The sequence below is a fragment of the Oncorhynchus gorbuscha genome, linkage group LG19, assembly GCF_021184085.1.
Source record: "Oncorhynchus gorbuscha isolate QuinsamMale2020 ecotype Even-year linkage group LG19, OgorEven_v1.0, whole genome shotgun sequence".
Taxonomy (NCBI): domain Eukaryota; kingdom Metazoa; phylum Chordata; class Actinopteri; order Salmoniformes; family Salmonidae; genus Oncorhynchus; species Oncorhynchus gorbuscha.
Window position 1 is genome coordinate 32,642,356 of NC_060191.1, and position 72,089 is coordinate 32,714,444.

The 72,089-nt window shown below is 42.3% G+C and overlaps 1 protein-coding gene across 6 annotated transcripts; it reads right to left on the bottom strand.

Annotated features, from left to right (window-relative positions):
• Positions 1-24,867: 24,867 nt before the first annotated feature.
• Positions 24,868-53,352, bottom strand: LOC124004747 (sodium channel subunit beta-3-like). Of its 6 annotated transcripts, none has more exons than XM_046313481.1 (7): positions 53,238-53,352; positions 41,023-41,117; positions 36,782-36,945; positions 36,314-36,539; positions 28,644-28,782; positions 26,709-26,797; positions 24,868-26,083 (listed from the first exon to the last, which is right to left on the bottom strand). In XM_046313481.1, the coding sequence occupies exons 1-6, from the start codon at positions 53,285-53,287 to the stop codon at positions 26,734-26,736; spliced, it is 738 nt and encodes a 245-aa protein (XP_046169437.1). In that variant the 5' UTR covers positions 53,288-53,352; the 3' UTR covers positions 24,868-26,083; positions 26,709-26,733. The 6 variants fall into 6 exon arrangements, with proteins under 6 accessions (XP_046169437.1, XP_046169438.1, XP_046169436.1 ...); XM_046313482.1 differs by having other exon boundaries at positions 26,732-26,797; positions 53,238-53,351; XM_046313480.1 differs by having other exon boundaries at positions 26,714-26,797; positions 53,238-53,351.
• Between the last annotated feature and the right edge of the window lie 18,737 nt (positions 53,353-72,089).

The window sequence follows — 72,089 nt, forward strand, 5'->3', positions numbered from 1 at the left end:
GGCATTTAATATAAATGTGAGGATGGTTCTTCTTGCCCACAATCTTGGACTTGGATATGCAGCTCTAAAGAAAAATAAGCAAAGTCCTAGGGATTCCTTCATTGCGTCTCAGCTCATATCAGAGACATAACAGGAGAATGAAAGGTAAATTAAAAGGGAGAGTAGCCCATTATTGTCAGGTGACTTGCTGTGTATAAGTAAAAATGTATTTCCTTGCTCCAGCAAATGTATTCAAAGTTAACAAAACAGGGTGATAGGAAAACCTAACTATACAATGAGACTGCCACATAGGCCAGTGTCATAGGGCTGTAGCCTAATGTGATTAGTGAGAAATTAGCTTTACATAAAGTAAATACAAGCTGGTATGCTAATATTTACAATGGGTAACATGCTGATATTTAGTCCTGCAGTTATGTCTAATGTCGACAGACATAATAAGTACCCCCCCCCCACTTTAGTTGCAGATATTCAGAGAGGGCTACAGTCAATGGAGAGTGCTGCAAAGATAATTAGAAGAGCATACACAGATATAGACCCAGACATAGCAGAGTTGCTGAAGGAGGATGAGGATGCCATCATAGACATTAATGTATCTTTGCATGGCACTTGGCACAAGAGAGGATTCACTTCCAACTACGGGATAGGTATGTGCATTGGTACTGGTACCAGCGAGCCATAGAAAATGGTAAAGATCCACCCCGACACAAAAACCTAAAAAAACAATTATAGAGAGGTTGCACAGAAAATGGTACCTGTATATCATAGGATGTCAAATGATAACGCCCTCAAAAGCATGGCGCACGGAGGAACCCAGAATGCAAATGAATGCCTGAACTCTGTAATATGGTTTCGATGCCCCAAAACTGTCTTTGTGGGCAAAAGCCGCATTGCAGCCAGTATGGCAGTAGCCACGTTCAATGAGGGAGCCACTTCTATATCAAATGTGATGAACAAATTGTGGCTTGACAGCACTTTGGTGACACTGGAGCAATCAGAGAGGAGTTGTGAGAGCTGATGCTGCTTCAATGGAGTGTGCCAAGCGTAGGTACTGTCGCAGTCAAGAAAGTAAAGCATCACCAGCAACAACTCAGAGGGCCTTACATATGGGTCAGGCATAGCTGATTAAGGTTCTGCACATTTCAACAGCCATACAAAATCCTTGTATGTGACAAATTGAGCAAAGTGATATGAGAATTTGCCCAAAACTGCATATTTGCCCAACACTTCCAGTATTCAAAGCACATGCTCTCTTGCTTGAAACAAATGTATTAAATGTGCTAATGTATTTGTAAAATGTTTATTTTATGTTTATTTGTCAGTTTAGAAGTGATATATGAATAAGAGTTTAATTAATGTGACATAAATGGTCATATTTATGGAAATTAAATTTTAATTGTATTAGCCAATCTTTATCGGCCATTCCCATGGACGTACATTCCCATTATTCCACATACAGGTTCGTAAGTCTTATAGTCAGACTTTTACAGATGCTTTTTTTAAATATCTTGTGTCGTTTTGATTTTATGTGTTGTTTTATGTGTAAATATATGCAAAATATGCATCCGTCATATATGTGAGTAGTGTTTTTTAAATAATTCCATGAAATGACAGTATTTTGATGAACTGATCTGTAAAAGCCTGACCATTGAATGTCTTATCACATTAAAACAACAACAACAACAAAAATATTCTGCCTTGAAGCAATGTATTGAAAAACAAATTCTCGTAATATGCTAATTATGGTCGGTTTGCCTCATTTGCATATTTAATTATTTTAATAAATAAAACTTGTAATACAATAATTTATTTTATTTATGTATACTTTCAACTGTTAAAGTTTCAGTCTAATCAGAGTAAAGAAAAAAATCTCTATTAGCCTGTGGTGCCTGGCCTTAAAATGTGTAGGCAGCATTTGTGTGTTAGAGTCACTTTTCATTCTTAATTGATCTACTGTTTCTATCATAGGCCACTGGGGGCTCAGGGCGGTACCATTCTGCTCATTTGATGAAGGTGCACATGGATCACATTCAAACTTTGAAGACCGAGATCAAGTCATTGAAGGCAGACCAGCAGAAAGAGAAACATTATCTGAGGGCAGAGATACGGGCGATAGCTGATGCATTGGTCCAGAGCCAGGCAGTGTTGGCGGAGAGTCACTTGTCATTGGCGGAGAGTCAGGCGGAGAAGGACGCGTTGAAGAGGACGAGGAACGAGATGGAGTCACAATCCATGCCAGGCAAACATGTGAGCTCTGGATCTACACCTCCAACAGGAAGAGTCAACATACGTGGCGGATTCGTCAGGTCGTCGGTTCACCCTGACATTTACATTCCTCTTCTGACAATAGTACTTGACTAACTGCTCACCAGGCACAGCAAGGGCCGTCCGGACCGTTATGCTGTTCTGCTATTCCAAGGATGTGTAACCGAAGAGAGATACCACGATTGGGCACTGGGATGGATATACTAAGGCAAATGAGGCTTACCAGTGAACCTCTGGGTGTTCATCATTAATACTGTGTCTCAGAATTTTCTGTCCATAACTAATGCAACCCGAAAAAGCATTAAAGACAGAGTATTAATGATGAGAAAGTCAGGACATGGCTTGCTCTCCCTTATGCAAGGAATTGGGCACATTACCATGTTTACTACAGTATATACTGTAGGCTATGTTTACTTGTCAGACTGCACAGTAGCCTAATAAACAAATGCAGGTGGCTTCTATCTTCAAAATTCTTTAAATGCTTTATTATCAAATGTTTAAAGTGAGTGTTTGCGACCTCATGCAACCGCAACATGTCGATAAAGCATATACTGTACAGTACTGTATTTCTTCATCAGCATCTTTATGCTTTCGTTAATAAAATATTGATAATATATATATATATAATATATATATATAATATATATATATATAATATATAATATATAATAATATATGCCATTTAGCAGACGCTTTTATCCAAAGCGACTTACAGTCATGTGTGCATACATTCTGCGTATGGGTGGTCCCGGGGATCGAACCCACTACCCTGGCGTTACAAGCGCCATGCTCTACCAACTGAGCTACAGAAGGACCATGATGAAAATAATCTTTCAAAATGCAGATGTGTATTTCGTTATGGATACATAGAGTTACTATGGCAGTACATATCACTGAATGACAGAAATATTGAAACAAAGTAGGCTAATGAAGGTAAAAAAATTAATCAAATGTACTTCTTAGTTAGGTTGGCTGTATCACAACCGGCCGTGATTGGGAGTTCCATAGGGCGGTGCACAATTGGTCCAGTGTCATCCAGGTTAGGAGAGGTTTTGGCCGGCCGAGATATCCTTGTCCAAAAAATAGGGATGGTGGGCTTATGGTTTCCCTCCCTCTAAAAACAGAAATACATGTTTTGGGCTTTATAAATATTATTTTGGCCTTTATTCAGATTAAAAACGCTCGCTTTAGGTTATTTAAAAAAAAAAATCTCCAAAATATAATTATTTTTAAACAAAGAGATTATTATTATTAATTAATTTAGAATTATATAAAAGCCCCTTAGATATATATTCTCACAGATCAGATTTGCCCTAATGAAAAATTCCCCTTAGTGTCAGGACCCGGTTACGAACCCGGGTCTCCGGAGTGAGAAACAGTCACTAAACCAACTGAGCCACGAATAGTCAGCAGAACCCAGAAGATGAGGCAGACACAGCAGTACTTGAGACGGTGTATTTAATGAAGTAAAAAGTGAAGTTCTTCAGGAAAACATGTAACTCCACAACCTCAAAAGGAATTCCACAAGAACAAAGGTAATCCTCCAAGACAAAAAGGTAAATCCACAAGGTGGAAGGTATAGCACAAAAAGCCTCAAAAGACACTCAAAAACAAACAAACAAGAACAAACAAACAAGAACAAAAAAACAGAATTCCACAAGAGAGTCCACCGGGATCAACAAGAGTTCACAGAGTACTAGGGCTGGGTGCTAACATACAAACACAGAGCAAAGAACTGAGTAAAACAAAGGGTTTAAATACAATCAGGGGAAACGAGGCACAGGTGCAAATAATAATGGGGATCAAGGGAAAACAAAAGGTCAAAAGGCACAATGGGGGCATCTAGTGACCAAAAACCGGAACAACCCTGGCCAAATCCTGACACTTAGATATTAATTTAAAATCCCCAATCCTCTAAATCTAATTATTGGCGGAGAGTCACATCATTGAAAAAAATATTTTTAGATATACTGTAGGCCTACCGTAGGCAACATGAGTCTCACTAGTGTTGAGTATTGTGCTGTTAAAAGTGGTGTAGGTCTTATTTATTTAAAAAGCACATTGTAGTTAGAAGCAATAGGATTTGAAGCAATAGCCTACTCGCATGTGGTCAACTATTTCAGCGCTGCTCTGAGACAAGCATGGGGACTGGTCTTGATAGATCCATGAGATTTTCTTTTCCCTGAATCTCCATTTGGGTATTGTTTAGACTAAAATTAGTGTGTGGAAATGTTAGGATTATTTTGATCTTACTGTCGTAATGTAGCCTACTCCCGCCCAGTCACGTTATACAGCGCCATTATGGGCTATAAGCAGGACAATAGATACTTTGTGCAATGCAATTGATCAGCATTAAAATCTTTGTAGATGGGGCCTCCTGAATGGTGCAGCGGTCTAAGACAACACAGTGCAAACTGAGTTGCTAAATATACTGGTTCAATACATGTCCTGGCCACGACCAGGAGACCCATGAGGCCGGGCGACCCAGTGGGCTTTTGGTTTCTCTCCCTCTAAAAACAGAAATCAATAATTCCAAATAACAAATTGGCTTTATTTACAAATTAGTAAGAATAACTAACCCCATGGTCAAGAATGGCCTTTTTCTTGCTCACTTTAGGTTATTTGAAAATGAAATCATCTCCAAAATATTGTTATTTTTTAAACAAAGCGATTATTATTATTATTATTAATTAATTTAGAATGATATAAAAAAAACCTTAGATATACAATTAGGGTGTGGAAATGTTATGCTCTTAGTACTGTAGTCTACTCCTGACCGTCACACTGTACAGCGCCATATTTTCCTAACGGAAACCCTGAGGGTTTAGTTTTTCTTGGAATAGAAACGCTATAATATTAATCAAATGAATTTCTTAAAATCAATCCCATATAGTATGTTCTTACCAAAAAAGGTTTTAAATTCTCCAGTACAGCCAATATTGAAGGCTATCAAATGCTTCTCAAAGATGCCCTCTGGTGGTCAAACTATCACTAACAAGCATTAATGGTAACAACGGCTGACAATTAAACAACGTGCAATAGAGTTCTGTGGCACCCCACTAGGTGTGCTCCAGTATGACGCAACTTTTACAGGAAGAACCACTGTAGCTCATCTGGTAGGCTCGCATGACTGGGTAGCTCGCGTCTGGGTTTCCCTTTGTAGTCAGTAATACTGCCACATCCGACAAGCATCAGAGCCGGTGTAGTATGATTCAATCTTAACCCTGTATTGACGCTTTGCTTGTTTGATGATTAATCTGAGGGCATAGCTGGATTTCTTATGAGCGTATGGACTAGTGTCCTGCTCCTTGAAAGGGGCAGCTGTAGCCTTTAGCTCGATGCGGATGTTGCCTGTAATCCATGGCTTCTGGTTGGGATATGTACATACGGTCACGGTGGGGACGATGTTGTCGATGCACTTATTGATGAGGCCAATGACTGAAGTGGTATACTCCTCAATGCCATTGGATGAATCCCGGAACATATTCCAGTCTGTGCTAGCAAAACAGTCCTGTAGCATAGCATTTGCATCATTTGACCACTTCCTCATTGAGCAAGTCACTGGTACTTTCTGCTTTGAATCAGGAGGATAGAATTATGGTGAGATTTGTCAAATGGATGTCGGGGGAGAGCTTTGTATGCGTCTCTGTGTGTGGAGTAAAGGTGGTATAGAGTTTATTTCCCTCTGGTTGCACATGTGACATGCTGGTAGAAATGAGGTAAAATAGATTTAAGTTTGCCTGCATTAAAGTCCCCTGCCGCTAGGAGCATCCCTTCTGGATGAGCATTTCTTGTTTGCTTATGGCCTTATAGAGTTGGTTGAGTGTGGTCTTAGTGCCAGCATCGGTCTGTGGTGGTAAATAGACAGCTACAAATAATATAGATGAGAACTCTCTTGGTAGATAATGTGGTCTACAGCTTATCATAAGGTACTCTACTTCAGGCGAGCAATACCTCAAAACTTCTTTAATATTAGATATTGCTGTTATTGACAAATAGACACACACCCCCACCCTTTGTCATACCAGACGTAGCTGTTCTGTTCTGCCGGTGCATGGAAAATCCCGCCAGCTTTATATTATCTGTGTCGCCATTCAGCCACGACTTGGTGAAACATAAAATATTCTATGAAGGCAGCCCGTCCTCCACCCCCCTTTTTCTCCGTCTTCTCGCTGTTCTGATGGCCAGAAGTTATTTTCGGTCATAAAAGACGGTAGCAGCAACATTATGTACAAAATTAGTTTTTTTTTAAAGTTACAAACAACGCAAAAAAATTCTAACAAAATAGCGCAGTTGGTTAGGTGCACGTAAAGCGTCAGCCATCCCCTCCGGTACCATTATACATTACTAAAGTGTAGAGAACAGCAGTTACAAGATAATGTGATTTATCCAAAGATTTTTGCCCACATCTTGTCTATTTCAAGTCTTCTCTCATTGATCGAGACAGGTGGATATCCACCCTAAAGTGCTGCATGTCATTAACCTCTCGCTCCTACCCGACACGCAGGCGTCCCATCTAGACATCTGGAAATGCAAATGCGCTACGCTAAATGCTAATAGCACTCGTTAAAACTCAAACGTTCATTAAAATACACATGCAGGGTACTGAATTAAAGCTACACTCGTTGTGAATCCAGGCAACAAGTCAGATTTTTAAATGCTTTTCGGTGAAAGCAAGAGAAGCTATTATCTGATAGCATGTAACACCCCAAAAGACCCGCAGGGGACGTAAACAAAATAATTAGCATAGTCGGCGCTACACAAAACACACAAATAAAATATAAAACATTCATTACCTTTGACCATCTTCTTTGTTGGCACTCCTAGATGTCCCATAAACATCACTATTGGGTCTTTTTTTCCAATTAAATCGGTCCATATATAGTCTAGATATCGATCTATGATGACTGTGTGATCAAGGAAAAAAATAGCGTTTTATAATGTAACGTCATTTTTTTAAATGAAAAAAGTCGACGATAAACTTTCATAAAACACTTCGAAATACTTTTCTAATGCAACTTTAGGTATTAGTAAACGTTAATAAGCGATCAAATTGATCACGAGGCGATTTATATTCTATAGCTGTACTGTCAGGACCCGGTTACGAACCCGGGTCTCCGGAGAGAGAAACAGTCACTTAACCAAATGAGCCACGAATAGTCGGCAGAACACAGAAGATGAGGCAGACACAGCAGTACTTGAGACGGTGTATTTAATGAAGTAAAAAGTGAAGTTCTTCAGGAAAACATGTAACTCCACAACCTCAAAAGGAATCCTACAAGAACAAAGGTAATCCTCCAAGACAAAAATGGTAAATCCACAAGGTGGAAGGTAAAGCACAAAAAGCCTCAAAAGTTACTCAAAAACAAACAAACAAGAACAAAAAAACAGAATTCCACAAGAGAGTCCACCGGGATCAACAAGAATTCTCAGAGAACTAGGGCTGGGTGCTAACATACAAACACAGAGCAAAAAACAGAGGAAAACAAAGGGTTTAAATACAATCAGAGGAAACGAGGCACAGGTGCAAATAATAATGGGGACCAAGGGAAAACAAAAGGTCAAAAAGCACAATGAGGGCATCTAGTGACCAAAAACCGGAACAACCCTGGCCAAATCCTGACATGTACGTCTGGAAATAATGTCCGGGTAAATCTCAACCAAAATATCCAGTCGGAGACCGGAAGAAAGGCGCTGCCTTGTGTCCGTTTGACCAAGAAACAAATCGTAGGCAAATGACAAGACTGTTGACATCGTGTGGAAGCTGTAGGTAATTGCAACCTCGGCCCCATTTAATGTGGATCACATTCAACAATGGGTTCTAGTGGCACATGGATATATTTTCCCATTTTCAGTGATCAGATGTTCCTGCACTTTTCGATGAAACGCACGTTCTGTTATAGTCACAGCCGTGATTTAACCAGTTTTATAAACGTCTGAGTGTTTTCTATCCACACATACTAATCATATGCATATACTATATTCCTGGCATGAGTAGCAGGGCGCTGAAATGTTGCGCAATTTTTAACAGAATGTTCGAAAAAGTAGGGGGTAGGAGTAACAGGTTAAGAGAGACCTGTCTCAATCAATGAGTGAGAAGACTTGAAATAGACATGATGGCAGCACACATATTGTTGTTAAGGAGCAAAAAATTATAACGGTGCATTTTCTAAATTCAAACTGACACTGCAACTGTTATGCTGGTGAATGAGGACCCAAAAGCGACTTAACAGAAACAGAGTCTTTATTCCAGTCTTTAACAAAAACGATAATCCTGGATATATCTCAGGTAAATACAAAACAGGAAAACTGAAATCCTCTCGTCAGTAGAGAGGAACGACTGGAGACGCGACCACAGACTGCAGGTCGCTTCGGGAAGGCACAGGCCGTAGCTGACATAGACACCTGCTCACACGCAGCATCTGAAGAAGGCAAAAACACGACAGGGCGGAACAAGGACACAGAACAGCAAACATCAAACAAGGATCCGACAAGGACAGAAGCGGAAAACAGAGGGAGAAATAGGGACTCTAATCAGAGGGAAAAATAGGGGACAGGTGTGAAAGAGTAAATGAGGTAGTTAGGCGAATGAGGAACAGCTGGGAGCAGGAACGGAAAGATAGAGAGAGAGAGAGCGAGAGAGGGAGAGAGGGAGGGGTAGAGAGAGGGATAGAAAGAGGGAAAGAACCTAATAAGACCAGCAGAGGGAAACGAATAGAAAGGAAGCACAGGGACAAGACATGACAATCAATGACAAAACATGACAGCAACTGGACTCTGACATGTTATGAGATTCCTGTTTCTCCAAATTGAGGACGAAGACAGCATCGCTAAGGTTTGTCAGAAATTCTTTGTGCAGCAACAAACAGTATCTATCCTGTAACTCCCGGTAATGGATACCAAACATCTTTGGTTAGATCACATTATATTGCGTAATAATCTGTAGCTAAGAGAACTGATGATCAGCAGTTGAGAGGTGATTATGATGAAATTTCCATTCTAAAGAAACACACAGTAAGTTCAGGGAATACTTGTAAAGCTGTGGGAGGAGTGTCATGATCAAACTGCCATTCATGCATGTCCTCATGCGTTCGTTGCTTGAAATCCAGCATAATGTTTAATTCCTTTGAGAGCAATATAGTTCAAGGGCTAAACTTCTGCTGCAATGACACGCACAGGCAAAGGAATTATGTTTCTATATCTAGAATCCACTCCAAGAAGAAGCCTAGGCACCACACGGTATTATCTGTAAGACGAAATACAAAAATATATACTTTGTTGTACAGTTTCAGCAACCATTGAACCATGCCAGCATAGCATCAACATTAGGGTAGACTAGTTGAACATGCATACAGGCACAGCTATTAAATTTACAACAATGTCTAGCCTAATAGAAAGAAATATGGCACAACCCTCAACCTTTCCATTTTAGATTTCCAACATTTGATTGTATTATTGTTTCTCGTCACTATATGCTAGTAATCTTAGCTAGCTAGCTTGCTGGACATGCAATACTTATTATTTACATCTGTTTAGAATCCTATCTTGCGTTGTGTTTATAATTTTGTTAGATTGAAATGAATCCAAGGTCATACTCATAACCAATGACAAACCTCATCAATTATGTTACATAGCTAGTTATTACAATTATTTACAGTTGCTGATGTTACACATAATTTCTCACAAGTTACAAATGCAAGGCATGGTGCATACAAGTTAGCAGGCGCCAGGCTAACTAGCTGGCAAACTCCAGTCATAAGCTAACATTTGCTGGTAAATCTAGCTTTTGGTGGCTGGTTGTAAAATGTTGCAGCTTGCTGTTTAGTAGCTAGCCATATTTATGACTAAAAAGAGAATATGTTTTACAATTGAGATACAAAATAGCTCTGATTGTAAAATCTCTTCTATTTTTAATCTTAGATATTGCTACTGGTACTGTCTGGGTTGGCGCCCCTATACTCGGCCTTGTCTCAGGATGGTATGTTGGTGGTTGAAGATATCCCTCTATCTAGTGGTGTGGGGGCTGTGCTTTGGCAAAGTGGGTGGGGATATATCCTTCCTGTTTGGCTCTGTCCGGGGGTGTCATCGGACCCCTCCTGTCTCAGCCTCCAGTATTTATGCTGCAGTAGTTTATGTGTCGGGGGCTAGGGTCAGTTTGTTATATCTGGAGTACTTCTCCTGTCCTATCCGGTGTCCTGTGTGAATTTAAGTATGCTCTCTCTAATTCTCTCTTTCTCTCTTTCTTTTTCTCTCTCGGAGGACCTGAGCCCTAGGACCATGCATCAGGACTACCTGACATGATGACTCCTTGCTGTCCCCAGTCCACCTCCAGTTTCAACTGTCCTGCCTGTGATTAATATTATTTGACCATGCTGGTCATTTATGAACATTTGAACATCTTGGCCATGTTCTGTTATAATCTTCCCCCGGCACAGCCAGAAGAGGACTGGCCACCCCACATAGCCTGGTTCCGCTCTAGGTTTCTTCCTAGGTTTTGGCCTTTCTAGGGAGTTTTTCCTAGCCACCTTGCTTCTACACCTGCATTGCTTGCTGTTTGGGGTTTTAGGCTGGGTTTCTGTACAGCACTTTGAGATATCAGCTGATGTACGAAGGGCTATATAAATACATTTGATTTGATTTTGATTTGATTACTGGTAGTTGTTTAGCTAGCTAACTTAGCTAGTTAGCTATCTACATAGCTAGCTAAGTTAAAAACAGAAAAATTATTTGATTTCCCCCAGTGTACCATAGTAGTATGTTAGCAGGTAGATACATGAAAGTTAGCTAGCTAGCTAGGTGGCTTGCAGGAAAAATAACTTGCTTAGCTAGGCACCGTATCTGTCACCTGCCCTGTTGGTACTGGCATCGTCTGTAGCTGTGCTTCTAATTTTAGCTAAACCCAACTCTTTGTTTCGAATCCTCTTCACTGTATTCTGGTTGAAACATGTATGGTTGAATGACACCATTTAGCTAATAGATGCTCTATCGTCAAATTTGTGTAGATGAAAAGAATCACGAGTCAGTTCTTTCGGCTTTGCCCCAAGGAGTGTTGTTAGAGTCCGCCTCTTTTTTTGAAAAGCGGGGGCCAGAGCACGATGCACTGCCCAACACATATTGTAGTCTTTCAGAGACTGGAAAAACAGTGTCTGCTTGTAAATTTAGCAATGAATCTGCCAATAGGAACATTGCTGAAAGACGTCCAATAGCTTTATCGAACAAGGACAACCATATCTACACCCACAAAAACATATAGTGTGATTAGTACAGCATAGAGCCTTCGCAAAATGCCACAAAGCAGAACTACATGTACTTTTAGGTCTCACCTCCCCATCGATACACTGGAAGCCATCGTAGGGTGTATCATTCAGCGCGCAAAGCCCTAACCTGCCTTCCTCCTGGGCAATTATGTGTGAAACACATCTAGCTGTTCTAGAAATGGCTCCGATATGATGAAAACAAGTCCAGATTCCCCCAGGGTGAAATTCCCCTTTAATGTACAATGCCCTGCAGCATTGCCCGTGGCATTGTATCTGACTGCAACAGGAAGCTTCATATACACTGAGTGTACAAAACATTAAGGACACCTGCTCTTTCCATGGCATAGACTGACCAGGTGAATCCAGATGAAAGTCATGATCCCTTGATGTCACTTGTTAAATTCACTTCAATCCGTGTAGATGAAGGGGAAGGAGACAGGTTAAATAAGGCTTTTTAAGTCTTGAGAGAATTGAGACATGGATTGGAGTAAGTGTGCCATGCAGAGGTTGAATGGGCAAGACAAAATGTTTAAGTGCCTTTGAACGGGATATGATAGTAGGTGCCAGGCACACTGGTTTGAGTGTGTCGGGAACTGCAATGCTGCTGGGGTTTTCAAGCTCAACAGTTTCCCATGTGTATCAATAATGGTCCACAATCCAATGGACATCCAACTGTGGGAAACATTGGAGTCAACTTGGGCCAACATCCCTGTGGAACGGTTTTGACACCTTATAGAGTCCATGCCCTGACAAATTAAAGTTGTTCTGAGGGCAAAAGAGGGGGTGCAACTCAATATTAGGAAGGTGTCCTTAATGTTTTGCAAACTCTGTTCTCCCTATCAAATATAATTTATTAACAGGTGTCTATTATACTGTAATCCTACTTTATTTAAAGGCTCTAAGGAACAGAATGGACATAAGTCATTATTACTTAGCTGATATGATGGACTGTCAGTTAGCTGATTCCTCGAGTTTTCCCAATTCATCACTGTCTCTTTCAAAGTGCTGTTACTACAGGACAGTTTGTTTCAAGGGCAGAGTCTCTGATGTAGAGTTTTGTAGATTGACAGACCAACCTATACACTAAGATGTAGGCAGCATAGATGTCAAGATGTTAGATTTTATTCAAATCAAATGTTATTGGTTGCATTCACATTTTTACATTTTTAGCAGATGTTAGTGCAGGTGTAGCGAAATGCTTGTACTTGGAGCAGTCTCTGGGATGCGTGGAATTGCCTTGGGGGGTACGAACAAAGGGTCCAATTAAGGAAAGTCGTATATCTGGTCGAAATGTTGGTAAATTACTGCCAATCTAATATCCCAACGTTTTTATATGGCTGTATATAATAGTGCAAAGGATGTTCTGAGCAAATAATATGAGAGAAAACACACAAGAAAAAAAATATTGCAAAGTTGCTAAAAAGCCACGAACAGGGTGACCATGTCTATCGGCGCCATCTTGTCCAATAGGCTTTCTATCCACTATCCTAAGAGTTAGCCTGGATTCAAACATCAGTATGCTTTTCATAAAGAGGATACGCTATCCAAGAGATTATTTTAAGGCTATTGGATGAGAGCAGCCTGGCTCTCAGATTCACATATCAACTATCCTATTCTCTCTATTTTTAACCTTATTCTTCCTCAAACATTTGTATAGACTCTGAGAGGCAGGCTAATGACGCATCTATAAGGAGCTACCTGCAACTTGAAGCATGAATTTCTGTTAAATATGGATTCCTTCCTTCATATTAATAATTGTTATCGTTCTAGTTCATAATGTTGCAACTCAGACCACATGGAATATGTTATCAGAGACAAACCGACCATGCTATACAGGGTAAAGAAATCAACACCATTTTGTTGCACCATACTGCACTTACTGCACTAACGTCCTGACCACAGAGGGTGTACTTGTACATCAAGCTGCCTCATGCTATGAAAACAGGAAATAGGCTGCTGGCTTATGGGCCATTCTATCATTGACAAGGCTATTTACTTACTATACTGCACTTGTCAATTGCTCTCCATCTCTTCAACGTCAGTCTTAGGATGGCAACCCTACAAACACTTGAAAAAAAGGGGTGCGTTCGTTTCACCTCACCTGGTGCAACACAGTTTGCACTTTAGGACCAGTTAAGGAGGGCTCATTAATAATACAATTGAGGTGAGTGAAGGTGATTCAGGAAGTATCACACAGGTGAAATAGCATGAAGTGTAAGCATACTTCACATATTCAAACCATATGGCCATACATGTATGCATTCAAATTTGTCCTACAAAATACTGAAGTCAGAACAGGCTTGGATATCAACCCAAAGTATAATGTGAAGAAGATCTATCTATTGTGAAAGTATTTACAGCTGTATGAATACAAAGCAGAAAAATGCAAAGAGGCTCTTGGGTAATTTACACCCAGAGCAGGACCTTTGATATCCATGTGAGTGAGATAAGCAGCATTCTCTTAGACACAACTTAAATGCACTGTTAAGCACAAAGCATTCTCTACTCCACAATTGCTATCAAGGGCATTTGGGAATATTTAATGGAAAACCGACTCCCACATATTTACATATTCCATTATTTTGATTTAGTTCAAATTCTTACTTAATTCTTATCTTTATTTGCAGTACTCGCGTTAAGTGGAGTTTACCTTTAGGTCATGACAGGATGGTGCCGAGAAGTATATACATTCGGTATTCAGCTCAAGTAAGACATATCCTTCTTTGAACATGTTAGTTTATCCTTGGGCTTTCTCTGCAGAAGTGAAAGGACAGTATAATTCATTATGTGACTGGAAAGAGTAATGTGTTTAGTGCCTGCCAAGCGGAGATAGAAAATAACAAATGCTCTATGACTCTTGACTTCTACCCTCAGTACAAAATTAATTCCACACAAGGAAACACTTTGTCTTTCAATCAAGCCAGTATTCAGGAACAATTTGCGACGAAATTAGTTTTTTCCTCCCATCATTTCAGAACGGTAAAGGTCTATAGAATCACATTATCTGTCTCCATGGACTGGACACACAAACACACACACACGCGCACAAATAGGCACGCACGCAGGCACAGACACACAAACACACACACACAGACATAATCAGTTGGTTTCTGATAAGCTTTCATTTGTTTGGGGGAATAAAAAACTGTGACTATTTAATCCAATGACTAAATAACAGACATTTGGGCTTTGTATCCAAAGCCAAGATATTTTAAGATTAAACTTGAATTATTTCACGTCAATAGAAATATAATCCAATTAGTCTATCCATTTATCATTTAGGCAGGCTATCGAAATAAACAATATCAAAGCAAGAAGAATCTCAGACAAACAATCTTCTGCACTCCTGGGTTGGCTGCTTTGCTCCAAGTTTAACTTAAACTTAACCTTCTAATTCAATAGCATAAGCAGGTTGTTCTTACAGTGGTAGACGCAACTTCTTTGCACCAAAATGTTCTCTTAGCTTCTCCTGTCACTTGCCCTAAGCCAAGACAGATAAGGTCATCTTTTTCCTCTGGTATTGCTTCTGGAATCTGAAAGCAATAGTGGCCAAGTAAATGATCCAATGTGTTCATTAGCAGGCTTTTCCAAATGATCATTTAAAACAAAGGAAAATGTTTGCATTTTAGAACAAAACTGAAAAAAAACAGCTATGAAAATATTTTAATAATGCAAACATGTCGAAGAATTGGCCGTGCAACGCTAGACATTAGGAAGGCTGTAGTTATTTAGCTTTCTGCATTTCCCAAACTAATTGGTCCCTCAAGGGTTGAAGAAATGTGTTTCAACACTGTTTAAGCAATCACCTAACAATGTGCATTTAACAAACAAGGACTTGGATGAGGTCAAGTAGAATACAACAATTGTGTGGTCATTATCTTATTGTAATTATTATTAACATTATTCTCATCACGTTGAACACACATATGGTCCTTGGGTTTTAATTCATTAAACTTTGACCTTCAGTGATGAGAACTGGGGATAGGCCTACGGGCAGCGTGTCTTTAACGTTGAAGCATGACTTGTTATTTCTCATCATGGGCCCTAATTCAATTCTGTATTCAAGAGGAGTCAGAGATAGGCAACTTTTAAAAATGTGGTTACCCAAAGGTAAAATCATATGTCATTCATTGCATCTGATTGCATCTAGCCTCACCTTGGGTAACTGTCTTCATGTCTTCTTTATACAAAAGTGAAAGAATGAATTTGTACTCAAAGAAAATTTCCACACTTTGTATTAATATGTTGTATGTTAATATATGTTCATATAGCTTATACTACCGTTCAAAAGTTTGGGGTCACTTAAAAATGTCCTTGTTTTTGAAAGAAAAGCTCATTTTTTGTTCATTAAAATAAATTCAGTGTAGACATTGTTAATGTTGTAAAGGACTACAGTAGCTGGAAATGGCTGATTTTTAATGGATTTGTAGACATGGGCATACAGAGGCCCATTATCAGCAACCATCACTCCTGTGTTCCAATGGCACATTGTGTTAGCTAATCGAAGTTAAGCATTTTAAAAGGCTAATTGATCATTAAAAAAAACCTTTGCAATTATGTTAGTTCAGGGGAAAACTGTTGTCCTGATTAAAGAAGCAATAAAACTGGTCTTCTCTAGACTAGTTGAGTATCTGGAGCAATCAGCATTTGTGGGTTCGATTACAGGCTCAACATGTCCAGAAACAAAGACCTTCCTTCTGAAACTCATCAGTCTATTATTTTTCTGAGAAATTAAGGCTATTCCATGCAATAAATTGCCAAGAAACTGAAGATCTCGTACAACGCTGTATACTACTCCCTTCACAGAATAGCGTACACTGGCTCTAACCAGAATAGAAAGAGGAGTGGGAGGCCCTGGTGCACAACTGAGCAAGAGGACAAGTACATTGGAGGGTCTATTTTGAGAAACAGACGCCTCACAAGTCCTCAACTGGCAGCTTCAATAAATAGTCCTCCCAAAACACCAGTCTCAACGTCAACAGTGAACAGGCAACTCCGGGATGCTGGCCTTCGTGTTGCAAAGAAAAAGCCATATCTCAGACTGGGCAAAAGAACACAGACACTGGACAGAGGAACTCTTGACTTTGAGACTGGTGTTTTCACGCAGTCTCATCTGAGTAGTTGTTGTAGAGATTTGTCTGTTACTTGAACTCTTAGGCTGGTAACTCTAATGAACTTATCCTCTGCAGCAGAGGTAACACTGGGTCTTCCTTTCCTGTGGCGGTCCTCATGAGAACCAGTTTCATCATAGCGCTTGATGGTTTTTGCGACTGCACTTGAAGAAACTTTCAAAGTTCTTGAAATTTTATGCATTGACTTGCTTTCGTGTATTAAATTAATGATGGCTTATTTGAGCTGTTCTTGACATAATTTGGACTTGGTCTTTTACCAAATAGGGCTATCTTCTGTATACCACAACTACCTTGTCACAACACAACTGATTGGCTCAAATGCAATAATAAGAAAAGCTATTCCACAAATGAACTTTTAACAAGGCACACCTGCTATTTAAAATGCATTCCAGGTTACTACCTCATATAGCTGGTTGAGAGAATGCCAAGAGTGCACAAAGCTGTCATAAAGGCAAAGAGTGGCTACTTTGAAGAATGTCAAATCTAAAATATATTTCGATTTGTTGAACACTTTTTTGATTACTACATGATTCCATGTGTGTTATTTGATAGTTTTGATGTCTTCCCTACTATTCTACAATGTAGAAAATAGTCAAAAATAAAGAAAAACCCTTGAATGAGTAGGTGTGTCCAAACTTCTGACTTGTACTGTATTGGCAGCCTATTGTACTGTATTGTAACCTATTGGTTACAGTGTTGGGCTAGTAACTGAAAGGTTGCAAGTTCAAATATCTGAGTTGACAAGGTACAAATCTGTCATTCTACCCCTGAATAAGGCAGTTAGTTAGTTCCTAGGCTGTCATTGAAAATAAGAATTTGTTCTTAACTGATTTGCCTAGTTAAATATAAATAAATCATCAGAAGGCCCAACAGGAAAGCACCAGCAGATTGTGCACATTTACAGTTAGTGTAATTTAAGAATGTGGAATCCATCCCAGGTCTCAGGTGGGGCTAAACATATCCCAGTAATTTAGCACGTCGCTAACAGCTAGGTGTTCATTTCACTTACAATGGAGCTACGACGTCAATCAGAGCTGACACCAGCTTGGTTCTCTAATCACGCATGATAAAGCAGCCCCAGCCATTGGGGCTGCTTTATCATGCGTGATTAGAGAACCAAGCTGGTGTCAGCTCTGATTGACGTCGTAGCTCCATTGTAAGTGAAATGACAAGACACCAGCCATTGGTTCACTGTACATCTTGGCTTGTTAATGCTCTTTTTATTTAAGGCATCCCTTTGTGCAAATAATCAAAGATGTCTTGTGTTTGAAGTGCAGGTGAATGAAATGGTGATGAGGGAGAGGGGGCTAGTAGAAAGTAAATATGGGTGGACAGCCTTTTGGTTAATTCATATCTCCAATTTTTTTTTATGGGGAGAGATGATAGAGCGTCGACATAGTTTGGTGGCCCTAAGGGACAAACCAGATTTAGAAATTATAGACAGAGATCGCTCTTTTGATTATATCTTGTTGGAATGAATTAGTCAAAATATCAGAATAGACCAAATAAAATGTTTCAACTTTCATTTCATGCTCAATCTTGTTCTTTGAACAGGAATATCTATATATCCTGTCTTTGTAGGAAATAGAAAGAACCCAAGGACATGTGTCTGTGGTATTTCACAAGGATAAGGGAACACAAAGGATAAGGGAACACAGTATTTCTGTGTTTTTCACCATATAACAGAATTATGTGTAGGTGTAGAGAAAAACCTGCCACAATATTGGGTATTTACAAGACTTATAGGGAAGTACAATAGTGTCAATATGTCTATTTGAGAAACATGATGCAATGCAACCTCGGAACCATGATAGGACCATGACAAATGGCAAATTCCTTCCAAATGGGTTGTGGGTTTGTGGCTGAATGATCATTCATTCAGCCTTACAAAATAAAATGTTATGGCCTCAGCATGTTTGTAAGAATGTTGGAAGCTGTGTAAGTGACAAACAGCCAGGTGGTGTAAAACTAAGGTTATTACTTTTGCTCATTTTCAGTGCTCTCCAACCAAGTTGCATGAATTGAGGAACAAGCTGAAGTGAAGAGAAAATTCAGCAACTCTTGGAGGACAACGGAAGTTGCTAAAACAGCTTATTCTTTGTTAAATAAGGTCCAATGCAGCCGTTTTGATTTCAATATCAAATCATTTCTGGGTAAACAATTAAGTACCTTGCTGCTATTTTTTCAATTAAAATGGTAAAAATATTTTAAAATAATGCTTCTTAGCAAGGAGCAATTCTCAAGATATAATTTTGCTAGGACTGAGTGGTCTGAGTAGGGAGAAAAAACAGAAAACTAGCTGTCTATTAAATAATTTGCCACCTGGTGATGTCACCAGGCAGGCCAAATCTCCATCCCACCAAAACAGGCTGAAATTTCAAACGTCTTTTTAAACAGCCAAAAAGGGCATTAATCATAATGTTCACAATTTCACAGTATTATTCCAAACTCATATATATATGTAGGCCTTTAAAAGTAAAACATCTTTTTTAGCCCTTAGTCTTCATTTGGTGTTTTGCTCATTTTCACTCACTTTTGCTTATACAGTACTTGTAGAGTGTAGTACACAGTGGCTTTGACGCATATGAACTTATAATAAGTACAGGATATTCCAAAGGTGTCCCAGACTTAATTAACTTACTTCATACCTGTCAAAACCATGGACCCCCTCACACTCAGAACTGTTTAAGATGCCCTTGTGACTTATTAGCCAATACACGGCAATTATAATTTTGATCAAATTACGGCAATAACAAGTTTGATCAAATTAACTTAAGCCCTCACCTCTGAAAATGCAGTAATTTGCATTCTTTCAAATCAGATTGACATGGTTTGGATTTGAGAAGAGCTTCTGTGGGTGCTCTGTTGACTACTTAAGCATAATTTAGTGTTGTGCTGCAGACAGACAGTGCTTACTTAAACATGCTGGCATTTTTGCCTGTGGGTTTCTCAAATCAATTCAAATTGTATTTGTCACAGACACATGTTAAGCAGATGTTATTGCGGGTGTAGCAAAATTCTTGTAAGAGCTAGAAGCAGAGCTGCCCTATCTGTTGGCGCCATCTTGCATAGCCAGACACTTTGAAGATGTCCAGGCCAGGGGAGATGTGACGAGGAAGAACATCAATGCTTCTGTTGTCTATTTTATGGAGTCCTGGCAGTCTGGGAGAGTCAAGGAAATTCATGAAAACATTTTCAAGTTTCAAAATGGAGTTCAAAACATTCCTAGTTGAAAGCCCACATCTGCTGAGATAATTTGAAGGAGGAAAGGGATTTCTTAGTTACTGAAGAAACATGTAAAAGAGAGACTTAAAAATGAATGTCACCAATACATGAGAGGCTGCAAATTCTCTCTAGGCAAAAATGTCCTTCTGCTTTCATATTTTACAAACGTTCCCTCGCAACTTCAGGCAGTTAATTCACTTTGGATTATATGTTTTTTGTTGCAGTTGCATACATTATTTATCTTCAATTAACATTTCAGAATTCAGTTGTGCAATGGTAACATTCAAATGGATCATTGCTTGTGGATCTCTTACAGTCAGATGTATTCTTAATTCTCACTAGGCTTAAAATTCCCTTCGCATATAGTATATTTCCAAAAGGTTGATTTTTTATCAAACCTTTAAGAAGAGTATCATTGTTTAGCCAGTATCACACTTTGGCTTAGATAGGGGTACATTCACACACACAGGGTGGGGTGTATACTCCAATCAATAACATAAAATCAGCAAACAAAGATCATAGGGTAGAGTAAGGCTTAAACCAATTGTTTTCTCTCAACCTGCCACCCATACAAAATCACAATTCCTTCAGTAAACAAGTACACTGCCCTCCTATGGCGCTAGAACCATATTGCACTGTCTCATCCCATAACTAAGATCAACTCAGACAGAACTAATGCACTCAAATATTCTAGGCCTAAATGGGCAAAATATATAGGGGCAAAATATATTATTTTGTCTTCCCAGTTTTTGTCAATGATGTATCAGGGGAAAAAAATATCCAAAAGGGGATCTTTCAGAGCCCTGGAGATACTTATTGAATAGAGATAAATAAATGCATTTTTGAGGAGAGGGATTGAGGGATTGTCACTGCAGTCTCTGAGCTGAGTCAGGTGTGAGGAGTCAAGTTTGGCTCATTAAGGGACTTAACAACTTAACGCAGCGTGAAATAGTCGGCTTTATATTCTCGTATAAAATTGACTAAATAAACAGTTTTATTCAAGTAGGCTACTTTACAACAGTGATAAGACGAACTATAACAATAACTCTACTTACCATTGTCAATTACTTCATTGTCCGTAAAGTGATTCAATGACAATAGTATTTTATAATAAGTTATGAAACCTAATATAACGCAGTTAGGGTGGGCCTTAACCCTATGGCATTATAATATACTATTGTCATTGAATCACTATGTAACTTGGTGTTTTATACGAAATAAAGTTATGAAAGTTATGAAACCTAATATAACAACGCAGTTAGGGTGGGCCTTAAGCCTTTTTTTTGTATTACACTAGAGGGAGACAAAGACCATTGATGTTATAATTGACATGTCATCTTGTTCTTCTGTAACTAAATTGAGAGTAAAATGATAGTAAATTGAGAGTAAAAGTGGTAGGAAGAAGCATTGGCAGAGCACACAATGACACATTTGTTATGTTATCGCTAAGTTCTGTTGTTGCTATTATCAAATAAAATAAAATATTTGGCTAATGTTATTGTGGGTATAGCAAAATTCTTATGTTGCTAGCTCCAACAGTATAATAATACCTAACAATACAAAACAATAAACGCAAATCCCAAAACATTGAAATAAAGGAATAAAGAAATATAGAAATATTAGAACGAGCCATGTCAGAGTTTGTAATTTAAATATATGACGGTGTGTAGACAGTATATGAATGGAAAAGGTGTGTACAGCAGTATATAGTACATATGGCAGCAGTCTGTAAAGTTCAGGGCAGGGTACTGGGCGGATGCCGGCTAGTAGTGACTATTTATTTAACAGTCTGATGACCTGGAGATAGAAGCTGTTTTTCAGTCTCTCTGTCCCAGCTTTGATGCACCAGTACTGTACTTACTGTACTAACGTCCTGTGCAGAGGGTGTACTTGTACATCAAGCTGTCTCACGCTACAGAAACGGGAGATAGGCTGCTGGCCTATGGGGCATTCTGGCATTGACAAGGCTATTTAAAATAGATCAAAATAACAATATATTTTGTTGTTTTTGTCACGGTAGTAACAATAGCAACGCTATATACAAGGAGTACTGGAGTCGAGTCAGTATGCAGGGGTATGAGGTAGTTGAGGTATATGTATATGTAGTTAAGGGTAAAAGTGACTAGGCAATCAGGATATATCATTAATAGGGGTCAATGTAAATAGTATGGGTAGCCATTTGATTAACTGTTCAGCAGTCTTATGGCTTCAGCGTAGAAGCTGTTCAGGAGTCTTTTGGTCCCAGACTTGGTGCTCCGGGAACCACTTGCCATGCAGTAGCAGAGAGAACAGTCTATGACTTGGGTGGCTGGAGTCATACACATTACCCTCTGTGGCGCATTGCGGTCAGAGGAGTTGTAATACCAAACAGGGATGCAGTCAATCAAGCTCAAATCTAATTTTATTTGTCACATGTTGGCGAATACAACAGGTCAAGGGCAGGCAGAGGTCAGTAATGCATATCAGAGTCAAAAGGTACATAACGGCAGGCAGTCTCAGGGTCAGGGCAGGCAGAGGTCAATAATCCAGGGCGGTGTGACAAGGTACAGAACGGCAAGCAGGCTCAGGGCAGGCAGAATGGTCAAAACCGGGAAAATTAGAAAACAGGAATTATAGAAAAATACAGGAACAAGGGGAAAAACACTGGTAGGCTGGACGGACAAAACAAACTAGCAACAGACAAACAGAGAACACAGGTATAAATACACTGGCGATAATGGTCGAAGATGGGCAACACATGGAGGGGAGTGGAGATCAGGGTGTGACAGTCGTTGTTGTTGTGTAAAATGTTAATGATTGTTGTGAGGGATTGGCAATATTCCAGCTCCAATAGAACATCTAGCATTGTTGAATACATTTCTGTGATAAATGAATTTATTTCAGAGCAGTAACAGCCTGGTATAATTATAAAGTATTGAATGTGGGTCACAATAGTGGGTTGTACCCTTTGGGAGATCACAATGATACGCTTGTTAAACAGAAGAGGAGGGAAAAGCATTACTGGCTGAATGAGGTGCAGCATACAGATAATGAAATGTTGAACGTTCATATCAATGATGTAGGCCTATGCTTTGGGGTGCATTACTAGCTAGGGTTGTGATAACCCTTGTGCCCTGTACTGTGTAGTCATTATCTTAATGTCTGGTTAGTGCATGACCCGCACAACTCTGTCATCATGGCATGGTTGAATTGAAGAAGACCAATCTGCTCTCTGCTCAGGGCTTGCCTGGGTTGCTATAACGACAGATGCTATATCTGTTACCGGTGGCCCCAGAACAAGAACATGGTGGTGGTGAGATTGCTCTCCGAGGACTGTCCCCCCCCCCCCCCCCCCCCATCCTAAGGTGCTTAACACCAGCTGTGCACTGTGGGAGGAGGATGGGTGGTACAGATGGATGGCTAAACCCACATAGATATGGCCTAATTCATTCACACCCTACCTCCTCAGTCTCAATAGTTTCGTGCCACCACCCCCAGTCTGGCACCACCCCTAGTCCCCAGTCAAGACATGTCATCAAAACCTTGTGGGTGGACTAGTCCCATTGTATCTATAGCAAATGGGATGATGCTCCTTTTCCCTGTGGTATTCGCTAATCAGGCAATAACTAAATAGTTCTATTTTATCTGTTATGTTTTTGAGGTATCTAAATTTTTTTACAATACCTTCCTCTGTTATTAGTCACACAATCAGTGAGGAGAATGACGGACAGACTTGCACACTTATCGAGTGTTTTAGCATTTCATTGAAACGCGACCTGCTTGTCTCGTCTCTGTGCCAACTTTTTAATCAAAACATTTTCAAGATGAATGTTGAAGGACTTTACAAATTAGATAAGTATGGCGAAGGGTTCGGATACATTTGGAATGCATTGTCCTTTAATAGCTCAATATAGAGATACAGTGTATAAGAGATACAGTGACATACAGAGCATTCGGAAAGTATTCAGACCCCTTCACTTTTTCCACATTTTGTTGCTCCACAGCCTTATTCTAAAATTAATTCAATTATTTCTCCCCTCATCAATCTACACACAGTGCCCCATAATGACAAAGCGAAAACAGGTATTTAGTCATTATTGCAAATGTATGAATAAAAAATCTGAAATATATACATTTGCTATGAGACTTGAAATTGAGCTCAGGTGCATCCTGTTTCCATGGATCATCCTTGAGATGTTTCTACAACTTGATTGAAGTCCACGTGTGGTCAATTCAATTGACTGGAAATGATTTGGAAAGTTCCTCTGTGGAGATGGGATAATCTTCCAGAAGGATAACCATCTCTCCAGCACTCCACCAATCAGGTCTTTATGGTAGAGTGGCCAGACTGAAGCCACTCCTCAGTAAAAGGTATATGACAGACTGCATGGAGTTGGCCAAAATGCACCTAAATGGACTCTCAGACAATGTGAAACAAGATTCTCTGGTCTGATGAAACCAAGACTGAACTCTTTGGCCTGAAGGCCAAGCGTCACATCTGGAGGAAACCAGGCACCGCTTATCACCTGGCCAATACCATCCCTAGAGTGAAGCATGCTGGTGGCAGCATCATGCTTTGGTGATGTTTTGAGGGAAAGATGAATGGAGCAAAGTACAGAGAGATGCTTGATGAAAACCTGCTCCAGACCTCAGACTGGGGGAAGGTTCACCTTCCAACAGGACAATGACCCTAAGCAAACAGTCTAGACATACAGGTGTGGCTTCGGGACAAGTCTTTGAATGTCCTTGAGTGGCCCAGCCAGAGCCTGGACTTGAATCCGATCTGGAGAGACCTGAAAATAGCTGTTCAGCTTCGCTCCCCATCCAACCTGACAGAGCTTGAGAGGATCTGCAGAGAAGAATGGGAGAAACTCCCCAAATACAGGTGTGCCAAGCTTGTAGCATCATACCCAAGAAGACTCAAGGATGTAATCGCTGCCAAAGGTGCTTCAACAAAGTACTGAGTAAAGGCTTTGAAGACTTATGTAAATGTGATGTTTCAGTATTTTATTTGTAATACATTTTCAAAAATGAGGGAAAAAAACAATTGAATCAATTTTAGAATAAGGCTGTAAAGTAACAAAATGTGGGAAAAGTGAAGGATTCTGAATGCTTTCCGAATGCACTGTATATAGTATGATTGTACACAATTCATACACTATAGAAGTAGGCACATATGAGTCTCATTTTAAATTCTACTGTATATTAAAAACAAACAATCTCACCAGCCAGTATATGATTTAGCATGGTTTAGAATGATCAAGTATTTGGCTATTGGTGCGTACAGTAGTTGTATTATGCAGCATCATTGTTTTGAATGTCTTAAGATGCCATTGAATAAACTTGATCTCATAAAACACTGAGTAAAAAAAGCCATATTGTTGATGTGAGTAAAAGATATAGGAATCTCTGGTACCAATTACTGTGACCATTTTTTTCTTCTTCTTCTTCTTTTGTAAAATAGCCTAGTCACTCTCTAAGATCAAAATGCACAACATCTGCTCAAGCCAGAATCTCTCGGTGGAAGAGAATTGAACTTAAAGAGGAGCCTCTGACCTAGAAGGCCAAATGGAGCCTTGGAGTCACACTAAGAACCAGCGAGAGGACTCCGTGTTCATATCATATCATAAACCACAGTCACACTGTGCATGATACTGTGCATTTTACCAAACAACTTGAGTGAAGTAAACTTGAAAAGCTATGCCATCCAATTTCTGTAAAAAGATAACGACGAGACACCGGTCGTATAAGAGCAAAACCTTGACCCATAATCTCGTCGTTTTCTATCAGTAGAGTAAAAATGAACTGAAAATAATGTAACAGAAGCTTTTATGTGCATCCAATGATGTGCAGTGTACCATTTGAACAACATTTCTCACATTTAAAGTATATGTAATTTGCTTTGAAGCCATTGGTTGATCCTCTGCAGCAGTAGGTTCAATTTTGTTTCTGTGGGTGACATTCAAATATCATAAACAACTTACTAAATCATCAAATCACTGCTGTCTGGCACATAGTGGTTCGGAGTGAAATAAGAAGGGAGAGTATACTTGAGCATTCAAGTGTTTGGCTAGCTCACACCACAAGACCAAGACAAAGGGGACTCCACTTGGCAGGTTTCCTGGTTGCTGAGAGGCGTTGCGACATCTTCACTGAATGTTCCCTTCAAAGAGTTCAGTCTGTATCGTCAGGTGACTATGAACTGCTTCACACACCATTGGTCAGTATCTGAAATAGAGGATAGACTAAATTGCTTGATGTGTTGAAATATTCAGATTAGGTACAACAGCAACAGATATTCTAATACAGATTCAGAAATGTAAAACAGTAACTTGCGAGAAACTTTCTTCCACTTAAAAAAACAGAAAGTACCACTCTCAGAAAGTACCACTGTGCCTCACACAGCCCCTTAGCAATACTAAGAATACACGTCTCCATCCACTGTTCTGAGAACACAGCAGGGGGCATGTTCAAAGTGTTCACAGGCCTCATTTCTTTTGCTGTTGTAATCGTGCCACTCTCCCTTTGAAAACGACACTTACATCAAGTACCAAAGAATCTCACGTGGAGAGTGGATTTCTTATATAACTATTGTATTCACCTCTCATTATTTTCACTATTAGGTCGACTTTTAACATTAGTACTAGTGCTATGAGTGAGAAAGAGCTGATGGTAAATGGGGATAAAGCACAGAGATGAGTGGCTGAGGAAGGGAATGTTCTTACTATGGTGTGAGTGAGCAATGTCTTACGGAAGAAAATGGGGGATGCGGTTGCAGCAGAAAGAGACTCGTGAGTTGAAGTGGAGAGTGATTTTCTGATCGAGATCAGATTGAGAGGCACATTCAAAATACCGTACTGGTGTTGAGACAATCACTTTTATTCTGTAACTGGAACACCCAGGTTCTCTTTATTTTCTGAGGGAATGGCTAGGTAGTTTGTCCTGTAGATGGGTACAAAAGAGAGGCAAATCTAAGATCCTGTGGTGCATCCATGGAGCACCATACTGTGAACATTTCATTGGGCCTTTCTTATTGAACTCTGTCAACGGAAAACAATTGAGACAATTGGGGTAACTTACCATTGGGAATGTTACAGTTTATTCATTCATGACAACAACAATACTGAACATAAGCCTGGACACTGACTAAGAAACATGACATCGATTTCTTTCAACTTTGCTAATAGGATTCCCACAACCCATGAATTAGCCTATTTCCTAGCCATTATTCCACAAGAAAAAAGTATTCAAGTAAGAGGAGCAGGTCAAATGAAAGTGGGGAAATGGTAGGAAATCGGTAAATCACACTTGCAACTGGTGGGGGATCATCCTGTCTCCTAGCCAACAGTCCATGATTGATGTGATTTAGGATCAGTAATGCATGCTACAGATCCCTTTAAATGGATGCATTATCCTGTACTGTTGAACCGCCAGTCAGATACGCTATATTATGGCTGGCTGCCATCAGTGCGCCTCTAATGTTTATCTGCACAAACAGCTCAGTGCCCATCTGCCTCCCAAATGGCACCCTATTCCCTATACAGTGCATTCTTTTTTTTAACCAGCGCCCTAAGTCCTGTCGGCACTAGACCGGACGGAGGTCACGCCTTGCAACACACCACTGGTGGTTAAACTTACTGTGGTATTCTTGGGCATAGGGTCATTAGGCATTGGCTCTAGACTGAGTGCAAAGAGTTTGTCTATTTAAAAAGCATTTTCGGGAACAACTGACACAAGCCATGTAAATGTAGCAGTGTACACTCTCTTCATTTGTTCAGAAGTGCATTATTTTAACCAATTTCCTCAATCGATGCCATCAGACATTCTCTCAATTTCCCAAGTAAGTTCTGTGTACATCTATCCTGCACTACTGGTACTTCCAGTGTAAGATACAGGAAAAGTGTCATTGGAATCAAACATTCACGGTATATTACCCAATATCTTTATAGTAAGGTTTAAATTTGATGGCCCACAATCCACTGTACCGACTTCCATCTACCGCCCAGCACCATCACCAATCATTGGGAGCTGACAGCACCAAAATATATTGAAGCCTTGGCCACAGAACAAGTCAATTTCAGATCCGGCTGCAAATCCACAGAGCACTAAATTGGTTGTTTGAAAATGGCAGAACAGGAGTCAGCAGAGCGCTCCAAACTATCCAGGGACCTCAGCAGAAAGACGACTTACTGAAAAAGCTGACTGACTACTATTGACCGACAGCATGAGCCCTCAGACAATTACACCTCCATTACACTCTTTCACAGAACGCACAACCTATACATTGGATACTGCATGGCCTAACAGTAAATGTAAATAATTCACTACCCCCAATTTATTGAAGGAGTCGTAAAATCAGCAAGGGGAATTTTACGCAACATTGTCAGTAATGCTTACTGTTGGTAAAGCCTAAACTCCGCATATAGTATGAGACACTTAGCATCGTATCCATGCTGTATGGGCTGAAGCCAACTCTAGTTGTCTATCATTGTCCTACAGCCTACATCTAGATGCGTGGTGCAAAGCAACGATAAAAACTAGAGTTGGCCTTGGTACATTCAGTATGGAGACGAGGCCATGATATGAGGCTACGAGACACGAGGCTACAAGATACGAGACTACGAGTTACTACGAGATACAAGACACGACCGCGAGATATGAGCGTATGAGATCTAATGCTAAGAGATACAAGCCTACAAGATTCAAAGCTACGAGATACAAAGCTACGAGATACAAGACAAGCCTATCAGATAAAAAGCCATGAGACACATGGCTAAGAGCTACTCACGCGGTGTCCTGGGCCTGCTCCTCTGACTTGGAGATCTTCCTGTAGCAGTATACCATCTCCACCAGGAGCCAGCAGGTAAGGAAGACCAGCAGGACATACATCATGATCTCTGAGTACAGGGCAGTGGTGTCCTCACTGGCTGCCAGACAGACACACACAACCCATAGAGATGGATATAGGGCACACTTGCTACAAAGTCGGTTTCAGCATTGGCAGCGCCATCAAAGGCTTTCACCATTTTAAAGTAGGCAACTGGGTGGGACTACTATGGGTCAAGGAAGGATAACAGAATTTCATCCAAGTCAGCAGAAGGGATCAGCAAATACTTCTGAGCAAAGATTCAAGCTCAACAGGTGGCAGTTAAATTATTAACTTTAGCGTAATGCCTGTTCAGGCTATACACACTCGAACACAATAGGTGTAGGTATACACCTTTTTAGTTTGATTACAAACCGCCAATAAACTCATAGAATTAGAAGAAGAAGACATTGACTACTTTGAAATTGTTTTAGCCCTCAATGGTTCTGCCCATGCTGTCACAGAAGTGATGAATGGCAAAGATAGGTATGCCCTCTTTCCATCTCTATGACACAACCCACACCACATCTGTTTGGATGGACCACTGCAAGACAACAGAAATAGACAATGTATTTAAACTGCATTTATTTGATAGGGACTTACTGTAAATCTTGCACAGACTGTTCTACAATTATGTGATTTCTGAATAAAGCAAAGAGCTGTAAAGATAACTATGTGTTATTTAGATAACTATGTAGGCCTATTTGTTTGTATGGGACGGTGAACAAATTCTCAATATGTTTTGAGACACAGCATATCAGCCATAATAAATAACTGTCCTGTCGCCACTAGCAATGAAATGGCAATTCTAATTCAAATGGCTTCAGTATGTAGCAATCTATTTCTGATTTATCCATTCACTCATAATAAAAAAATATAAACAGTTCCATATGTGGGCATTACAGCTAGTTCGGTTATCCAGGTGAAGTCAATCTCATTCATTATAGGAGGCAGACTTCTTCAGGGATCGGTGTCACTTCCACGATACGGTTGAGCAAATGTTGGCTAATGCGATTAGTTTGAGGTTGTAAGTAACAAGAACATTTCCCAGGACATAGACATATCTGATATTGGCAGAAAGCTTACAGTCATGTTAATCTAACTGTACTGTACAATTTACAGTAGCTATTACAGTGAAATAATACCATGCTATTGTTTGAGGAGAGTGCATAATTTTGAACATGAAAAGTTATTAATAAACAAATTACGCCACATTTTGGCAGTCTTTATACAAAAGTTTGAACAGAAATGCAATGGTTCATTGGATCAGTCTAAAACTTTGCACAAACAGTGCAGCCATCTAATGGCCAATATATAAATTACAACTGGGCTGGAATAATACATGATGGCCTTTCTCTTGCATTTCAAAGATGGTACAAAAACAATACAAAAGAACAGTTGATTTTTTCTTTGTATTATCTTTTACCAGTTATATTGTGTTATATTCTCATACATGCCTTTCACATTTCCACAAACTTCAAAGTGTTTCCTTTCAAATGGTACCAAGAATATGCATATCCTTGCTTCAGGGCCTGAGCTACGGGCAGTTAGATTTGGGTATGTCATTTTAGGCAACAAAAAAAAAAATTTAAAAGGGCTGATCCTTAAGAGGTATGCTTTGTGTGTAGATACACGTTTTGTAAAAAATATTGGTACATATTGAGAAGATACATTTGATGGGATAATGGTCCAATGATAAAGATGGTAAGATCCAATTATTGCTAGTATAATCACATTTGTAAAGTATACAGAATAGTGTTTCACATAACTTTATTGGGAATAACCAAAAAGTCCTCTCATGATGCTTTAGTGATTTTCTCCATGCATAGTACATTCTCTACCACTATAGTCCAGGCAATTTATTGCCAGCTGACAGTTAGTGTAGCTCTATGCAAAACACATTAGATATTGTAGCACAAATTGATAGGTCAAATTCCCTCAGTTAAACAATTGTCATACTGCAAACCCAACAGTATTATTCAACAATCATGCCATTTCTTCTTCTCTTTTTTCTTACATAGTATTCAGACCCATTCACTTATTCCATATTTTGTTACGTTACAGCCTTATTCTAAAATGGATTAAATTCAAAAATGATTCTACACACAATATCCCATAATTACAAAGAAAAAACTGTTAACATTTTTTTTAAATTGCAATTGCATAAAAAAATAACTGAAATACCTTATATATTTAAATATTCAGACCCTTTGCTATGAGGCCAAACTGAGCAATCGGGGGAGAAGGGCCTTGGTCAGGGTATCTGACCAAGAACCAGATGGTCACTCTGACAGCGCTTTAGAGTTTCTCTGTGGAGATGGAAGAACCTTAACAGCAGGACAACCATCTCTGCAGCACTCCACCAATCAGGTCTTTATGGTAGAGTGGCCAGACTGAACCCACTTCTCAGTAAAAGGCACACGACAGTCCTAAAGACTGTTAGACCATGAGAAAGAAGATTCTCTGGTCTGATGAAACTTTGGCCTCTTTGTGTTCCAAGATGGCATATCAGTCGGACGTGTGTTTTGTCTTGTCCTGTCCCGTGTAAATATAGTTTTTTTCCTTGTTTATTCGTATATATTTCGTATATATTTTAATCTCACTTTCCATCTACGGACTGAATATACTCCTGCAACCCGCCTCACCCGGATCTGCTAATTTTATACTTTCGAACCGGAACCCCCATCAGAGGTTGGCCAGCTAACTAGCTTCTAGCTAGTAGTCAATTAGCCACTGCTAGCGTTCTTCACTGTTAACTCGGATACAAGCAAGCTTTAGCTCGGTCAATACCTGCCAGTCTGAACAGCGCAATATCAACTCAGAGCATATCGGACTGCTTTTTCTCTACCACATCTCCGGATTCCTACCACAAGCTCTAAACCTTTACACCGGATCATCGAAGCTAGCTAGCTGCAATCCGAGTGGCTATTCCTGGCTAACGTGTCTGTCCCGAAGAAAGCACCAGTTAGCCTTGAGCTAGCCTCGAGCTAGGCCCATCTTCCGGCTAGCCGAAGAGGTCCACCAGCCAATTCTTGGGCTACAATACATATTGGCCTGGACCCTTTACTGCCAACACGGAGCACCGCATATCCATCATGACTGGCCTGCCGACGTAATCATCCGAGGTGGTTTCAACAGGCCCCTCCGTTACGACGTTGCTGGAGGTCCATCTGCTAGCCCCGGCCCGCTGGCTGTCTGAATCACTGTGTCCCCAGTTCATCTAGCGTAGTAGCGACTACTGAATCGGCTCCCTGACTCATCTATTGATACTCACTGGACCCTATGATCACTCGGCTACACATGCCTCTCCCTAATGGCAATATGCCTTGTCTATTGATGTTTTGGTTAGTGATTGTCTTATTTCACCATAGAGCCCCCAGCCCTGCCAAATATGCCTTAGATAGCCCTTTTTGTTCCACCCCCCACACATAACGGGACCTCACCTTGCTTAACTGGTGCCTCTAGAGACAAAACCTCTCTCATCGTCACTCTATGCCTATGTTTACCTCCACTGTACTCACATCCTACCACATGCTTGTCTGTACATTATGCCTTGAATCTATTCTTCCACGCCCAGAAATCTGCTCCTTTTCATCTCTGTTCCAAACGCACTAGACGACCAGTCCTTATAGCCTTTAGCCGTACCCTTATCCTACTCCTCCTCGGTTCCTCCAGGGGTTAACCTAGGCCCTGCAGCGCCCAACACCTCTCCCATTCCCCAGGCGCTCTCATTTGTTGACTTCTGTAACCGTAAAAGTATTTATTCACTGCTTTAGCACACGCCGCAAACCCGAATGTCCTAGCCGTGTCTGAATCCTGGCTTAGGAAGGCCACCAAAAATCCAGAAATTTCCATCTCCAACTACAACATTTTCCGACAAGATAGAACTGCCAAAGGGGGCAGAGTTGCAAACTACTGCAGAGATAGCCTGCAGAGTTCTATTACACTATCCACAAACAACTTTTAAAAGAACACCTTTCTAGAAACAAGTCACTCACCGCTGACGCTTGTTATAGACCCCCCTCAGCCCCCAGCTGTGCCCTGGACACCATATGTGAATTGATTGCCCCCCATCTATCTTCAGAGTTCGTACTGTTAGGTGACCTAAACTGTGATATGCTTAACACCCCGGCCATCCTACAATCTAAGATAGATGCCCTCAATCTCACACAAATTATCAAGGAACCTACCAGGTACAACCCTAAATCCGTAACCATGGGCACCCTCAGATATCATCCTAACCAACCTGCCCTCAAAATACACCTCTGCTGTCTTCAACCAGGATCTCAGCGATCACTGCCTCATTGCCTGCGTCCATAATGGGTCCGTGGTCCATAATGGGACCACCCCAATCACTGTCAAAGCTCCCTAAAACACTTCAGTGAGCAGGCCTTTCTAATCAACCTGGCCCGGGTATCCTGGAAGGATATTGACCTTATCCCGTCAGTAGAGGATGTCTGGTTGCTCTTTAAAAGTGCTTTCCTCACCATCTTATATAAGCATGCCCCATTCAAAAAATGTAGAACTAAGAACAGATATAGCCCTTGGTTCACTCCAGACCTGACTGCCCTTGACCAGCACAAAAACATCCTGTGGCGTTCTGCATTAGCATCGAATAGCCCCTGCGATATGCAACTTTTCAGGGAAGTCAGGAACCAATATACACAGTCAGTTAGGAAAGCTAAGGCCAGCTCTTTCAAACAGAAACTTGCACCCTGTAGCACTAATTCCAAAATGTTTTGGGACACTTTAAAGTCCATGGAGAATAAGAGCACCACCTCTTTCAGAACATCAGACAGCTGATGTTCTGAAAGAGCTGCAAAATCTGGATCCCTACAAATCAGCTGGGCTAGACAATCTGGACCATCTCTTTCTAAAATTATCCATTGAAATTGTTGCGACTCCTATTACTAGCCTGTTCAACCTCTCTTTTGAATCGTCTGAGATCCCCAAAGATTGGAAAGCTGTCACGTAATCCCTCTCTTCAAAGGGGGAGACACTCTAGACCCAAACTGCTTTCGACTCTGTCAATCACCGCATTCTTATCGACAGTCTTAATAGCCTTGGTTTATCAAATTACTGCTTCTCCTGGTTCACCAGCTATTTCTCAGATAGAGTTTAGTGTGTCAAATCGGAGGACCTGTTGTCCAGACCTCTGGCAGTCTCTATGGGGGCGCCACAGGGTTCAATTCTCGGGCCGACTCTTTTCTCTGTATATATCAATGATGTCGCACTTGCTGCTGGTGAGTCTCTGATCCACCTCTACGCAGACAACACCATTCTGTATACATCTGGTCCTTCTTTGGACACTGTGTTAACAAACCTCCAAAACGAGCTTCAATGCCATACAACACTCCTTCCGTGGCCTCCAACTGCTTTTAAATGCTAGTACAACTAAATGCATGCTCCTCAACCGATTGCTGCCCGCACCCGCCTGCCCAACTAGCATAACTACTCTGGACGGTTCTGACTTAGAATATGTGGACAACTACAAATACCTAGGTGTCTGGTTAGACTGTAAACTCTCCTTCCAGACTCACATTAAGCATCTCCAATCCAAAATTAAATCTAGAATCGGCTTCCTACTTCGCAACAAAGCCTCCTTCATTCATGCTGCCAAACATACCCTCGTAAAACTGACTATCCTACCGATCCTTGACTTCGGCGTTGTCATTTACAAAATAGCCTCCAACACTCTACTCAGCAAACTGGATGTAGTCTATCCCAGTACCATCTGTTTTGTCACCAAAGCCCCATATACTACCCACCACTGTGACCTGTATGCTCTTGTTGGCTGGCCCTCGCTAAATATTTGCCGGCAAACCCACAGGCTCCAGGTCATCTATAAGTATTTGTTAAGTAAAGCCCAGCCTTATCTCAGCTCACTGGTCACCATAGCAACACCCATCCATAGAACTCGCTCCAGCAGGTATATTTCACTGGTCATCCCCAAAGCCAACATTTCCTTTGGCCGCCTTTCCTCCCAGTTCTCTGCTGCCAATGACTGGAACGAATTGTAAAAATCACTGAAGCTGGAGACTCATATCTCCCTCTCTAACTTTAAGCACCAGCAATCAGAGCAGCTTACGGATCACTGTACCTGTACACAGCCAATCAGTAAATAACACACCCAACTACCTCATCCCAATATTGTTGTTAATCTTCTTGCTGTTTTGCACCGCAGTTTCTCTACTTGCACATCATCATCTGCACATCTATCATTTTTGCCTCTATTTCTCCTCTATGGCCAATTTATTGCCTTTACCTCCCTACTCTTCTACATGTGCACACACTGTACATAGATTTTTTATATTGTGTTATTGACTGTACGTTTGTTTATGTGTTCTTGTTTATGTGTTCTTGTTTTTGTCGCACTGCTTTGCTTTATCTTGACCAGCTCGCAGTTGTAAATGAGAACTTTTTCTCAACTGGCCTACCTGGTTAAATAAAGGTGAAATATATAGATATTTTTTAAATGGCAGGTGTCATGTCTGGAAGAAACCTGGCACCAACCCTGTGATGAAGCACGTTGGTGGCAGCATAGAGGGAAAGATGAACAGAGCAAAATATAGAGAGATCCTAGATAAAAAAAAACCTGCTCCAGAGCGCTCAGGACCACAGACTGGGGCGAAGGTTCATCTTCCAACAGAACAACGACCCTAAGCACACAGCCAAGACAACGCAGGAGTGGCTTCGGGACAAGTCTCCGAATGTCCTTGAGTGGCCCAGCCAGAGCCTTCAACCCGATCGACCATCTCTGGAGAGACCTGAAAATAGCTGTGCAGCGACATTCCTTATCCAACCTGACAAAGCTTACGAGGATCTTCAGAGAAGAATGGGAGAAACTCCCAAAATACAAGTGTGCCAAGCTTGTAGCGTCATACCGAACAAGACTCGAGGCTGCAATCACTGCCAAAGGTGCTTCAACAAAGTACTAAGTAAAGAGTCTGAATACTTGCATATTATATTTCCATTTTTTTTAGGTTTTACAAATTAGCAAACATTTCTAAAAACCTGTTTTTGCTTTGTCATTATAGGGTATTGTGTGTAGATTGATGGGGGGACAATTTAATACATTTTAGAATAAAGCTGAAACATAACAAAATGTGAGGGGTCTGAATACTTTCCAACGTCACTGTATGAGCCCCCAGCAGTCCACAATAAATAGGCAGATAGAGGTAATGTAAAGTGAATGTGCGAATAATTATATACAAGTATACCTATTAAATAGTATTTATGAGTAAGGTGACCATCCAGCTAGCATCCAGTAAATGGAAACCAAAGTACATGGTTAGAAAAAAAACATCCCTTACTATGAGGCCTTCAATTGAGCTTTGATAATAAAAACAGAGCAAAAACACACAATTACTCATACAATACAACTATTAAAAACATTTCATGAAAATTGTAAATAGGATTAACATACCGAATAGCACCTAAGACAAAATAATACATTGGCAACAAGAAGAAGGTTTATGGGTAAAGCACATGTAAATACGCAAATCACACATTGCAAACCACAGATAGTTTAGCCTCCAGCAGGGAGCTTGAAATGACAGGAAGTACAATTACAGAACAGGAAGTACTCTTACCTTCCTCTCTGACCACCAGGTTGATTATCAGGCTGTTGGTAACCGAGGGAGAGTAGCAGTCAAACTCAAACTGTCGGAAGACCACACACTTGTAGGTGCCCGTGTCGTTCATTGTGACGTTGAGGATACTGATGGAGAGTTCCTGCAGGTCTTTACTTCCATTCCACATCAGGCGACCCCTCCAAGGCCCCTCCAGGTCCCTGGGTTTTCCATCAAACAGGTAGATCTGATGGGGCAACGTAGCAAGAACACACACATTAATCATTGTTAGCTAACTTTGACAGATTTTTCCCTCATAATTCAAAGTATTTGTGACCATACAGCCTGACCAGGACAGAGTTATAGGCAATCATTCCTGGTCAGGTCACATGGTCAGGAAATAATGCTGGTCCTGTCAGGTGAAATAGTTGTACTGAAAATGTATACGTTTTTGTTTGTGCAAATGGATGTCAGATGGAGGAGACCTACAGAGATGGGTTCTTCGTCAGGTGGGATGTAGTACCAGTCCACGCGTGTCTCCGCGTTGACCTCCTCCCTCTTCATACATGAGATGCAGGTCAGTTTCATGGGGTTCCCAACAACAGCCTCTGTTTCTGAGGGCACATCCACACATACTGGCCTGCTCACCTGCACTGGAGATAGTAACACACAGAGCATCTCACCAGCATCACACGGTAGCATGTACAGTACACATCACCCAGAGATACATACATGTGTGTGAAGAAGCCACTGCTCCAAAACCGCCATAAAAAAGCCTAACTACGGTTTGCAACTGCACATGGGGACAAAGATCGTACTTTTTGGAGAAATGTCCTCTGGTCTGATGAAACAAAAACAGAACCGTTTGGCCATAATGACCATCGTTATGTTTGGAGGAAAAAGGGGGAGGCTTGCAAGCCGAAGAACACCATCCGAACCATGAAGCACAGGGGTGGAAGCATCATGTTGTGGGGGTGCTTTGCTGCAGGAGGGCCTGGTGCACTTCACAAAATAGATGGCATAGGAAAATTAAGTGGATATAGTGAAGCAACATCTCAAGACATCAATCAGGAAGATATACCTTGGTTGAAAATAGGTCTTCCTACAAAGTCAAGGTATTGGAGTGGCCATCACAAAGCCCTGACCTCAATCCTATCGAAAATCTGTGGGCAGAACTGAAAAAGCGTGCGTGAGCAAGGAGGCCAAGAAACATTACTCACTTACACCAGCTCTGTCAGGAAGAATGGGCAAAAATTCACCCAACTTATTATGGGAAGCTTGTGGAAGGCTACCCAAGACGTTTGACCCAAATTAAACCATTTTAAAGGCAATGCTACCAAATACTAATTGAGTGTATGTAAACTTCTGACCCACTGGGAATGTGATGACAGAAATAAAAGCTGAAATAAATAATTCTCCCTACTATTATTTAAGGAATAGCTAGGATAGGATAAGTAATCCTTCTCACCCCCCCTTTAAGATTTAGATGCACTATTGTAAAGTGACTGTTCCACTGGATGTCATAAGGTGAATGCACCAATTTGTAAGTCGCTCTGGATAAGAGCGTCTGCTAAATGACTTAAATGTAAATGTAAATTATTCTGACATTCCACATTCTTAAAATAAAGTGGTGATCCTAACTATCCTAAAACAGGGAATTTTTACTGGGATTAAATGTCAGGAATTGTGAAAACCTGAGTTTAAATGTATTTGGCTAAGGTGTATGTAAACTTCCGACTTCAACTGTGCATTTCACACTAGACTGGCACATGCAGTGAGCGTAATATCATCAACCCCACATACAAGGCCTGAGTCCCAAACAGCACCATATTCCATATTTCGTGCACTACTTTAGACCAGGGCCCAGGTCAAAAGTAGTGCAATATATGGTCAAAAGTAGTGCACTATATGGGGATTAGAGTGCCGTTTGGGAAGCAACCTGTCGCATCCTGACCTTGGTTCCTTTTTTTATGTCTCTATTTTAGGTTGGCAGGGGGTGAGTTGAGGTGGGCATTCTATGTTTCGTTCTCGTTATTCCTCGTTGTTATTTTGTTTAGTGTTCAGTTTTGATTACATTTCCAACATGAACACTTACCACGATGCGTTTTGGTCTACTACTTCTTCCACCAACGAAAACCGTTACAGAACTACCCACCACAACCGGACCAAGCAGCGTGGTAACCAGGAGCAGAGGGTTCTGGACTCCTGCACACGGGAGGAAATTTTGGATGGTAAGGGACCCTGGGCACAGGCTGGGGAATATCACCGCCCCATGGAAGAGCTGGAGGCAGCTACAGCCAAGCAGCGGCGATATGAGGATTTAGCACGGCAGCGCAACAGGGACGAGACGCAGCCCCAAACATTTCTTGGGGGAGGCACACGGGGAGTGTGGCTAAGTCAGGTAGGAGACCTGAGCCAACTCCCCGTGCTTACCGTGGCGAGAGGATGACTGGGCAGGCACCGTGTTATGCCGTGAGGCGCACGGTGTCCCCAGTGCGCAGGCATAGCCAGGTGCTCTACATCGCAGCTCCTCGTATCAGCCGGGCTAGAGTGGGCATCGAGCCAGGAGTATTGAAGCCGGCTCAGCGCATCTGGTCTCCAGTGCGTCTCCTCGGCCCGGGTTATATGGCACCAGCCCTACCCCCGGTGTCCCCGGTTCGCCAGCACAGCCCAGTGTGGTCTGTTCCACGCCGCCGCACTTTCCGGGCTACGGGGAGTATCCAGCCGGGACAGGTTGTGCGGGCTCGGTGCTCAAGACATCCAGTGCGCCTCCACGGTCCGGTCCATCCGGTGCCTCCTCCACGCACCAGGCCTCCCGAGGCAGCCCCACGTACCAGGCTGTCTCTCCGTCTCCTCCCTCCAGGTGCTCCCGCCTGTCCAGCACTTCAAGAATCTCCCTCCTGTCCAGCGCTTCCAGAGCCTCTCTCCTCTCCGGAGCTGCCAGAGCCGTCCGTCAGTCAGGAGCTGCCAGAGCCGCCTGTCATTCAGGAGCTGCCAGAGCCGCCCTTCACTCCAGCGCTGCCAGAGTCGCCCTTCACTCCGGCGCTACCAGAGTCTCCTGTCTATTCGTGGCCCGCTGAAAGGATCCCCAGTCCGGCGAGGGTCGCCGCTCCAAAAGCGCCACCTAAGTGGGCCCGGAAGGTGGAGTGGGGTCAATGTCCCGCGCCAGAGCCGCCACCACGGACAGATGCCCACCCAGACCCTCCCCTATGGGTTTAGGTTTTGCGGCCCGAGGGTCACATCCTGACCTTAGTTCCTTTTTTATGTCTCTATTTTAGGTTGGTCAAGACGTGAGTTGGGGTGGGCATTCTATGTTTCATTCCCGTTATTCCTTGTTGTTATTTTGTTTAGTGTTCAGTTTTGATTACATTTCCAACATGAACACTTACCACGCTGCGTTTTGGTCTACTCCTTCTTCCACCAACGAAAACCGTTACACAACCAAACCCAGTCAAACCCAGGCAGGCTGCTATAGTGATTGAGGGGTGAAAATGTGTGGTTTTCTGCATGGACTCTTTGTGTGATTGCACGGTTAGTATTATGCAACCCATTATTATGTAGTATTTGTATTTATTATGTAGTATTGTATCTATTATGTAGTATTATTATTGTAGTATTTGTCAACATCGATCATATCACCAGCTCATGAAGGGTCAAACAAATCAAATCAAATGCATTTATAATAATAATAATAATAATAATATATGCCATTTAGCAGACGCTTTTATCCAAAGCGACTTACAGTCATGTGTGCATACATTCTACGTATGGGTGGTCCCGGGGATCGAACCCACTACCCTGGCGCATTTATCACATGCTTCGAATACAACAGTGAAATGCTTACTTTACAAGCCCTTGTCAGCTCGGGGATTTGAACTTGCAACCTTCCGGTGTGTCCAACGCTCTAACCACTAGGCTACCCTGCCACCCTGAGGGGGTACCGGTACAGAGTCAATGTGTGGGGGCAACAGTTAGTCGAGGTAATTTGAGTAATTATGTGCATGCAGGTAGAGTTAAAGTGACTATGCATTGATAATAAACAGAGTAACATAGATAATAAACAGAGTAGCAGCAGCGTAAAAAAAGCGGGGTCTAGGTAGCCCTTTGATTAGCTGTTCTGGAGTCTTATGGTTTGGGGGTAGAATCTGTTAAGAAGCCCTTTGGACCTAGACCTGGCGCTCCAGTACTACTTGGTGTGCAGTAGCAGAGAGAACGGCCCATGACTAGGGTGGCTGGAGTCTTTGACAATTTTTAAGGCATTCCTCTGACACTGCTTGGTATAGAGGTCCTGGATGGCATGAAGCTTGGCCCCGGTGATGTACTGGGCTATACTCTCTGTAGTGCCTTGCGGTCAGAGGCCGAGCGATTTCCATACCAGGCAGTGATGCAACTAGTACGGATGCTCTCTACAGTGCAGCTGTATAACCTTTTGAGGATCTGAGGACCCATGTCAAATATTTTCAGTCTCCTGAGGGGGAATAGGCTTTGTCGTGCCCTCTTCACAACTGTCTTAATGTGTTTGGACCATGATAGTTTGATAGTTCCATGCAGCCACATGGAAACCAGGAATGTCACAGTAGTTTGTAGATGGAACATAAAGGCCTAAGTGTTGGGATTTGTTTGATCGTGACTTGTCAATTAATGTCAAAAACCGTTGCATCACAAATCTAATTTAGGTGTGATTTTCAACCATTAGAGACAAAACACATAATGTAAGTGCAAACACTTACCTACTAAAACCAACAGTAATAGAGAATGCAATATAACCCTGGTTCGAGTTCTCATATTCGGTATTCTCTGGGATAGCTGTCTTGGACACGCTCTCCTGTTCACAATCAAAGAAAGAAAAAACACGTTAAACCCCGAATAATCTCATATTTCATCTACAGTAGTTTCATCGACAGTATATCTATGGCGTGTTAGTTTAAAGCCCTAATTTGATTAGGCTATTTGAAGAGCGTAATTTCAGGACAATGGACAACGCACCGCTACCCAGGAGATCGGTCGTCGATAAATATAACACATTCTCTGTAGAGATTTCACAAAGTGTAATAAAAATCTTGCTTTAGGCTATATGATGGTAATTTGACAGTGTCTGAAGAGAACGTTAATTTAATATGATCATTGACAGGCCTGTTGCCTAAGATTTATCACTTATCTTTTAGTAAACTTATCCCACATTATTCAAGTATATTTGTGGTGAGAAAAAAATATATACTCAAACTCACAGTCATTCACTCGATATTCCTCGCAGCTTCACCATGAATAAAACCCAAAAGAGACCTGTAGATTCCACACTCCGCTGAGGCCACTTTCTATTGCGGGATTTGGGTGAGCGTCTAGAAATCCTCAATCATACAATGACGATGGATTGTAAAAAGTTTTACATGAATAGCGAATAATAAATTGGTTTAATCAAAAAATTATACTCTTGTCAGACTCTTCATAAAATTAGGAACAATCCGAAAATGACGTTCTGTTCAGCTGTTCACTGCCTTTGTTTTTCGCAATAAGCGGTCGTCACTTAGGGCTACGATAACGTTTCCATCGATGCGCATGCGTAAAAGTCACAACCTATTTATTTTCACTCCCTATCTTCTTGTTCCCAGGCACATGGACAATACGAAGTACAGTTCCAGTTAAACGTTTGTACACACTTCCTCATTAAAAGGGTTTTTCTTAAATTTGTACTATTTTCTACATTGTAGAATAATAGTGAAGACATCAAACCTATGGACCTCTATAACATAAGTAATAATGTTTTAACCAAAAAAGTGTTAAACAGATCAATATATATTTGAGATTTGAGATTCTTTAAAGTAGCCACCCTTCTCCTTGATGACAGCTTTGCACATTCTTGGCATTCTCTCAATCAGCTTCATGAGATGCAATGGAATGCATTTCAATTAACAGGTGTACCTTGTAAATTTGTACATTTGTGGAATTTCTTACCTTCTTAAAGCATTTGAGCCAATCAGTTGTGTTGTGACAAGGTAGGGATGGTATACAGAAGATAGCCCTATTTGGTAAAAGGCCAAGTCCATATTATGTCAAGAACAGCTCAAATAAGCAAAATTAAATGACAGTCCATCATTACTTTAAGACATGAAGCTCAATCAATGAGAAAAATGTCAAGAACTTTACAAGTTCCTTCAAGTGCAGTTGCAAAAACCATCAAGGGCTATGATGAAACTGTTTCTCATGAGGACACCCACAGGAAAGGAAGAGCCAGAGTTACCTCTGCTGCAGAGGATAAGTTCTTTAGAGTTACCAGCGTAAGAAAATGCAGCCCAAATAAATTCTTCACAGAGTTCAAGTAACAGACACGTCAACATCAATTGTTCAGTGGACACTGCGTGAATTAGGCATTCATGGCCGAAAAGAAACCACTACTAAAGGACACCAATAATAAGAAGATACAAGCTTGGGCCAAGAAACATGAGCAATGGACATTAGACTTGTGGAAATCCCTCCTTTGGTCTGATGAGTGCAAATGTGAGATGCAGAGTAGGTGAACGGATGATCTCTGCATGTATGGTTCCCACCATGAAGCATGGAGGAGATGTGTGGGGGTCCTTTGCTGGTGACACTGTCTGTGATTTAGGCACACTTAACCAGCATGGCTACTACATCATTTTTCAGCAATATGTCATCCCATCTGGTTTGCACTTAGTGGGACAATCATTTGTTTTTCAACAGGTCAATGACCCAAAACACACCCCCAGGCTGTGTAAGGCTGCATAAGTGATGGGGTGCTGCATCAGATGACCTGGCCTCCACATTCACCAGACATTAACCCAATTGAGATGGTTTGGGATAAGTTGGACCGCAGAGTGAAGGAAAAGCAGACAAGTGCTCAGCATATGTGGTAACTCCTTCAAAACTGTTGGAAAAGCATTGTAGGTGAAGATGGTTGAGAGAATGCAAAGTGTGTGCAAAGCTGTCATCAAGGCGAAAGATGGCTAAATTTAAGAATCTAAGATATAAAATATATTTAGATTTGTTTAACACTTTTTTGGTTACTACATGATTCCATGTGTTATTTCATAGTATTGATGTCTTCATTATCATTATTATACAATGTAGAAAATAATAAAAAATAAAGAAAAAGCCTTGAATGAGTAGGTGTGTCCAAACCTTTAACTGGTACTTGTATATGTACAGCATGTGTGTGTGTGTGTGTGTCACACCCTGCCCTTAGAGAGCCTTTTTATGTCTCTATTTTGGTTTGGTCAGGGTGTGATTTGGGTGGGAATTCTATGTTCTGATTTCTATGTTTTGTGTTTCTATGTTTTGGTCAGGTATGGTTCTCAATCAGGGACAGCTGTCTATCGTTGTCTCTGATTGGGAATCATACTTCGGCAGCCTTTTTCCCTTTTGTTATTGTGGGAAGTTGTCTTTGTTAATGGACTGTAGCCCTCGTAAGCTTCATGGTCATTTTGGTTGTTTCTTGTTTTTGTTGGCAACATTTTATAAATAAAGAAATGTACGCTCACAACGCTGCGCTTTGGTCCACTTCCTCAAACGATCGTGACAGAACTTCCCACCTTCAAAGGACCAAGCAGTGTGGCCAGGAGCAGCAGGGATCCTGGGCCCGGGAGAAGAAAGAGTGGAGGACATCTTGGACATGGGAGCAGGTTATGGCAGGGGACAAGACCCTGCCATGGAAACAGGCGGAAGTAGCGAGGGAGGAACGACAACGATACCAGGAGTCACGGCAACGAAGCAAGCCCGAGAGGCAGCCACACGAGGAGATTGGCTGAGTCAGGTTGGAGACCTGAGCCAACTCCTCGTGCTTACCGTGGGGACCGTGGTACTAGTCAGGCACTGTGTTATGCGGTGGAGCGTACTGTGTCTCCAGTGCGCGTTCACAGCCCGGTGCGCTATAACCCAGCTCCTCGGCCAGGCTAGAGTGGGCATCCAGCCAGGACGGATGGTGCCGGCCCAGCACTCCTGGCCTCCAGTGCGTCTCTACGACCCAGGATATCCTGCGCCGGCTCTGCACACTGTGTCTCCAGTGCGTCTCCACAGTCCAGTACTTCCTGTGCCAGCACCCCGCAGTTGCCGTGCTAGGTTGATCATTCAGCCAGGAAGGGTGGTGCCAGCCTTACGCTCCAGACCTCCAGTGCGCCTCCTCGGCCCAGTATATCCAGTGCCTGCTCCACGCACCAGGCCTCCAGTGTGTCTCTCCAGCCCGGTGAGTCCTGTGCCTGCTCCACAGACCAGGCCTCCTGTGTGTCTCCCTAGCCTGGTGAGTCCTGTGCCTGATCCATGGACCAGGCCTCCTGTGTGTCTCCCCAGCCTGGTGAGTCTTGTGCCTGCTGCACAAACGAAGCCTCCAGTGATGATCCATGGCACGAAGCCTCCAGTGATGATCCATGGCACGAAGCCTCCAGTAATGATCCATGGCACGCAGCCTCCAGTGACGATCCATGGCACACAGCCTCCAGTGACGATCCATGGCATGCAGTCTCCAATGGAGATCCATGGCACGCAGCCTCCAGCGACGATCCATGGTACGGAGCCTCCAGCGACGAGCTCCAGTCCAGAGCCTCCAGCGACGATCTCTAGTCCGGAGCCTCCAGCGACGATCTCCAGTCCGGAGCCTCCAGCGACGGTCTCCAGTCCGGAGCCTCCAGCGACGATCTCTAGTCCGGAGCCTCCAGCGACGATCTCCAGTCCGGAGCCTCCAGCGACGGTCTCCAGTCCGGAGCCTCCAGCGACGGTCTCCAGTCTGGGGCCCGCAACGAGGGTCCCCAGTTCGGCGCTACCAAAGTGGGGTGAGCCAGAGGTGGAGCGTGGTCTATGTCCCGCACCAGAGCTGACACCGCGGATAGATGCCCACCCAGACCCTCCCCTATAGGTTCAGGTTTTGCGGCCGGAGTCTGCATCTTTGTGGGGGTTTGGGGGGGTCACACCCTGACCTTAGAGAGCCTTTTTATATCTCTATTTTGGTTTGGTCAGGGTGTGATTTGGGTGGGCATTCTATGTTCTTATTTCTATGTTTTGGCTGGGTATGGTTCGCAATCAGGGACAGCTGTCAATATTGGTCTCTGATTGGGAATCATACTTAGGCAGCCTTTTTCACTTTTGTTATTGTGGGAAGTTGTCTTTGTTAGTGGCTCTGTAGCCCTCATAAGCTTCATGGTTGTTTTGATTGTTTTTGTTGGCGACATTTTATAAATAAAGAAATGTACGCCACCACGCTGCGCTTTGGTCCATTTCTTCAGACGATCGTGACAGTGTGTGTACAATAAAGTTTGTTCAATCAATTAAAACAAAGCATAATAGATTCAGTGTACTGTAATACATTTGTTTTGTGTGTGTGCATGAGAGTTAGGCTACATGGAGGAGACTACTGTGCAGTTCACAAAAAGTTATTAAATTCACATAAAATAACATAGGTTCACCCTAGGTCTTACTTCCAACATTGAATTGAGATGGGAGAGCTGAAGAAGACTTTTTCTTGTTCAACATATGATGATTTTCCATGTTGACTTTATATTGTTTGCATATTCTTGTAATTTGCTAGTATATTTTTGTGGATAGATGGATAATGGATAAATGTGTTGTTATACTATACTGAACAAAAATATAAACACAGCATGCATAATTTCAACGATTTTACTGAGTTACAGATCATATAACGAAATGAGTCAACTGAAATAACTTCATTAGGCCCTAATCTATAGATTTCACATGACTGGTCAGGGGCGCAGTCATGGGTGGGCATAGTCCCACCCACTGGGGAGCCAGGCCCAGCCAATTCAGAGTTTTCCCCCACAAAAGGGCTTTAATTACAGAGATAAATATTCCTCAGTTTCATCAGCTGTCCAGGTGGCTGGTCTCAGAAGAAGGTGAATGAAGAAGTTGGTGTGGATGTCCTGGGCTGGCATGGTTACACCTGGTCTGCGGTTGTAAGACCGGTTGGACGTACCACTAAATGATCTAAAACGACATGGCAGGTGATTTTCGGTAGAGAAATTAACATTCAAATCTCTGCCAGCAGCTCTGGTGGATATTCCTGCAGTCAGCATGCTATTTGCACGCTCCCTAAAAACTCTGTTGTCTTACAAAACTGCAATTTTTTTTTTTTTCACCTTTATTTAACCAGGTAGGCCAGTTGAGAAGAAGTTCTCATTTGCAACTCCGACCAGGCCAAGATGAAGCAAAGCAGTGCGACACAAACAACAACACAGAGTTACACATGGAATAAACAAACGTACAGTCAATAACACAATAGAAAAAGTCTATATACAGTGTGTTGAAATGGTGTGAGGGGGTAAGGCAATAAATAGGCCATAGTAGTGAAGTAATTACAGTTTAGCAAATTAACACTGGAGTGATAGATGTGCAGATGATGTGCAAGTAGAAATACTGGTGTGCAAAAGAGTAAAAAAGTAAATTAACACAGTATGGGGATTTTTTATTTTACCTTTATTTAACCAGGCAAGTCAGTTAAGAACAAATTCTTATTTTCAATGACGGCCTAGGAACAGTGGGTTAACTGCCCGTTCAGGGGCAGAACGACAGATTTGTACCTTGTCAGCTCGGGGGTTGGAACATGCAACCTTCCGGTTACTAGTCCAATGCTCTAACCACTGGGCTACTATTTACAGATGGGCTGTGTACAGCTGCAGCTGTTGCCTCCAGCACAAGGTGCACCTGTGTAATGTTCATGTTGTTTAATAATATCTTCTTGATATGCCACACCGGTCAGGTGTATGGATTATTTTAGCAAAGGAGAAATGGTCACGAACAGGCATGTAAACAAATTTTATTTCAGCTCATGAAACATGATACCAACACTACATGCTGCGTTTATATTTTTGTTGAGTATATTTTGAATTGTCAGAATTCAAGAGGGGGAGGATTTTTGAGAAACTTTTTTTACTGAGGGTTTTTGGAGACAGGTTGTAAACGATTGTTTCCAGAACCAATCTGCTGCTCTCGTATGAGGTCTGAATAAGGGAAAGCAGCGCTGAAATACAGAATTGAAGGATGTGAGAAAAGTCGGGTAAAGGAGACTCCACAGTAAATTATTATAAAACTTTTCCCATTAAATATCATCAATCAACATATTCAAGTGCTCGGTAAATACTTTGGTCAAATATTCTACATTTAATGCTACTATTCATTCCCACCTATTCATTTGTACATTTTTCTAGCTGACAAAGAGAAGTGGAATATTGGAAATTGGCCATAAATGACAGTATAAAGTGTACCTGTTTTTGCCACATTATTCAATTAATCAGTAAAAATATTACTAATAAGGATGACCGATGAACTGGTCACTTTTGTGGGCTTTGTAGTTGAGGAGATATAGACAGCTGGTGTATAAAGTATTCAAAAAGCCTGATGTCAGTGAGCCCTTTTAACACGATGTCACAAAGTGCTATACAGAAACCAGCCTAAAACCCCAAACAGCAAGCAATGCAGATGTAGAAGCATGGTGGCTAGGAAAAACTCCATACAAAGGCAGGAACCTAGGACGAAACCAGGCTCTGAGGGATGGCCAGTCCTCTTCTGGCTGTGCTGGGTTGAGATTATAAATGGCCAATATGTTCAAACGTTCAGAGATGACCAGCAGGGTAAAATAATAATAATATTATTATGGTTGTAGAGGGTGCAACCGGTCGACACCTTAAAAACAATCTTGATGCAAGGGCATCATTAAAACTATCAATGTCAGTTCGGGTGCCCTATAAACACATCCAATTCTAACTTTTTTACCACCAAAAAATGTAGAGGAGGGAATTTCTCTGAAGGGCGATTCAACGTTAATGTTATGAGTTGCAAGTGCGAGGTCCTCTCGTACAAATAATTTAAGACTTATGAACAAAAATGACAACAGACATCCAATGTACCACCACAACCACACAAATGTTCTGTAATGTTGTTGAGCATCTGGAAGGAGAGTGCTTACTCATAGCCACTCATTTAATACAGATCAGTGAAGCACATATATTTGTCTTCACCCCCTCAGGCATCTCCAAAGGATCACACAGCAGTGATAGAGCTCAAAGATCACCCTGGAATAGATCTTTAACTCTTGATTTAATGTATACTCTGACATCGGTGTGTACGGTATGTGTAGGGCATTAAACTAGGGCATGTGTAGGCCATTGAAAAACACATCATTCTGAGCATACCAAGAAAAACCAGCCTACAGAGCTTCTAATGCAACCTTACAATCCCCATGATTCTCGCTCAGATTTGGTGCTTATAGCAGGATGATGCAATGACCTTTCATCTACATAAAACGTAATCTGCATTTGACACAAAGCGATGAGTTTTTCGATTATGTTTTATTCCATTCTGCTTCACTGCTTCTCTCTGCCATTACCTCTGAGAGCAGTCATTACCCCCCCAACCAGTTCACCCACACACCAGTGTGAAAGAAGCCTGGGTTGCATCTCAAATGTCACCCTGTTCCCAATATAGTGTACTACCTTTGACCAGAGGACACTATGGGCCCTGGTCAAATGTAGTACACTTATAGGGAATAGTGTACCTTTTGAGACGTGGCGCTAAAGTACTTATGAAGGATCGGCATGGTATCAACTATACCCATTATTCTCCATGAGTCACATTGAGTATGAATTATGTTTGCCTTCCTAGACATTTATTTAGGAAAGACTACGTTGTTTAACGAACTGTTAGGCATTGAAATATGGAATATGATAAATCAGATTTGTACTGTAATGGATGGTACTGTGTGTGTGAGTATTCCATACATTGCATAAATACAGTTCATTCTGAACCCAGCATCTCAAGTAAAGCTATTGTGATATTTATTCCGAAATCTTCTAACCAGTATTTCTACATTTCTCTATGGCACGTCGACCTCTTAAACTCTCGATTGTTCTTCAATGTTCTTAATCTGGGGGGGGACAAAATCAAAGGTTTATCCAGTGAAGATATCTTAAAACTCCATTCAACTTCATGAAACAGATACAGTGTATTTGTAGTGCTCAAATGAAAAAAATTCAGTGTACTCTTAACAATGAGATCACTGTGTTTAATCTAGTGGCCGATGTACAGTATGTGTGCATGGAGGAATAAGAAAGGCTTACCTCAAAGTATACCATAGGTTTAATGATTTCAGCTTTCTACCATGGATTACAAATTTCATTTGGAGTATGTTGCCATTCTATTTCTATGGATGTTGTATGTCATACATTTTTTTCACTGTTTAAATATCAGAGCACATGGCTGATATATCCATGGCATCAGGCAAGTAGGCAGCAATCATCATTTTAATGACTAATCCCACGGCATATTATTTCTAATGAAAACACATAAACAATGAAAATGGAAGTGGAGAATAAGCAGTGTGTTGTTCCCAGCAGGCTGGGTGTCTCAGAAACACTAAATATGGCAGGCCTGGTGGCTGCCACTGCCACATCCCAGAGATAAGGGAACCATGGCAACAGTGATGCACAAGGACCGGATGACGAGAACACGGCAGAGAAAAGGAAAAACCCTTAGACTAACACAGGAGAAGCTCAGCTCTGAGAAGAAACCACACTGGTTTGTTTATCATTCTCCATTCTAAGAACAAAACAAATGGATTCGTTCCTACCCAATGGGCACACACTGGTTGAATCAACGTTGATTCCACAGAATTATGTGAAACCAACGTGGAATAGACGTTGAATGTCTCCGATAGAGAGGGTAGCCGCGCTTCTAGCCACGAGGCAACTTCACAGTATTTTGTTTTTTTTATATGTTATTTCTTACATTATTAGGCCAGACACATTTTTGTGTTATTACATACAGCCGGGAATAACTTTTGGATATCAGAGCGACGGTAACTCGCCAGTATTACCAGCATTACAACCAGGAATATTCAACTTTCCTGAATCAGATCCTTTGTCCGTAACCCCGAGGGCAATTGAAATTATTCCAGAGGCTGACCCAGAACATCGTCCGCGGATAAGATGTACTCAGAGTGGACTTCTAGACTGACTCGGGAGGTTCGCACATCACCCACCACTTCCGAGTATATTACTCTGTACTGTTCAGTCTCTGGATAATAAAGTTGAAGAGCTGAGTGTGAGGATTTCCTTCCAGAGCGACATCAGGGATTGAAACATTGCTCTCTTGGGATTTACTATCCAAGTCCGTACAGCCAGTTGGGTTCACAATTCATCGCGCAAACAGAAATAAATCTCTCCGTGAAGAAGAAGAAGGGGGTGTATGTTTTATGATTAACTACTCATGGTATGATTGTGATGACATACAGGAACTCAAGTCATTTTGTTCACCCGACCTAGAATCCCTCACAATCAAATGCCGACCTTATTACATCCCAAGATAATTATCTTCGGTTATGGACACAGCAGTGTATATTCCCCCTCAAGCCGATACAACGATGGCCCTCAAAGAACTTCACTGGACTTTATGTAAACTGAGGCCGCATATAGTGAGGCTGCATTTATTGTAGCTGGGGATTTTAACAAAGCAAATTTGAGGAAAGTGCTGCCGAAGTTCCATCAGCACAACAACTGTAGTACTCGCACTGCTAAAACACTCAACCACTGCTACTCCAACTTCCGGGATGCCTAAAAGGACCCCCCCCCACCCTTCATTCGGCAAATCTGACCATGACTCCCTTTTTCTCCTCCCTTCCTATAGGCAGAAACTCACTATTCAAAGCTGGTCTGACCAAATTGTTTTGATCACGCTGACTGGGATATGTTAGCCTCCGAGAATAACATTGACAAATATACTGATACGGTGACTGAGTTTATCAGGAAGTGTATAGGAGATGTTGTACCAACTGTAACTATTTAAACCTACCCTCACCAGAAACTGTGGATAGATGGCAGCATTCGGACAAAACTGAAAGCGCATACCACCACATTTAACCATGGCAAGGTGACTGGGAATATGGTAGAATACAAACAGTGTAGTTATTTCCTCCGTAAGGCAATCAAACAAGCAAAACATCAATATAGAGACAACGTGGAGTCACAATTCAACGGCTCAGACACGAGACGTATGTGGCAGGGTCTACAGACAATCACGGACTAAAAAAGGAGCGCACATCCTCTTACTCAACAAGACAAAAGCAATTATCTTGGACTTCAGGAAACAGCAGTGGACTATCGACGGGAACGCAGTGGAGAAGGTGGAAAGCTTCACGTTTCTCGGCGTACATATCACTGACGAACTGAAATGGTCCACCCACACAGACAGCCTGGTGAAGAAGGCACAACAGCACCTCTTCAACCTCAGGAAGCTGAAGAAATTCGGCTTGGCACCTAAAACCCTTACAAACTTTTACAGATGCACAATTGAGAGCATCCTGTCGGGCTGTATCACCGCCTGGTACGGCAACTGCACAGAAAGGCCAAAAAGATAATCTAGGGCAACAACCACCCGAGCCTCTGCCTGTTCACCCCGCTATCATTCAGAAATAAAGGTGAAATAAATAAAAATAAAAAAGGTGAGGTCAGTACAGGTGCATCAATGTTGGGACCGAGAGACTGAAAAACAGCTTCAATCTCAAGGCCATCAGTTAAATAGCCATCAGTGGCACATATGTATATAGGCTGCTTCCTATATACATAGACTTGAAATCACTGGTCACTTTAATAAATGGAACACTAATGACTTGAATAATGTTTACATATTTTGCATTACTCATCTAATTTGTATATACTGTATTCTATTCTATTCTACTGTATCTTAGTCTATGCCGCTCTGACATTGCTTGTCGATATATTTATATATTCTTAATTCCATTCATTTACTTAGATGTGTCTGTATTGTGTGTATATTGATGTGAATTATTAGATATTACTGCACTGTTTGAGCTTGAAACACATGTATTTTGCTACACTTGCTACACTCGCAAACAACCGCAATAACATCTGCATGTGACCAATAAGAATTTTTTTTATTGACCTCAGTGGGTACTGTGTAGTGTGAAAATCAAGTGATCATGTCCTAATAAAGGTACACACAACACTAAGCTTTGAGGGTGGTGGTAATGCACACCAAGCAAATACAAGCAATCACTGGTGGCCTACTTACGGTAAAGTAGACTGATTGGATATTGACACCCAACTGGTAAGTGGATGCACTGGTCAAGTGACACTTTGGCTCAGTAGAAATATGAGACTGTGAATTGGGATGACCAAAAATGATAACTAGCACAACTATGAGGCTCACCACAAGTGGGTGGAGTTCAGTAAGGAGAAAATGTTTGTTTTTTTTGGAACAGAGTGAAACAGGAAGGTACTGTACTGTCCAATAAGAAAGACATTTGCTGTAAAAACAAAAACAAATATATACAACAAATATATATATATATGTGTTTATATATATATGTATATTATTAAAAAATATTCTTACAAACTTATATGTTTTCCCTCAAAAACAAACATTAAAAGAATTTAGTAAAACATTTAAAAACATTTTTTTTAAACATTAAAACGCTTTGATCCAACGTTTATAAAACCCTAACTTATGTTTACTACTGCATGGTGTCCGGGGCAAGTGAACAGAGTTTCGGGGATTTGGAGGGATTTCAAGATTACAACATGATTACAGCATGTGGACACTAATGGGAAATGTTGGAACTTAACTGCGAAATCTGGCCAGCAACTATAGAAACATTTTAAATTATTGAAACTCAGTGCTAAATTACTGAGAAGTAGACTACATGCTTATCCCCAGTGGTGTAGTTCAGATGTTCAATACAAAACATGCATATGGGGTTTACACACTCCTACATGAAGAGGAGGATAGATTTAGAAGGGTCTGATCATTGTTATTGAGCATCTTTTTTTGTGGCATCACTGATATACTCATCAATTTCAATATTTATGGACCACAATTAGAGATTTTAATACTGCAGCAAATATAACTTTTTAATTGTATTTAACACAGCATTATCCCCCGCCCCCAAATTAAATCAAATAGCAACACTTACAGTGAGTCTGTATCCATAGGATCCTGAAAAATCTTACTTATCAAACGCATTTCCTCAAAAATATGTGCTGCTCCAAACAAAACTGTAATGACCAAACAAGTTCAAATAACATTTGAAAAAAGTATTTTGTGTTTGTATCATGGACTATGTTTTGCAGCTGTCTGTCCATTTGTTATCGACAGACAGTGAAGGGACAGGAATAGTTGTGGGCTCCACTAGCAGCTGGCAAAAGGTAACATTATGCCAACCTGAGGACAAAAACATACACAGGGCTTTGCTTTCTATAAATATCACTGTTGTTCTCGTTTAAGCAACCGGAGCAGAAATAATATTGTAATATTGCAAATCCGTACATGAGAAAGATGTATGCAGGTTTACACTCTTTGAAGGAAAGGTGCAACCTCGAACCATAAAGGCTTCTGCGGGTTACCGCTCCACAAAGAACCCTTTGGCAACCCTTTTTCTACGAGCACAGTTCCAGCTGAGAGAGGTATGACAAGTAGTCAGATCCTGGGTGGTATGAGATATGATTTTTAGTCAGACATTGTTTCTAATCTCCATGATAGGGTCTGTCAGGCTGAGTCAGCCTATGGAACTAAACCGAGACTTCGCACCGAGTTGTGGGCACTGATACTGATAGCCATTGACGATTGGCCACAGACCTCCTAAATCTGCTCACAGTCTACCCCCCCCCCATCCCCACCCACCTGTAGGAATACTCCCTCTCTATTAGCAGAGTGACTATTGTCTGGATTACTCAGCCTGGAACGGGTCCAGGGGTTGGAGCGATGATAATACATTTACCGCTGCTCGGAGAGAGAGGGATATGACCATTAATGGAAGAAAGAATATTGTGTAATAAAATATGAATAAATACTCTTAAAACGTTCTGGGTCACTCGTCCAAAGATGTTGGGTTGAAACAAAGAGAAGCAGGCGCCAGAGCAGACTGGTCATTCAATGAAACGGTGATGTTTTGATTTGACAATGGTGGCTGAAGCCTGAAAGATATGGAGGGCCGATGACCTGGGAAGTATTTCTACTTGGCGACATTGTGATAGAAGTGGTATGGCACAAGCATAATTCATATCTTTAATAAATATCAGTCCCATGAAAATGACCAGTTTGATTAAATCAGATGTGATTGACAAAATCACAAGAAGACAAATCATACCAAAACCACACACTTCAATAGTGCTCCATTTGCACATGCTTCTGACTGGCTCATTCCCATACATCTAGTTCTGTGTAGCCTTTTTTACCCATGGGTGTCATCTGACTGCTTGATCCCTAGCTTTCTACTTCCTGATTGTATGGGCTCTGGTTATCTTCTTGTTTATGGTTCTTTGGTACCCTCCTTTCTAGATCTTCATGGTCTGGATAATTACTGTGTTCCTCCTGACCTTCTGCTCTATGGTTGTCTGGCTCTGGGTGTTCTCTGGTGTGCTCCTTTTCCTCTGGACTGTCGTCTAGCTGGCACTGGCTCATCCCCGTTTAATACGATTTTACAATTTTCATGAAGTAATTCTCAAAAGTGTAACACAAACCTGTCTGACAAGAGGTGCTCTGACAACGGGCTTTCAGTGGGGACAGAGACATTGAGAAAGTCCCCCTCTAACTTCCCAGGAGGCTGGTCTGAATTCAGTGAGGTGTCCCTCTTTGCCTGTAAAAGTAAGGCAAAAGTCTGCTTGCTGCACTCATCATTACAGTATATTTAACTTTGAATAAATGTGTAACAGAAACTTCAAGGCTTCTTACCTTGTTTGCTTCATACGTGAAAGAGGAGTTAAACAACTGAAGGCTCAAAGCATAGATGGCATGATGGAGGGCTTGCATGAAGCTTTCAGGCTTGGAACCTAAATACAGGAAGTTGATTTGACATGATAAACCTACAGTGGGAGAACATCAACAACAAAGTTGTAAAAAAATCTGCTTAAAATGTGACCATGCTTCACAACATTATTTCTTATCTATTTACCTGAAGCAATAAAGGCCATAGACTGTAGGAGAGTGGCAATAAACTGTCCAACACTCTCAAGCTTTGCCTCACAGAGATACAGAATCTGATTGGTGGTGTCAAATTAAAAGTGCCCATTGCAGTGTGACACCACGCCCTCGTAGGCTGAGACAGGAACCATTTTGGCCAGAAGCAGTGTGACCGGGAGGGAAGATTTGGGTGTTGCACAGCAATTTCACAATATGACAGCCGAACAGGAAGAAGGCATAGCGCTGTGGTGAGAGGTTGTCCAGGGCAACGGGATCAGGTGCACTGCTGGGCCCTCTGTGTTCTTGTCAGTACTGGCTGGAATACAAACTATAGTGTTAGAGGACATCATTCGTGTACTGTACAAGTCAGATACCCAGATAAACACTAAGATAGTCTTTTTGTGGCCTACTTTTCTGAGTGACTTAGTGAACAATTTCTGTATTATGAGGACAATGACATTTTAATTGATTGGTATTTAAGTTTTTATAGAATGTATGTGAATAAAAGTAATATGCAGCATTTATTGTTGTACAGTATAATTGACCATAGCCCATGATGGGCACTCTAGTCAATATTGTGTTGGACTCGAGTCCGTCTCGAGTATCAGTTGTTATCTCCAACATTTCAATCAACAGTTACAGAGGATTATCTCTTATCTCAGAGAAGAGAAACATGGAGCTTTCGAGAGGTTCAAGCTGTCCCTACCCTCTGTCTACACTGGATAGGTTCTAGAGGAACTCCTGTATCTCCTGCAGGGTCCTGGACAGAGGGGTCATGGCCACAAGTTTGGACAGGTCCTGCTCACTCAGACAGGGGGCTGTGCTCTGTAGGTGTACTAGTACAAAGAAATCAGAAGATAACTCAGAAATGAATTACACAACACTACAATGTCCTATATGTGTGGGAGTAGTTGCATGTCCCACTTCATAGGGCAATGCAAGTTGACGAAGTTTAAAAATACTACGTTGAAAAGTATTAAAGTCTTTCAGGTTCAATAAACAAAACCACTCTTCCTAAACGTGACCCAACTATGGTGTCCGTGTCTCCTCACTTCTTAACTTAACACTATCTACTGAGTTCACAGTGGACCGAGGTTACATATTCTCGCAATATGACTGACTCTTCTATTCATTCCAATAAGAAGTTGTGTGGAAATATACTCACAGCTGGTGAATGAGTCTACAGGTGTACATCAGGGGAAAAATGTGTACAGTGTCTGTATCCTACCTAGATCGTGAGGTGGTGGTCCTGTCTCATGGCTTGATGCAGGTTTGGTCATGTTGGAAAACAAAAAACGGAAATACTATGATGAGCTATTAGTCGATGAGTTAGAAACAACATCCACATCCCACATTGCTATAGATTCTCAAAGAAAATGTAAATACAACTTTGCCGGTGATTGGCGGTGGTCCTCGGTAGCTCAGTTGGTGGAGCATGGCACCTGCATTGCCAAGATAGTTGGTTAGATTCCCTGGACCATCCAAAATGTATGGACTCGTGACTAAGTCGCTTTGGATAAAAGTGTCTGCTAAACAGCACATATTATGGGTCGGACCCCCCCCCCCTTTGCCTCCAGAACAGCCAGAATTCTGGCAACATTACAAGGCAACATTGCTCAACTGGTATCAAGGGACCTAACGTGTGCCAGCAAATCATTCCCAACATCAATACACCACCACCGTTGATGCCAGGCATGAACTCCTACTGCTTACACCAAATCCTGACTCTGCCGTCAGCACGACGCAACAAGAAACGGGATTTGTCAGACCAGGCAATGTTTTTTCCACTCCTCAATTGTCCAGCGTTGGTGATCGCGTGCCCACTGGAGCAGCTTCTTTTTGTTTTTAGCTGATAGAAGTGGAAGCCGGCGTGGTCGTCTGCTGCAATAACCCAACCGTGACAAGAACCGTCGAGTTGTGTGTTCCGAGATGCCTTTCTGCACACCACTGTTGTACTGTGACCACAGGTCTGCAAAGAATGTTTTTTTCCTTCAACTGACTCTGTAAACCCTCAACACTGTTGTGCGTGAACAGCCCAGGAGACCGGCCATTTCTGAGATACTAGGACCGGCGCACCTGGCACCGATGATCACACCATACTCAAAGTCACTTAGGTCACTCGTTTTGCTTTATATAGCAAGCCACAGCCACAGAATTATTGACATAATTTAGTCTTACCTTGTGTTGATTGGAAATGTCCATCTGCATCAATATTGGTGTATGGATCATTCTGCAAGGCATCACGTTTCAACAGCTCTTTCAACAGACTCAACATGTTGGGTTCCATGTTCTCCAGAACATCCTAATAAAACATAAAACCACTAGTTACACTGGTCAAAGTACTGATAGGTCTGATATATGTTTATGTTCTTTTACTTTGCAGATTTGAGGAGGACTATTTCTAACCTGAGTTAAAATACAACTTGAAATAATTTAATATATTTCATCTGTGTTAACACAAAAAAAGTATTACTTCATTCCTCTTCTTCAACAACTCGAAATTGAACATGGCTGTTGCAAAGGAACCAATAGAAACGTCCCAAAAGTGCAAAACTTGCTCACTTGGCCTTCCAGGCAGGTAAAGTATTTGAAAGGTTTCAAATAGTAGTTGAACTCAGGTCCCTTACTTTCTCCCGTCCAATTATGCCATATTTTGCGTACCCTCTGGGCATCTGTCTGATGGCAGATATTTCGGTAGAACTCTTGGGTGTCCTTGCGGTGCCTGGCCAGCTGGGATGCCAAATGCAGCTTCTGATCCTCCAGCTTGTAGAAAATATTTTTTACGTTGAGTTCCTCCAGCTCAAACTTTCCAGTCATGATTCCTTGGGAAGCATTGGTGGAGAAAGTGGATAATAATATTAACTTGAAATGCCAACGCAAGACTACTGATCATGTCATTGATAGAAATAACCTCACTTGTACATTATCATGGCTTAGCTGTGTTGTCATTCTAGAGATGAATTTGCGTATAAAATGGAAAATTGATACCAAAATAGAAATGGCAGAGCAAAATACTCCTGAACCTATTACCCATTGTATTTCAGTGTTTATGATATGTGGGATATATGGGTATAATCAAAAACGTTAACTATTCATCGAGTGGGGGAAATAATATTGTACATGACTGTATACAGTTGAAGTCGGAAGTTTACATACACTTAGGTTGGAGTCATTAAAACACGTTTTTCAACCACTCCACAAATTTCTTGTTAACAAACTATAGTTTTGGAAAGTCGGCAAGGACATCTACTTTGTGCATGACACAAGTCATTTTTCCAACAATTGATTACAGACAAATGATTTCACTTATAATTCACTGTATCACAATTCCGGTAGGTCATAAGTGTACACACACCTTTGAGCTTTTAATGTCTCTATTTTGGTTTGGTCCTTTTTTATGTTCCTTTTTCTATGTTTTTTGAATTTCTTTGTTTTGGCCGGGTATGGTTCTCAATCAGGGACAGCTGTCTATCGTTGTCTCTGATTGGGAACCATACTTAGGTAGCTTTTTCCCCACAGTGTTTTTGTGGGTAGTTAATTTCTGTTTAGTGTTTTCACCTTACAGGACTGTTTCGATTATTCTCTTGTTGATTTTAATTATGGCGTTCAGTTTTAATAAAACAAGCATGAACACTTACTACGCTGTGCTTTGGTCCGATGATTCCTCTTCTTCAGACGACGAATACCGTTACACTAAGTTGACTGTGCCTTTAAACAGCTTGGGAAATTCCAGAAAATTATGTCATGGCTTTAGAAGCTTCTGATAAGCTAATTGACATAATTTGAGTATTGACTCAAAGGTGTACCTGTGGATGTATTTCAAGGCCTACCTTCAAACTCAGTGACTCTTTGCTTGACATCATGGGAAAATCAAAACAAATTAGCCAAATTGTAGACCTCCACAAGTCCGGTTCATCCTTGGGAACAATTTACAAACACCTGAATGTCCTACGTTCATCTGTACAAACAATAAGTACGCAAGTATAAACACTATGGGACAACGCAGCCGTCATTCCTCTCAGGAAGGAGACGCGTTCTGTCTCCTAGAGATGAACGTTCTTTGGTGCAAAAAGTACAAACCAATCCCAGAACAACAGCAAAGGATATTGTGAATATGTTGGAGGTACAAAAGTATCTATATCCACAGTAAAACGAGTCCCATATCGACATAACCTGAAAGGCTGATCAGCAAGGAAGAAGCCACTGCTCCAAAACCGCCATAAAAAAGCCTGACTACGGTTTGCAACTGCACATGGGGACAAAGATTGTCCTTTTAGGAGAAATGTCCTCTGGTCTGATGAAACAAAAATAGAACTGTTTGGACATAATGACTATCGTTATGTTTGGAGGAAAAAGGGGGAGGCTAGCAAGCCGAAGAACACCATCCCAACCGTGTAGCACGGGAGTGGCAGCATCATGTTGTGGGGGTGCTTTGCTGCAAGAGGGCCTGGTGCACTTCACAAAATAGATGGCATCATGAGGTAGGACAATTATGTGGATATATTGAAGCAACATCTCAAATCATCAGTCAGGAAGTTAAAGCTTGTTCGCAAATGGGTCTTCCAAATGGACAATGACTCCAAGCATACTTCCAAAGTTGTGGCAAAATGGCTTAAGGACAACAAATTCAAGGTATTCGAGTGGCCATCACAAAGCCCTGACCTCAATCCCATAGAAAATCTGTGGAAAGAACTGAAAAGCATGTGCAAGCAAGGAGGCCTACAAACATGACTCACTTACACAAGCTCTGTCAAGAGGAATGGGCCAAAATTCACCCAATTTATTGTGAGAAGCTTGTGGAAGGCTACCCGAAACGTTTGACCCAAGTTAAACAATTTTAAAGGCAATGCTACTAAATACTAATTCAGTGTATGTAAACTTCTGACCCACTGGGAATGTGATGACAGAAATAAAAGCTGAAATAAATAATTCTCTACTATTATTCTGACATTTCACATTCTTAAAATCTTATCTGACCTAAGACGGGGAGTTTTTACTAGGATTAAATGTCAGGAATTGTGAAAAACTGAGTTGAAATGTATTTGGCTAAGGTGTATGTAAACTTCAGACTTCAACTGTATGTACTGTACCATGCATAGGTGGCTGTGAAATTGCGGTGTAGATGGGGATTAACCCATCATGACTATGAACCTATCATCATTAAGGCAGTGAGTAATTTAACTGAGTTTAGTCACCTCCTCCACAGTAGACTGCAGGCTCCTCAGCCTCGGCCCCCTCTCGCACTCCCCTGCAGCCCTGGCCATTCAGGCTGAGACAAAAACAAAAGATAGAAGTCAATAATTGTAGATAGTGGATTTTCAGAGTGAGGTTTTCAGAGAGGAGTTTTACTTGCACAGCAAGGTATCCCTGGTCAGATGGATGGATTTAAAAAACAACAGTCCTGTTGCATGAAGCACCTGAAGACTTCTCAGCCATGCTCACTATCAGAATTGAATGTGTAATACCACAGGACTGCTGATTTCCAAGGGACATGCTGCAGTGGAAATAAAATACACCTCTGAAAATACAATTCAGAGAACCCATTATCTGCCATGATTGAATTCTGACCAGAAAGCTGTTAGTAGAGCCATTCCCTGCTATCTACCAACTCTCAATCATAACTGTGGTAAGATCAGATGTCAGATAAATGGCTGGCACACTTCCTGAAAGCTATTAGCCAAGCTAATAAAAGCCAATAGAATAAACCAGTATTGATCGTTTGGTTGCGTCTGGCTGACCTTTCTCCACTGTAGATGTATTCAACTGAAGCAGTGGTTCCCAAACTTTGTTTAGTCCCGTACCCCTTCAATCATTCAGCGTCCAGCTGCGCACCCCCTCTAGCACCAGGGTCAGCACAATCTCAAATATATATTTTTTGCCATCATTGTAAGCCTGCCACACACACACTATATGAAACATAAGAATTCGTGTGAGTTTGTGTCACAACCTGACTGGTGGGAACTGACAAGGTGCTCTTATAGGACCAGGGCACAAATAATAATATAATAATAATCAATAGTTTTGCTCTTTATTTAGCCATCTTACATATAAAACCTTATTTGTTCATCGGAAATTGTGAATAACTCACCACAGGTTAATGAGAAGGGTGTGTTTGAATGGATGCACATAACTCTACAATGTTGGATTGTATTGGAGAGAGACGCAGTCTTAAATAATTTTCCACACAGTCTATGCCTGTATTTAGTTTCCATGCTAGTGAGGGCCGAGAATCCACTCTCACATAGGTACGTGGTTGCAAAGAGCATCAGTGGCTTACCAGTGCGATTTGCCAAGGCAGGATACTCTGTATGCAGCCCAATCCACAAATCTGGCAGTGGCTTCTGATTCAATTCAATTTTCACAGAACCGCTTGTTGCAATTTCGATGGGGCTCTCTTGCTCAGATATCGGTAAGTGGACTGGAGGCAGGGAATGAAAAGGATAAAAAAATCCAGTTGTTTGTGTCATCCATTTTGGGAAAATACCTACTTAATTGCGCACCCAACTCACTCAGGTGCTTCGCTATATCACATTTGACATTGTCCGTAAGCTTGAGTTCATTTACACACAAAAAATCATACAAAGACCTGTGTCCTGTCTTTGTTAATGCAGACAGGGAAGAGCTCCAACTTCTTAATCATGGCCTCAATTTTGTCCCGCACATTGAATATAGTTGTGGAGAGTCCCTCCAATCCTAGATATAAGCAAGCCACAAAATTGTACCCCTTCTGGATCCAGTTAGAACCCCTTTGGTTCCAGGTAGAACCCTTTTGGATTCCATATAGAACCATCTGTGGTAAGGGTTCTACATTCCACCCAAAATGGTTCTACATGGAAGCAAAGGGGTTCTACCTGGAACCAAAAGGGGTTCTTCAAAGGGTTCTCCTGTGGGGGCAGCCGAAGAACCTTTCAAGGTTCTAGATAGCAACTGTTTTTCTAAGAGTGTATATAGTGCACTACTTTCTCCCAGAGACCATTCACATATTGTACTTCTCTGTCTCAGAGGGCATATACCGTATATGGTAAAATAAGTCTGAAACGGCATCTTATTCCCTATTATTCCCTATATAGTGGACTATTTATTCTATAAATAGTAGCCATATCTAGGAAAACCCGGCTGGGCCTAATATGGTGTAAAAGAGGTCATACAATAAGTTTTGTAGTAATTCCTGTTGTTGATGTAAAGAATATTTGTTGGTCCATGGTGTGTAATGATGAGCAAACAGACGCTGCACTTGACACATTTATGAAATTGATTATTCCAGTTACTAAAAAGCATGCACCCATTAAGAAAATGACTGTAAAAACTGTTAAATCCCTGTGGATTGATGAGTAATTGAAAAATTGTATGGTTGAGAGGGATGAGGCAAAAGGAATGGCAAATAAGCCTCCTTGCACAACCGATTGGCAAACGTTTTGCAAACTGAGAAATCATGTGACTAAACTGAATAAAAATAAGAAACTACACTATGAAACAAAGATAAATGACAAAGTAGTGATAGTAAATGATAGTAAAAAGCTTTGGAGCACCTTAAATAAAATTTTTGGGAAAAAGGCAAACTCAGTGTCATGTTTGTCATTTATTATCATGTCTTGTCCCTGTGCTCCCCATTCTATTCGTTTCCCTCTGCTGGTCTTATTAGGTTCTTTCCCTCTTTCTATCCCTCTCTCTCCCCCTCCCTCTCTCACTCTCTCGCTCTCTCTTCTCTCTATCGTTCCGTTCCTGCTCCCAGCTGTTCCTATTCCCCTAATCATCATTTAGTCTTCCCACACCTGTTCCCGATCCTTTCCCCTGATTGGAGTCCCTATTTATTCCTTTGTGTTCCGTTCCTGTCCTGTCGGTTCCTTGTTTAGAATTCACCGTGCTGTGATTGTGTATCGCCCTGTCCTGTCGTGTTTTTTGCCTTCATCAGATGCTGCGTGTGAGCAGGTGTCTCTGTCAGCTACGGCCTGCGCCTACCCGAAGCGACCTGCAGTCTGTGGCCGCTTCTCCTGTTATTCCCCTCTACAGACTAGAGGATTTCTGTTATTCCCTGTTTGGACTTGAATAAACTCTGTTTCTGTTAAGTCGCTTTTGGGTCCTCTTTCACCTGCATGACAGAAGGAACCGACCAAGGAATGGACCCAGCGACTTCAGACGCTCGTTACACTGCCGTCGAGATCCAAGGAGCCATGCTCGGCAGACACGAGCAGGAATTGTCTGCTGCTCGCCATGCCGTGGAGAACCTGGCCGCTCAGGTTTCCGACCTCTCTGGACAGTTCCAGAGTCTACGTCTCGTGCCACCTGTTACTTCCTGGCCTGCCGAGCCTCCAGAACCTAGGGTTAATAACCCACCTTGCTACTCCGGGCAGCCCACTGAGTGCCGCTCCTTTCTCACGCAGTGTGAGATTGTGTTCTCTCTCCAACCCAACACATACTCTAGAGAGAGCTCGGGTTGCTTACGTCATTTCACTCCTTACTGGCCGGGCTCGAGAATGGGGCACAGCTATCTGGGAGGCAAGGGCTGATTGCTCTAACAAGTTCCAGAACTTTAAAGAGGAGATGATTCGGGTTTTTGACCGTTCAGTTTTTGGTGGGGAGGCTTCTAGGGCCCTGGCTTCCTTATGCCAAGGTGAACGGTCCATAACGGATTATTCTATTGAGTTTCGCACTCTTGCTGCCTCTAGTGAGTGGAACGAGCCGGCGCTGCTCGCTCGTTTTCTGGAGGGACTCCACGCAGTGGTTAAGGATGAGATTCTCTCCCGGGAGGTTCCTTCAGATGTGGACTCTTTGATTGCTCTCGCCATCCGCATAGAACGACGGGTAGATCTTCGTCACCGGGCTCGTGGAAGAGAGCTCGCATCAACGGTGTTTCCCTGCTCCGCATCGCAACCATCTCCCTCCTCTGGCTTTGAGACTGAGCCCATGCAGCTGGGAGGGATTCGCATCTCGACTAAGGAGAGGGAACGGAGGATCACCAACCGCCTGTGCCTCTATTGCGGAGTTGCTGGACATTTTGTTAATTCATGTCCAGTAAAAGCCAGAGCTCATCTGTAAGCGGAGGGCTACAGGTGAGCGCAACTACTCAAGTCTCTCCATCAAGATCCTGTACTACTTTGTCGGTCCATCTACGCTGGACCGGTTCGGGTGCTACATGTAGTGCCTTGATAGACTCTGGGGCTGAGGGTTGTTTCATGGATGAAGCATGGGTTCGGAAACATGACATTCCTTTCAGAGAGTTAGAGAAGCCTACGCCCATGTTCGCCTTAGATGGTAGTCATCTTCCCAGTATCAGATTTGAGACACTACCTTTAACCCTCACAGTATCTGGTAACCACAGTGAGACTATTTCTTTTTTGATTTTCCGTTCACCGTTTACACCTGTTGTTTTGGGTCATCCCTGGCTAGTATGTCATAATCCTTCTATTAATTGGTCTAGTAATTCTATCCTATCCTGGAACGTTTCTTGTCATGTGAAGTGTTTAATGTCTGCCATCCCTCCCGTTTCTTCTGTCCCTACTTCTCAGGAGGAACCTGGCGATTTGACAGGAGTGCCGGAGGAATATCATGATCTGCGCACGGTCTTCAGTCGGTCCCGAGCCAACTCCCTTCCTCCTCACCGGTCGTATGATTGTAGTATTGATCTCCTTCCGGGGACCACTCCTCCTCGAGGTAGACTATACTCTCTGTCGGCTCCCGAACGTAAGGCTCTCGAGGATTATTTGTCTGTGTCTCTTGACGCCGGTACCATAGTGCCTTCTTCCTCTCCGGCCGGGGCGGGGTTCTTTTTTGTTAAGAAGAAGGACGGTACTCTGCGCCCCTGCGTGGATTATCGAGGGCTGAATGACATAACGGTTAAGAATCGTTATCCGCTTCCCCTTATGTCATCAGCCTTCGAGATTCTGCAGGGAGCCAGGTGCTTTACTAAGTTGGACCTTCGTAACGCTTACCATCTCGTGTGCATTAGAGAGGGGGACGAGTGGAAAACGGCGTTTAACACTCCGTTAGGGCATTTTGAGTACCGGGTTCTGCCGTTCGGTCTCGCCAATGCGCCAGCTGTTTTTCAGGCATTAGTTAATGATGTTCTGAGAGACATGCTGAACATCTTTGTTTTTGTCTATCTTGACGATATCCTGATTTTTTCTCCGTCACTCGAGATTCATGTTCAGCACGTTCGACGTGTCCTACAGCTCCTTTTAGAGAATTGTCTCTACGTAAAGGCTGAGAAGTGCTCTTTTCATGTCTCCTCCGTTACTTTTCTCGGTTCCGTTATTTCCGCTGAAGGCATTCAGATGGATTCCGCTAAGGTCCAAGCTGTCAGTGATTGGCCCGTTCCAAGGTCACGTGTCGAGTTGCAGCGTTTTTTAGGTTTCGCTAATTTCTATCGGCGTTTCATTCGTAATTTCGGTCAAGTTGCTGCCCCTCTCACAGCTCTTACTTCTGTCAAGACGTGTTTTAAGTGGTCCGGTTCCGCCCAGGGAGCTTTTGATCTTCTAAAAGAACGTTTTACGTCCGCTCCTATCCTCGTTACTCCTGACGTCACTAGACAATTCATTGTCGAGGTTGACGCTTCAGAGGTAGGCGTGGGAGCCATTCTATCCCAGCGCTTCCAGTCTGACGATAAGGTTCATCCTTGCGCTTATTTTTCTCATCGCCTGTCGCCATCTGAGCGCAACTATGATGTGGGTAACCGTGAACTGCTCGCCATCCGCTTAGCCCTAGGCGAATGGCGACAGTGGTTGGAGGGGGCGACCGTTCCTTTTGTCGTTTGGACAGACCATAAGAACCTTGAGTACATCCGTTCTGCCAAACGACTTAATGCCCGTCAAGCTCGTTGGGCGTTGTTTTTCGCTCGTTTCGAGTTTGTGATTTCTTACCGTCCGGGTAGCAAGAACACCAAGCCTGATGCCTTATCCCGTCTGTTTAGTTCTTCTGTGGCTTCTACTGATCCCGAGGGGATTCTTCCTTATGGGCGTGTTGTCGGGTTAACAGTCTGGGGAATTGAAAGACAGGTTAAGCAAGCACTCACGCACACTGCGTCGCCGCGCGCTTGTCCTAGTAACCTCCTTTTCGTTCCTGTTTCCACTCGTCTGGCTGTTCTTCAGTGGGCTCACTCTGCCAAGTTAGCTGGTCATCCCGGTGTTCGAGGCACTCTTGCGTCTATTCGCCAGCGCTTTTGGTGGCCGACTCAGGAGCGTGACACGCGCCGTTTCGTGGCTGCTTGTTCGGACTGCGCGCAGACTAAGTCGGGTAACTCTCCTCCTGCCGGTCGTCTCAGACCGCTCCCATTCCTTCTCGACCATGGTCTCACATCGCCTTAGACTTCATTACCGGTCTGCCTTTGTCTGCGGGGAAGACTGTGATTCTTACGGTTGTCGATAGGTTCTCTAAGGCGGCACATTTCATTCCCCTCGCTAAACTTCCTTCCGCTAAGGAGACGGCACAAATCATTATTGAGAATGTATTCAGAATTCATGGCCTCCCGTTAGACGCCGTTTCAGACAGAGGCCCGCAATTCACGTCACAGTTTTGGAGGGAGTTCTGTCGTTTGATTGGTGCGTCCGTCAGTCTCTCTTCCGGGTTTCATCCCCAGTCTAACGGTCAAGCAGAGAGGGCCAATCAGACGATTGGTCGCATACTACGCAGCCTTTCTTTCAGAAACCCTGCGTCTTGGGCAGAACAGCTCCCTGGGCAGAATACGCTCACAATTCGCTTCCTTCGTCTGCTACCGGGTTATCTCCGTTTCAGAGTAGTCTGGGTTACCAGCCTCCTCTGTTCTCATCCCAGCTTGCCGAGTCCAGCGTTCCCTCCGCTCAAGCGTTTGTCCAACGTTGTGAGCGCACCTGGAGGAGGGTGAGGTCTGCACTTTGCCGTTACAGGGCACAGACGGTGAGAGCCGCCAATAAACGCAGGATTAAGAGTCCAAGGTATTGTTGCCAGAGAGTGTGGCTTTCCACTCGCAACCTTCCTCTTACGACAGCTTCTCGTAAGTTGACTCCGCGGTTCATTGGTCCGTTCCGTGTCTCCCAGGTCGTCAATCCTGTCGCTGTGCGACTGCTTCTTCCGCGACATCTTCGTCGCGTCCATCCTGTCTTCCATGTCTCCTGTGTTAAGCCCTTTCTTCGCACCCCGTTCGTCTTCCCTCCCCCCTCCCGTCCTTGTCGAGAGCGCACCTATTTACAAGGTACATAAGATCATGGACATGCGTTCTCGGGACGGGGTCACCAATACTTAGTGGATTGGGAGGGTTACGGTCCTGAGGAGAGGAGTTGGGTTCCGTCTCGGGACGTGCTGGACCGTTCACTCATCGATGATTTCCTCCGTTGCCGCCAGGATTCCTCTCGAGTGCGCCAGGAGGCGCTCGGTGAGTGGGGGTACTGTCATGTTTGTCATTTATTATCATGTCTTGTCCCTGTGCTCCCCATTCTATTCGTTTCCCTCTGCTGGTCTTATTAGGTTCTTTCCCTCTTTCTATCCCTCTCTCTCCCCCCTCCCTCTCTCACTCTCTCGCTCTCTCTTCTCTCTATCGTTCCGTTCCTGCTCCCAGCTGTTCCTATTCCCCTAATCATCATTTAGTCTTCCCACACCTGTTCCCGATCCTTTCCCCTGATTGGAGTCCCTATTTATTCCTTTGTGTTCCGTTCCTGTCCTGTCGGTTCCTTGTTTAGAATTCACCGTGCTGTGATTGTGTATCGCCCTGTCCTGTCGTGTTTTTTGCCTTCATCAGATGCTGCGTGTGAGCAGGTGTCTCTGTCAGCTACGGCCTGCGCCTACCCGAAGCGACCTGCAGTCTGTGGCCGCTTCTCCTGTTATTCCCCTCTACAGACTAGAGGATTTCTGTTATTCCCTGTTTGGACTTGAATAAACTCTGTTTCTGTTAAGTCGCTTTTGGGTCCTCTTTCACCTGCATGACACTCAGCTCCATCATTCATTGAATCAGATGGCTCATTCATTTTAAAAAAAGGACTGATATTGCCAACTACTTTAATGATTTTTTTTCATTGGACAGATTAGCAAATTTTAGGCATGACATGTCAGCAACAAACGCTGACACTACACATCCAAGTATATCTGACCAAATTATGAAAGACAAGCATTTAAATTCCATAAAGGGAGTGTGGAAGAGGTGAGAAAATTGTTGTCTATCAACAATGACAAGGCAACAGGGTCTGACAACTTGGATGGAAAATGACTGAGGATAATAGCATATGATATTGCCACTCCTATTTGCCAAATGTTCAATTTAAGCCTACTAGAATGTGTGTGCCCCCAGGCCTGGAGGGAAGCAAAAGCCATTTTGCTAGCTAAGAATAGTAAAGCCCCCTTTACTGGCACAAATAACTAACCAATAACTGTTGCCAACCCTTAATAAACTTTTGGGAACAATTGTGTTTGACCAGATACAATGCTATTTTAAAGTAAACAAATTGACAACAGACTTTCAGCACGCTTATAGGGAAGGACATTCAACAACACTTACACAAATGACTGATGATTGACTGAGCGAAATTGATGATAAAAAGATTGTGGGGGCTGTTTTGTTAGACTTCAGTGCGGCTTTTGACATTATCGATCATAGTCTGCTGCTGGAAAAACATGTGTTATGGCTTTACACCCCCTACTATTTTGTGGATAAAGAGTTACCAGTCCAACAGAACACATAAGGTGTTCTTTAATGTAATCTTCTCCAACATAATCCAGGTAGAATCAGGAATTCCCCAGGGCAGCTGTTTAGGCCCCTTGCTTTTTTACAAATGAAATGCCACTGGCCAATGTGTATATGTATGCAGAAGACTCAACATGTCAGCTACTACAGCAACTGAAATGATTGCGACACTTAACAAAGAGTTGCAGTTAGTTTCAAAGTGGGTGGCAAGGAATAAGTTAGCCCTGTAACGGCATTCGTCTGTTGAAAGAGAGTCGGACCAAAATGCGGCGTGGTGGTTACTCATGATCTTTAATGAAAATATGTACGATACATGAAATAACTTAAATTACAAAACAACAAACGAAATGTGAAAACAAACACAGAGACAGGAACAATCACCCACAAAAGACACAGTGAAACCTAGGCTACCTAAATATGGTTCACAATCAGAGACAACGAGAATCACCTGACTCTGATTGAGAACCACCTCAGGCAGCCAAGCCTATGCTAGACACCCCTACTCAGCCGCAATCCCAATGCCTACTAAAACCCCAATACGAAACACAACAAAATAAACCCATGTCACACCCTGGCCTGACCAAATAAATAACGAAAACACAAAATACTAAGACCAAGGCGTGACAAGCCCTAAATATTTCTAAAAGTAAAATGATTGTATTTGGGACGAATCATTCACTATACGCTAAACCTAAACTAAATCTTGTAATAAATAATGTGGAAATTGAGGTGACTAAACTTCTTGGAGTAACCGTAGATTGTAAAATGTCATAAAATGTCATATCAAAACATATTGATACAGGAGTAGCTAAGACGGGGAGAAGTCTGTTCTATCTTCTTAAAAGCACTATCAACAAGGCAGGTTCTATAGGCCCTAGTTTTGTCACACCTGGACTACTGTTCAGTCATGTGGTCAGGTGCCACAAAAAGGGATGCAGGAAAATTGCAATTGGGCAGCACAGGCATAATATTAATAATATGCATGTCAATCTCTCCTGGCTGAAAGTGGAGGAGAGATTGACTTCATCACTATTTTTACGTTTGAGAGGTATTGACATGTTGAATGCACCGAGCTGTCTGTTTGAACTACTGTGGTGCACAGCTCGACACCCATGCATACCCCACAAGATATGTCACAAGAGGTCTCTTCACATTCCAGAACAGACTATGGGAGAAGCATAGAACCACATAGAGCCATGACTACATGGAATTCTGTTCCACATCAAGTAACTGATGTAAAAAAACAGATAAAAACACACCTTATGGAACAGCGGGGACTGTGAAGCAACAAACATATGCATAGACACATGCAAGATAACATATGCACTATACACACACCTACACATGGATTTTGTATTGTAGATATGTGGTAGTGGTGGAGTAGGGATCTGAGGGCACACAGTGTGTTGTGAAATATGTGAATGTATTGTAATGCTTTTAAAATTGTATAACTGCCTTAATTTTGCTGGACCCCAGTAAGAGAAGCTGCTGCCTTGACAGCAGTTTATGGAGATACAAATCCAAATACCATCACGACAGCAGAGTTGGCTATAGCACATACAGTATGGCTTTGAGGCTACTGAAGCCATCTTGGGCACAGTCATGTGATGGAGGTCAGGTCCCTTGAGTGTGTTACTTCTCAGAAAGTTCCAGATGGATCGGGCCATAAAGCTGTACAGTAAGCATGCAGTGGTGGCTGGTGGTGCTCACTCTGCTCCACACTCAGCTTTCATCTGGCTCTTTGATCCCCAGCAGCAGCTGTCCATCTGGGGAGAGCCTGGCAGATATGTGGGGCAGTCTGGACAGACACGAGGTGTTGCACAGCTCCTCTGCTGATATGTAGCACTCACAGTGGCAACTGATGAGGAGAGAGACTGTAAGCTACTGAGTTGGAAGTAGGAGGGATTTATATAGTCTACTATTCATCATGGCATAGATTAATATAAAATAGATCTGCTTATACACATATACGACTGTAATATAACTGAGCAGATGCTTTTATCCAAAGTGACTTACAGGGAGTGCATACAGTACATAGTAAGTATATGTGATCCCTGCAGGAACTGAACCAATGACCTTGTGTTGCGAGCACCACATGCTTACCAACTGAGTCACACAGAACGGTCGGTAAAAAGGATACTGGACGACTGTAACACTTAACATTTACATTACATTTAAGTCATTTAGCAGACGCTCTTATCCAGAGCGACTTACAAATTGGTGCATTCACCTTATGACATCCAGTGGAACAGTCACTTTACAATAGTGCATCTAAAACTTAAGGGGGGGGGGTGAGAGGGATTACTTATCCTATCCTAGGTATTCCTTAAAGAGGTGGGGTTTCAGGTGTCTCCGGAAGGTGGTGATTGACTCCGCTTTCCTGGCGTCGTGAGGGAGTTTGTTCCACCATTGGGGGGCCAGGGCAGCGAACAGTTTTGAATGGGCTGAGCGGGAGCTGTACTTCCTCAGTGGTAGGGAGGCGAGCAGGCCAGAGGTGGATGAACGCAGTGCCCTTGTTTGGGTGTAGGGCCTGATCAGAGCCTGGAGGTACTGAGGTGCCGTTCCCCTCACAGCTCCGTAGGCAAGCACCATGGTCTTGTAGCGGATGCGAGCTTCAACTGGAAGCCAGTGGAGAGAACGGAGGAGCGGGGTGACGTGAGAGAACTTGGGAAGGTTGAACACCAGACGGGCTGCGGCATTCTGGATGAGTTGAAGGGGTTTAATGGCACAGGCAGGGAGCCCAGCCAACAGCGAGTTGCAGTAATCCAGACGGGAGATGACAAGTGCCTGGATTAGACCTGCGCCGCTTCCTGTGTGAGGCAGGGTCGTACTCTGCGGATGTTGTAGAGCATGAACCTACAGGAACGGGCCACCGCCTTGATATTGGTTGAGAACGACAGGGTGTTGTCCAGGATCACGCCAAGGTTCTTGGCGCTCTGGGAGGAGGACACAATGGAGTTGTCAACCGTGATGGCGAGATCATGGAACGGGCAGTCCTTCCCCGGGAGGAAGAGCAGCTCCGTCTTGCCGAGGTTCAGCTTGAGGTGGTGATCCGTCATCCACACTGATATGTCTGCCAGACATGCAGAGATGCGATTCGCCACCTGGTCATCAGAAGGGGGAAAGGAGAAGATTAATCGTGTGTCGTCTGCATAGCAATGATAAGAGAGACCATGTGAGGTTATGACAGAGCCAAGTGACTTGGTGTATAGCGAGAATAGG

Bases quoted from the DNA above. Each gene is read 5' to 3' on its own strand.
- LOC124004747 (XM_046313481.1), bottom strand. From the start codon at position 53,287: ATGCGTTTGATAAGTAAGATTTTTCAGGATCCTATGGATACAGACTCA. The intron at 36,540-36,781 runs GTAGGTCTCCTC...TTGCCCCATCAG, and splicing joins CTGACGAAGAACCCATCTCT to ATCTACCTGTTTGATGGAAA. The intron at 26,798-28,643 runs GTGAGTAGCTCT...ACCCATCTACAG, and splicing joins GAGCAGGCCCAGGACACCGC to GACAAACTACCTAGCCATTC.